General features: G+C 44.9%; 1 protein-coding gene across 1 annotated transcript; it reads left to right on the forward strand.

Moving 5' to 3' along the window:
* Window positions 1-16,024: 16,024 nt before the first annotated feature.
* On the forward strand, window positions 16,025-59,392 carry LOC100383441 (Structural maintenance of chromosomes protein 6B). The gene is made up of 28 exons (NM_001176091.1): window positions 16,025-16,171; window positions 16,270-16,375; window positions 16,816-16,949; window positions 18,125-18,180; window positions 18,652-18,738; window positions 19,072-19,392; window positions 20,064-20,183; window positions 21,469-21,603; window positions 27,510-27,586; window positions 27,671-27,746; window positions 29,511-29,585; window positions 29,713-29,817; window positions 29,915-30,081; window positions 30,150-30,252; window positions 30,382-30,494; window positions 31,130-31,334; window positions 31,404-31,532; window positions 31,619-31,733; window positions 43,655-43,740; window positions 55,095-55,190; window positions 55,792-55,928; window positions 56,003-56,105; window positions 58,126-58,205; window positions 58,304-58,382; window positions 58,477-58,534; window positions 58,674-58,771; window positions 58,860-58,954; window positions 59,040-59,392. The coding sequence occupies exons 1-28, from the start codon at window positions 16,063-16,065 to the stop codon at window positions 59,095-59,097; spliced, it is 3,123 nt and encodes a 1,040-aa protein (NP_001169562.1). The 5' UTR covers window positions 16,025-16,062; the 3' UTR covers window positions 59,098-59,392.
* The last annotated feature ends 12,697 nt before the right edge of the window (window positions 59,393-72,089 follow it).

Raw genomic sequence — 72,089 nt, forward strand, 5'->3', positions numbered from 1 at the left:
ACATGGCAAGAACCATGCTTGATGAGTACAAGACACCGGACCGGTTTTGGGCCGAAGCGGTCAACACCGCCTGCTACGCCATCAACCGGTTATATCTTCACCGAATCCTCAAGAAGACATCATATGAACTCCTAACCGGTAAAAAGCCCAACATTTCATATTTTAGAGTTTTTGGTAGCAAATGCTTCATTCTTATTAAAAGAGGTAGAAAATCTAAATTTGCTCCTAAAACTGTAGAAGGCTTTTTACTTGGTTATGACTCAAACACAAGGGCATATAGGGTCTTTAACAAGTCCACTGGACTAGTTGAAGTCTCTTGTGACGTTGTGTTTGATGAAACTAACGGCTCTCAAGTAGAGCAAGTTGATCTTGATGAGATAGGTGAAGAACAGGCTCCATGCATCGTGCTAAGGAACATGTCCATCGGGGATGTGTGTCCTAAGGAATCCGAAGAGCCTCCAAGTACACAAGATCAACCATCCTCCTCAATGCAAGCATCTCCACCAACTCAAGGTGAGGATGAGGCTCAAGATGTTGAACAAGAAGATCAAGAAGATGAGCCACCTCAAAATGACGGCAACGATCGAGGGGGAGATGCAAATGATGAAGAAAAGGAGGATGATCAACCAAGACCGCCACACCCAAGAGTCCACCAAGCAATCCAACGAGATCACCCCGTCGACACCATCCTAGGCGACATTCATAAGGGGGTAACTACTCGATCTCGGGTTGCTCATTTTTGTGAACATTACTCTTTTGTTTCTTCTATTGAGCCACACAGGGTAGAGGAAGCTCTCCAAGATTCGGATTGGGTGGTGGCAATGCAAGAGGAGCTCAACAATTTCACGAGGAATGAGGTCTGGCATTTAGTTCCACGTCCTAACCAAAATGTTGTAGGAACCAAATGGGTCTTCCGCAACAAGCAAGATGAGCATGGTGTGGTGACAAGGAACAAAGCTCGACTCGTAGCCAAAGGGTATTCACAAGTCGAAGGTTTGGATTTCGGTGAAACCTATGCACCCGTAGCTAGGCTTGAGTCAATTCGCATATTATTAGCCTATGCTACTTACCATGGCTTCAAGCTTTATCAAATGGACGTGAAAAGTGCCTTCCTCAATGGACCAATCAAGGAAGAGGTCTATGTTGAGCAACCTCCCGGCTTTGAAGACAGTGAGTATCCTAATCATGTCTATAGGCTCTCTAAGGCGCTTTATGGGCTCAAGCAAGCCCCAAGAGCATGGTATGAATGCCTAAGAGATTTCCTTATTGTTAATGGCTTCAAAGTTGGCAAGGCCGATCCTACACTCTTTACTAAAACTCTTGAAAATGACTTGTTTGTATGCCAAATTTATGTTGATGATATTATATTTGGGTCTACTAACGAGTCTACATGTGAAGAGTTTAGTAGGATCATGACACAGAAATTCGAGATGTCGATGATGGGGGAGTTGAAGTATTTTCTAGGATTCCAAGTCAAGCAACTCCAAGAGGGCACCTTCATTAGCCAAACGAAGTACACTCAAGACATTCTTGCTAAGTTTGGGATGAAGGATGCCAAACCCATCAAGACACCCATGGGAACTAATGGGCATCTCGACCTCGACACGGGAGGTAAGTCCGTGGATCAAAAGGTATACCGGTCGATGATTGGTTCATTGCTTTATTTATGTGCATCTCGACCGGACATTATGCTTTCCGTTTGCATGTGTGCAAGATTCCAATCCGACCCTAAGGAATCCCACCTTACGGCCGTAAAACGAATCTTGAGATATTTGGCTTATACCCCTAAGTTTGGGCTTTGGTACCCTCGGGGATCCACATTTGATTTACTTGGTTATTCGGATGCCGATTGGGCGGGGTGCAAAATCAATAGGAAGAGCACATCGGGGACTTGCCAGTTCTTGGGAAGATCCTTGGTGTCTTGGGCTTCAAAGAAGCAAAATTCGGTCGCTCTTTCCACCGCCGAAGCCGAGTACATTGCCGCAGGACATTGTTGCGCGCAATTGCTTTGGATGAGGCAAACCCTGCGGGACTACGGTTACAAATTAACCAAAGTCCCTTTGCTATGTGATAATGAGAGTGCAATTAAAATGGCCGACAATCCCGTCGAGCATAGCCGCACTAAGCACATAGCCATTCGGTATCATTTTCTTAGGGATCACCAACAAAAGGGGGATATCGAGATTTCTTACATTAATACTAAAGATCAATTAGCCGATATCTTTACCAAGCCACTTGATGAACAATCTTTTACCAGACTTAGGCATGAGCTCAATATTCTTGATTCTAGAAATTTCTTTTGCTAGCTTGCACACATAGCTCATTTAAATACCTTTGATCATATCTCTTTTATATGCTATGACTAATGTGTTTTCAAGTCTATTTCAAACCAAGTCATAGGTATATTGAAAGGGAATTGGAGTCTTCGGCGAAGACAAAGGCTTCCACTCCGTAACTCATGCTTCGCCATCACTCCGAGCAACTCTCTATTCCTTGGGGAGAAATGAGCATCAAAGAAAAGGACTTCATCCTTGGAGGAGAGAGTAAAAGCTCAAAAGCAAAAGGACCGGATTTCGTCTTTGGTATAATCTTAACTCATTTACTTATGACCAAAGGGGAAGAAATTACTTCGAGGGCTCTAATGATTCCGTTTTTGGCGATTCATGCCAAAAAGGGGGAGAAATGAGCCCAAAGCAAAAGGACCGCACCACCACCACCAAATTCAAAAACTTAGTGCTTTCCAAAAGTCTTTATCATTTGGTATCCTTGTGTTCAAAAGGGGGAGAAAGTAGTATTTCAAAAATGGTATATCAAAACCCTCTTGAACACTAAGAGGTGGATCTCTTTTAGGGGGAGTTTTGTTTAGTCAAAGGAAAAGCATTTGAAATAGGGGGAGACAATTTCAAATCTTGAAAATGCTTTGCAAACTCTTATTCATTTACCTTTGACTATTTGCAAAAGATCTTTGAAATGGATTTACAAAAAGAATTTGCAAAAACAAAACATGTGGTGCAAACGTGGTCCAAAATGTTATATAAGAAAGAAACATTCCTTGCATATCTTGTAAGTAGTTATATTGGCTTAATTCCAAGTAACCTTTTCACTTACCTTTTACAAACTAGTTCAATTATGCACTTCTCTATTTGCTTTGGTTTGTGTTGGCATCAATCACCAAAAAGGGGGAGATTGAAAGGGAATTAGGCTTTCACCTAGTTCCTAAATAATTTTGGTGGTTGAATTGCCCAACACAAATATTGGACTGACTAGTTTGCTCTAGTGTATAAGTTATACAGGTGCAAAAGGTTCACATCTAGCCAATAAAAAGACCAAGTGTTGGATTCAACAAAGGAGCAACAAGGCATCCGAGGGCACCTCTGGCTGGAGGCACCGGACAGTGTCCGGTGCGCCCGTAGACTTCGTTTTCTACCCTTCGCCAGAGGACTTCGACTTCAACCCTTCGCCCTCGGGAATTCGCGGAGGCCGGCGCGCTATAATTCACCGGACTGTCCGGTGTGCACCGGACATGTCCGGTGCGCCAACGAACCGCGGCCTCCGGAACTCGTCATCCTCGGGTTTTCACGACAGCCGCTCCGCTATAATTCACCGGACTGTCCGGTGTGCACCGGACTGTCCGGTGTGCCAGCGGAGCAACGGCTCTCTGCGGCGCCAACGGCTCCCTGCGCAGCATTAAATGCGCGCGCAGCGCGCACAGACGTCAGGACTGCCCATACCGGTGCACCGGACATCAAACAGTGCATGTCCGGTGTGCACCGGACACCTCGGCAGGCCCACAAGTCAGAAGCTTCAACGGTCGGAATCCAACGTCAATGGTGACGTGGCAGAGGCACCGGACTGTCCGGTGTGCACCGGACTGTCCGGTGCGCCATCGAACAGAGGCTGCCAGCAACGGTCACTTTTGGTGGTTGGGGCTATAAATACCCCAACCACCCCACCATTCATGGTATCCAAGTTTTCCACTTCTCAACCACTTACAAGAGCTAGGCATTCAATTCTAGACACATTCAAAGAGATCAAATCCTCTCCAATTCCACACAAAACCCTAGTGACTAGTGAGAGTGATTTGCCGTGTTCATTTGAGCTCTTGCGCTTGGATTGCTTCTTTTCTTTCTCACTTGTTCTTGTGATCAAAACTCCATTGTAATCAAGGCAAGAGGCACCAATTGTGTGGTGGCCCTTGCGGGGAAGTTTTGTTCCCGGCTTTGATTTGAGAAGAGAAGCTCACTCGGTCCGAGGGACCGTTTGAGAGAGGGAAGGGTTGAAAGAGACCCGGCCTTTGTGGCCTCCTCAACGGGGAGTAGGTTTGAGAGAACCGAACCTCGGTAAAACAAATCCGTGTGTCACACTTCATTATTTGCTTGCGATTTGTTTTGCGCCCTCTCCCGCGGACTCGTTTATATTTCTAACGCTAACCCGGCTTGTAGTTGCGTTTATATTTGTAAATTTCAGTTTCGCCCTATTCACCCCCCCTCTAGGCGACTATCATAAGCATTTATGCTTTTAGTTATGGAAAAGGAGAGAGTGGAGAAGACACAGCTTATCAACAGGTGTGGCTCCCCTGTGCAGTCCGCCTTCCCCCTTGACTCGACCCAGTGCCTTCCTTCATATGAAAATATGGTGAACAATATGAGAGAATCAATAATAAATATACCTTGCTATCTATACAAAAATACTGGTGATACACTGCTCGTCCAGAATCTAGATTGAATATTGATTTGTTTATTAATGAAATCACATGTATTATTGCATAGCAAAGAATTAGAAAAATCTTATATGAATGAACAAATACAACAGAAAACACTCACCATTCTTGATCTAGAATTCATTATTCCCCCTCTTGTCCTCATCGTCCCCGTTAGCGTGGCGACGTGGGGCTTGCCGCCCTGCTGGCTACACGGAACAATGCTGTGGCGCTCTTCCCGTCCCGCGTCGGCTTTTCCGTGCCTTGCAACCATGGCCCCGTCGCCATCGGCGTGGACGTCACACTTGCTGAGATCACGTGTCACGTATTCGTCGAGTGGATCTCTCATGCTGCTGCTGATATGGGCATGGTAGGTATGAAGCAACAGGCAACATGTGATCAAAAATGGGGTGGTGCCCATGCTTGGATCGAACACCACGACGACAACGGCAGCGGTCGGCGAGGGTGTTGAGTTAGGGAGATCCTAGCGACGGACAGAGGCGGCACTGCAGCGCCATTTCTTGCGGAAAAGTGACACACCCTTGAGCCCCTCTAGAAAGCGTCCAGTAGCATGTGGTAAAGGGTGGAGGTTGTTCCTGTTGCCGATACGTGGAGTGTGATTAGTAGCTGTTGCCTTTTTATTTGGTGACGTAAAGCTTCGAGGAGAAGCCAAGCAGACACAGATGTAAGTATTGGTGGCTATGAAGGAGCGATGACATATTTCTAACCTTCAGATCAGGATCATGCGCCTGAGGTTTGTGGAGATGACATGGAAGGCTAGGAAGCCACGTTTGCACCGACTTTCATATATAGTAAATATCGTCAATCAAAACAACGAACCATATTTGCGATGATCAAAATATATTTTGGTCAAGTGAGGTACCTGATGGGATGACAAGGCACCGACGACAATCAATGACAGTGCAGCAGCCAGCAAGCCAAGGACGGCACAGGAAAATAAATGAAGAAGACACCAATCCAATGTTGGCAGATGCTGATAGGGCACTACAACTGCGTCAGTCAGGCCTTTTACCAGGTTCACAGGCCACTTCAAAAATTTGCCAAACTCCAAAACTGGGCTCCTCTCACCATCGGCCCAATTTAGAGATTTTCTCCTGCATTTACGTGTATTGTTGGAGATAGAAGAACAAAAACCTCCCTACGCTGTTTGGGTGCTCTCGAAAACAATAGTTTAGAGCATCTTCAAAGGAATCTTCACTTTTTGCTCTCTATTTACATTTTCATAAAAATTATAATTTATATGTAGCACCTCACTCCAACAGACTATCTATCTAGTTTAGCTATTCAGAGTGTCTAGCTAAGCTTAGCTAGTGAGGAAGCCAATTTAAAGAGTCATATAGTTTATCTCTACTACTTATTAAGGCTGTAAGGATAGCCTGTCATTCCATGTTCTGCCACCATCATTCTCATGTTCTGTCACTATATCCTGATCTGTCATTCTCATTCCTTATCCTGTCTTTTCCATTCCTCCTCCCCGCAAAGCTCATTCTCATTCCCCCGTAAAGCTCACATCTAGCTAAAATTTAAAAATAAACATGGCTCATTCCTATTCCTAGTTCTGCCTTTCTCATTCCCCCTTCCCGCACAACCCATTCTCATGTTCTGCCACTATATCCTGATTTGTCATTCTCATTCTTTGTCCTGTCTTTTCCCTTCCCCCTCCCCGCAAAGCCCATTATCATTCCCCCTGTAAAGCCCACATCTAGCTAAAATTAAAAAATAAACATGGCTCATTCCTATTCCTAGTTCTGCCTTTCACATTCCCCCCTCCCCGCACCGCTCATTCCCATGTTCTGCCACTATATCCTGATCTGTCATTCCTATTCCTTGTCCTGTCTTTTTCATTCCCCCTCCCTACAAAGCTCATTCTCATTCCCCCGTAAATCCCACATCTAGCTAAAATTAAAAAATATACATGGCCCCAAGGGGATTCAAACCCGCGGCCCCTTAGGCAAATACGAGCAGTAGCTACCTCTACACCACATGTGTGTTTATGTCTATATTATGACAGGAAAAACATCTACTACATCTCTCCTCAAGTCAAACTGCTACCCTTGCACAATGCGTAGTAGTAGATAAGTATCACCGAGATGCTTGAATTATATTTTTGGATGGAGGGAGTAGTATTTAAAAAAGAGCCTTACATGTAATTTCTTTTGTTTGATTAATGTTTTCAACTTAAATTTCTTTTTTTGCACGCGTGACATTTATTCTCTATAATATTTTTTCCATGGATCTGACTTGTGAGTCATTTTCATAAACCAACGCCAAGAATGAATCCATGTTTCTTACTTGGAAACCCCAAACAAACACCACTAGCAGGAGGCGCTCACGTTGGCGTCGCTCATCGATGATGAGAAGAAGCTTGGCGACTGCCAATTCGACCTCTGGAAGCAGTACTACGTGGTCGCATGCCCGCTGTGTACGACAAGCTCCGATGTAGCCACCGCTTGGACGCGGTCCAGAGCAGCTGCACCGCGCTGTCCATCGTCAAGGAGGGGGACCTCGTGGTCGTCGCCAACGTTGGCAACTCTCGAGTTGTTCTAAGCACTACATCCGACAATGACGCCATCACGCCGTCCAACTCATCGTCCACCTAAAGCCTAACCTGCCACGTAAGTCACTACTGACTGACCATGAATTCTTGTGCGCTGGGACGACGGCTGTTGCTGACGTTATGAGTGTTCTCGAACATGATATATGTAGGAGGAGTAGTGTATCCGATGGTGCAACGACTAGGTGTACTACCTCGCTGATGAGCCCGCATTTCGTCTGGCAGCCTAGCCAAGAGTCATTGGTACTCACCATGTCGCGCGTTCGAACAACTACTATATCAAGGACTATGGCATCATCTCGGCGCCGGAGGTGACACAAAGGAGGATCGGCATCAATGACCAGCTCATCATCCTCGCCACCGTCGGGTAGCTTTTGTGTCGTCCTGCATTTAATTCGCAAACACACACACACACACTTGCCTTTTTGTTTAAGCAAGCACGTATGGTGGTGCGTGCTTGATGACTGACGATGTACGACAGAACTTCTTCCGGTAGGTGTGGGCCGTGACGTTCAATGATGAGACCGTGACATACATCGAAGTCTGTATTTTTTTAGATAATGGAAACATAGTCCGACCTTGACCTCTAGAGAGGCTACGACCAACGTTTACAACTGAAGGCAGCATACTGCCTTGACACAGCACACGACTGCATACAAGACCACCTATGACAAGACCAAAGGTACTACAATGTTAATCGCCAAGAAGCTCCCCATCCGAAATTGCGAAAAAACTTTAGTAGCACCATCTCCATCTTGCGACATGAAGATTTTATTAACACTTGGTCCTCCATCTTAAGCTACAACTGTGCCCAGAAGCGACACCAATATGTTGCCCTGAAGGTTACCTGCAAAAAAGATTTAGGAGAATATTTATTGAAAATCACATCATTCCTACTTAACCAAATGGCCTAGCAAATTGCAGATGTTGTAGTTAGTAATAAACGACGTGATTTGACTGATAGCACCCTCGCCTAGTCCCCAAACAAATCGTTCGCATCCCGAGGTGGTCTCAACCTGTGCTTATCTGAACCAAACGCCAGATGAAAGACTACATAAGTACACCTAAAAAACAGGTGATTTATTGTCTCCAATCTGCTACAAAAGCAACAGGTCTGATTACCAGGCCAATTCCTCCTGGCCAAGTTATCCTTTGTTAAAGTTACACCTCTTTTGAGGTACCACATAAAAACCTTTATTTTCAGAGGTATCTTAAGCTTCCAAAGGTCCTTGTTATCCCTAACCACCCCATTGTTAAGAATTTCCTAATATAGGGATTGAACAGAGAACATCCCATTAGCAGTCAAGTCCCATCTGAATGAATCCCTGTTAGTAGTCAAATTAGTATACGCCACGAATGTCGCTAGTTGAAACCATTGAGCCCTCAACTGGTGCACCAATACCCTACAGAATGATATGTTTAAGGGTACCGTGGAGAAGACAAAAGCAACAATTGAATTCTTCCTCCTTGCAAGATTATACAAATGAGGAAAGCGGAATTTTAGCGCTCCCAACCCAAGCCAATTGTCCTCCCAGAAACGCGTTTGGGACCCATCTTTTGCCTGAAAGGTACCTTTACTCATGAATAGATCCTTAATCATCATAAGGCCACTCCAAAAGTGAGAATCTGAAGCTCGACGTTGTGCTTGGGAAAGAGTTCGATTGGCCAAATATTTCTGTCTCAGCAACGATTGCCACATTCCTTCTTCATTGAGAAGTTTATCCAACCATTTACTTAAGAGACATTTATTTTGAATCTCTAAATTCAAAATGCCTAACCCGCCTAACTCTTTAGGTTGGCAAATTACATCCCATCTTGCCAACCTATATTTTTTCTTATGGCCATCACCTTGCCAAAAAACGTGATATGAAATAATCTATCTTCTCTAGCACCCCTTTTGGTACTTCAAAGAAAGACATCATAAAAATCGGAAGACTGGTTAGAACAGAATTAATTAACACTAACCGCCCTCCCATGGACATAAGCTTTCCTTTCCAACTACTTAGCTTTCTCTCGAATTTGGTTTCCACTGTTTTCCAATCACCATTAGCCAGCCTGCGATGGTGCATAGGGATTCCAATATATCTGAAAGGCATGCCTCCACTTTTATAGCTAAACAATCTTGTGTACCTCCCTTCCTCCTCTTTGGCCTTCCCATAGTAGAAGACCTCACCCTTGTGGAAATTTATTTTCAGACCCAACAGCTGCTCAAAGGCACATAATATGAGTTTCATATCCGTTGCCTTGTCCAAGTTGTGCTCCATAAACAAGATTGTATCATCTGCGTATTGTAGAATGGAAAGCCCTCCATCTACCAAGTGCAGTACCAAACCTCTACTTGCTCGTTCACCTTTGCTCTATTAATCAAAGTGGCAAGCATATCTGCTACCAAATTAAAGATTATAGGTGACAACGGGTCATCCTGTCTCACCCCTCTTTGAGTCTGGAAAAACGGACCCATTTGATCATTAACTTTAACCGCCACATGACCCCCTTCCATAAAAGTCTTAATCCAACTACACCATGTATCTGAGAATCCTTTCATACAAAGGACTTGCTGGACGAAGCTCCACTTCACCTTATCGTACGCTTTCTCAAAGTCAATTTTGAAAATGACCCCATCTCTTTTCTTGGTGTGAAGCTCATGCAAGGTTTCATGTAGGACCACCACACCCTCCATTATATTTCTTCCTGGAAGAAAAGCCGTCTACGATGGGTTGATTACATTTTGCGCAACGACTGTGATCCTCTTAGTCGCCACTCTTGTGAAAATTTTGAAGCTAACATTTAGGAGACATATCGGTCGATATTGTTGAACAGTAATCACCCCATTACTCTTAGGAAGCAAGACTATAGTCGCAAAGTTAAGACTGTACAAGGGAAGGTTCCCAACATGGAACAGATGGAACAAAGCCATAAGATCATTTTTATAACATCCCAACAGACTTGATAAAATTCCACTGGGAATCCATCAGGCCCAGGTGCCTTGTTATGTTCCATACTGAACACCGCCGCCTTGACTTCTTCCTCTGAAAAAGTCTTTATGAGCTCTTCATTCTCGGCCTGGGTGACTTGTATTATATCATCTCTAAAATCCTCATCCAGAGTAAAAGACGACCTTTCTGGTGGGCCAAATAGATCTTTATAATACCTAGTTATATGACCTTTTAACTCCCTATCCTCATATAACATACGATCACCATTATGCATTTGGAAGATACGGTTCTTTCTATGCTTCCCATTGGCGACCATATGAAAATATTTGGTGTTACTGTCGCCCTCAAGGAGCTCCTTGACCTTCGCCCTTTGGTACCACTTTATTTCATCTTCACGGAGAAGCTGAGCTAGCCTACTCTGAAGAAAATTGTGAAGATCTAACTCTGATGTACTCAACGGAACCGATTCAGCTCTCTTACCAATTTCATCAAGCTTATAAATAAGCTCCTTCTTTTCCTTTTTTAAAATACCAGAGGTATGTTGCGCCCATCCCCTTAAGTACTGACACACTTTCCTAATCTTAGCTTGCCATTTCTCCAACGGATTCGATCCCCCTGCCTCATTAGTCTATATATATCTTCAACCATATCCACAAATCCATCCCAAAAGAACCATCCTAATTCAAACTTGAAAGGAGGTATTGTTTGAACAGATCTTATTCTCGTACTGAGAAGCAAAGGGGTATGGTTAGAGATATTTCTAGAAAGGGCAAACACTGCGGCTCTAGGATATTTTCCTCCCACTCTGTGGCTACTAGGACCCGATCCAATTTCTGATAAGTCAGGTTATCCCTAGAGTTAGCCCAAGTGAACCTTCACCCAGACATGTCCATCTCTCTCAAATCAAGACCATCAATTATAGCGTTGAATAGAAACGACCATCGATGGTCAAATATATCATTATTTTTCTTAGATGGAGATTTTAGAATATTAAAGTCTCCCCCAGTGAGAATAGGTGATGTCTCCGTATTACTCAAACGAACTACCTCTGATATGAAGCTTTGTTTGAGGCAATCCTGAGCATGTCCGTATACAAAAACAAGAGCCCACTTGAAACCATCCTCCTTATTAAGTAATTTAAGCTTTATAAAGAAATCACCTTCCTCAATGGCACCTATATCAAACACATCAAGATCAACTCCTAGAAGCATCCCCCCAGATCTACCATGAGGTTCTTTGCAGTGCCAAAGGAAATTCTTCCCAGCACACAAATTCCTTAGTAAATGATCTGAAAAGGTTTTACGTCATGTTTTATAAATCGCAATGAAACAAAGATTATGCTCCTTGGTAAGATCCGTAACAAATCTGTGTTTCTTAACATCTTTAAACCCATTATTATTCCAAAAGATTCCTTTCATTGGGAAACAATTAATAAATATTCGAACCCGACCTCCTCTTTGAAAGCTGGGGACCGTGACTAGGTGGTTTTGTACGTGCTGAAATAATCATCTCATATTACCATCAATCACATCTTGTATACTATCCCCGCACAAGTGATTTAAAATGAAGCTATCTAACTCTTCCTCCTCTTCTACTTCCTTTTCCAACAGATCAGCTAAAGTGTTTTTGTAATTACTTTTTCGTTGATCTTTACCTCTATTAGTCTCTAATTGTTTTAGCTGACTAATAGACATTGAAACTGAACTGGGATTTCTACCCACCAGAATACCAATGGATTTAAGGGACTCAGAAATAATACTATCTGGGAAATCAACAAAAGTATCATTGTTACCTTTGGAAGGCAGATCGTCCAGATTGTTTCCCGCCTTAAGTTTTTCCGCCCGATCAAGCGAGCGTTCGCTCACTGAGTCGGCGCGACGCTTACTGCGACGGAGATCATGCACAATTCCTGTCACTTCCTGAATACCACCTAGAGCTTCAACGCTGACAATGCCAACATCAGACCTGTCTCCTGTGGCTGCGCCAAATCCACCCGAGCAAAGACAGTGAGTGGCAACTGGACCCCCATCTCTCCCAGATTTAGTCCCAACCTTGCTGTTTGTTGTGCGGATGATGCCATGTCAACAGCACCAGTAGAACCATTTGACTGATCCAGCAGCACCGATCCCCTACTCCCTTTTTCGCCCAAACTGCCTTCCTTATTTTGATCCTGAAACTCATCATCATCATTTGCCCCCGAGTCATCCATATCCATCGGCAAAGGCTGATCGCCATCGACTGCCAATTCAACCTTGAATTTCAGCTCATAAATATAATATCCAGTTACAACATCAACATATTGTGGGATTAGATTCAGGTCAAGCACTTCCACCTTCAGTCTTGCCCTGTCAAACTTCCGAGTAAATACCATATCCACCTCTTTTGAGATGCCTAGCATGGAGCCAACCACCCAAATTACCAGATATTCTCTCAATTCCTTAGGTAATCCTGTGAATTGCACCCATACCTTTGGCATCACATATTTTATTTCTTCTCCAGATCCCTCTTCCTTGACTTGCATTTTAGCACCAAATTTAGTGTGAACTGTTCCCATTCAATCATTCATTGCAGTTCACTCATTGAAGGAAAACCCGTCGAGAACACATTATTTCCAAAGCCCTTCACACTCCAATCCCACTCCGTAGCAACCAACCTTCTCATCGCACTAGTGATCTGCTCCTCTGTCATTGAGCCCTCCACAACAGTCACTTTACCAACACAACTACCTTGCTTTGATTTGACATGAGTAGGTTGAGGTATATAGTAAAACCCCAAACCATCTACCGCATACCCACAAGGAACTGCAAAAGTTTTGCAAGTACGAACCACTGTACATTTCGAAGTTAAGTGGGTCTTGATATCACACACTTCACAAAACAGCTCAATATTGCATTCACTCAGCTGGTGACCTTTTATTTTACACCTGAAACAAAACGACACCTTTTTTTGGCCACTTGAAGTGTTGAGGATCCCACCTGGTCATCTAAATGGGATGGCTTAGAAATCTCATTGATCGTCTCAAGTTTTGAACTACGGTGGAGCCCCAGATTCGAGCCCACTGCATTCCATCTGGTATTGGCAGATGCATTACTCCTCCCATCAGGGAGCTATAGTAGCGATACAATTTGATCCCACGTACTGTCCGGGACATAATTAGTTGCACTCCCACTACCATTTGCCACTGCAAAAGCTTGATGAAGCAAATCGACAGCCTTGGAGACATCAGGTACTACCGGAGAACTTACCAAAGCCCCTTGACGCTTACCAGCAGCGCAGGTTGACACAACTAGAGATGGCAACGGGTACAAACCCGCTGGGTTTTGCCGTCCCAAACCCGTACCCGTGAAAAATTTCTATGCCCATTGAAAAACCCGTACCCATGACGGGTTTGAGATTTTGCCCAAACCCGTACCCATCGGGTTAGCGGGTACCCATGGGTTACCCGCGGGTTTGATCTCTAATATACTTGTTCTTCTCATAATCAATAAGTATCGTAATGATTAATGATATCATGATCCAAAATCTATGTAATGAACAACGAGTTCATGATTTGGTATAAAAATTATTAGTAAAAAGAATGAAATATAAATAATAAGTTGTATAATTAAGTAACCTTGCACTAAGTTATCTATCCACCACATATATAACGCTAGTAAAAACTATAATAGCAAGCAAGCAACACTCTCACCGACTACTGATACATTAACCGATTGATAAAAAATACGAAGTAAATAAGGAATAACAAGTTTATTGTTCGTTTATAAAATAAAATGATAATATGCACTAGGTTTGGTCGGGTTTAAAAAACCCACGGGTTCACGGGTTTGGGTACTATAGGAACAAACCCGTACCCATAAACCCGTCGGGTATAGATTTATGCCCATTAACAAACCCATGGGTATGAAAATTGACCCAAATCCGTACCCTAATGGGGTAAAAACCCATCGGGTTTCGGGTTTCGGGTACCCATTGCCATCTCTAGACACAACCCCTCCAGGTACAGACCTTCTGTGGCTCCCTCCATCTCTGATTTGAACATGAGCAGCTCTATCCCCGATGATCCGGCCCCTAGTCGATGTTCCCCTTCCACCGCGCCAAAAGCTGTGACGTCCACGACCTCCTCCCCGACGCATCAAGGACTGGTCACCTCCTCCATAACTGGGGTGGAACATTGGCTGATTTCCGCCCCGGCCAAAGCCGGATCCCTGTCCCTGACCAGCGACAAAGCCACCTGCTCCACCGTGCTGTTGATGACCTGAAGCATACCCGCTTGCACCCCCGGATTGCTGATGGTCTCTACCACTGCCATGGCCTCCAAGATCACTGCCAAGCACCATTGTATGCCTTGCTGCGTCCACGTATGAGATGGTGGCTGACTTCCTGAGAGTTGAATGAACTACCCGAGCACTAGTCACCCAGGTGCCCGTACGTGCAAAAAGGGAAGCCAGCCCTGGCGTAGGTCTGTAAGGAATTCCAGGGCTGAGTTTCAGCTGCTGGGCTCTCCCAAATCTACGCCTACCATACACATACAAACTATGGCTCCTTGTATCCGGAAATGAAGATGTGAGCGATTCCTGCAGATTTGCCCGATCTCCAGCCTTTCCAAATAAACAAGGAAGCAAATTTGAAGCTGCCTCCGGCGGCCCCACTAACACAGCCGTACATTCCGCCTTCTTCAACCCTTGAACACGACGCCCATCGTCGTAACTTGGTTTCCGGCGCTCTTGCGCCATTGATAGGACATCTCCAAGTGTGAGCTTCGGCGAACACCGTGGCGATGGCAACTTGCCCTGCCATGGCTTCACCTTACTCCTAGAAGAAGAGGTCAAAGGAGGAGGATGAAGCGGACTATGAACAGGCGTCCGCATAGGTCCCGACCTGCAGACCCCCACTGCGCATTCACCAACGGACTGCAACGTCTCCATCCACTCGAACTTTGCCGGAGCTGAGTCCCATCCCGGTTTACAGCCACCACCTCCAGCCGCAGAAACATTACCCAGATCAGGCAGCGGAGATGCAGAACACGCTGGCGAAGAACACGTACTGGTAACCTCTCCATGATGGGCACCAGTAACATTTTCCGCATGCAACAAATTCTCCGTTCCACCGCCAAAGCACGAATGCCATCTGCTTCTGTAGGCGCAAGCGTTTTCCGGCGACAACCCTTCCGCGCGTATGTGACCAGACCTTGCTGTCGCATGATACTGACCCTAGACCGACCCCCGTCGAGAGGCAGGCCACAATGGCCGACCTTAACGGCGACCGCCCACCTGACTACCTTGAGAAAGACACTTACCTGACCGTCCAGATCGCGAGTAACCTTGTCGCGAGCGCGGCCGCTGACGGTGGAAGCCGAGACAGAGCGACGGACGACGACGACGCGACCTTTGATGGTTGCAATATAGTGTTGAAATGACTAAATTAAAATAAAAAAATTATGTATGACCAGGATCACAAATAAATTACAAGACCTTTTTTCATAACATAACAATATAACACATATTTTATATATAAGTTATCGTAGTATTATATGTTTCCGTTGTAAAGCATTATCACTCACCTCGTCGAGTTACATGGCTAGTCTAATGGAGAATTATTTTACTGTTGAGTATTTAAAATTTATCTTAACAAACCATTTAACTAGTATTTTGGAGATACTTCAGTGAATTTTAAAGTTGTTTTCGGAGATGCTCTAAACTTTAGAAAAAGAAACAAATCGCAAGCCCTTCCAACTTCCCGGCGTCACGCGGCTATTTTGAGGGCTTCTGGCGGGCTTCATCCCAGCAAAATCGCCACTCAACCTTTCGGGTTCAAGCTTCCACCCCAAAGGAAGCGGCGCGTGGTCGCTGGCGATGGCGGCGGGGACTATCTCCCGCATCCGGCTAGAGAACTTCATGTGCCACTCCAGTCTCCACATCGAGCTCGACAAGCACGTGAATTTCATCACCGGCCAGAACGGAAGTACGCCTCCCAAACCCTACCCCCGTCCCTCTCGCCATTTATCGCGGTGCCTCCTGACGCATGGTGCTCTTCTCTTCTCCTACGACGTGGCGTTGCAGGCGGGAAGAGCGCCATCCTTACGGCTCTCTGCGTCGCCTTTGGCTGCCGTGCTAAGAACACCCAGCGCGCCGCCTCCCTCAAGGATTTCATCAAGACCGGCTGCAGGTTGCGTTGGCCTTCTCTCTTTGCCGCCATTCTTTCTTTTAGCCCTGATTTTTTTAGTTACTGATTTTCTAAATAAATAGTTAAATCCGTTTTAGGGCTAACAACCTTTGTGGACTTCCGTTACTGCGTTGAGCTGTTTGACTCTCGTCCGTAGATGTGACTAATAGATACATATGAGTGATGATTATGGAGAACTGCAAATATTGTGCCACACACCTACACCTAGTTTATTTTCAATATGCTCTCAAGTTCAAGGCCTTTGCAATGTATTGCATCTGAAAAATGTAAAGATATTTTCTCGACTGTTTTCATGCATATAGTGGATTCTTAATATGCCACACATATTCTTCACCATACAACCTTCCACTTAAGGTTCCGTGGCCCCTGTTTGCAACCAGCTGTAACCTGGTCTATTATTTTCATCTTCTCTACTACTACAGCTATGCAGCAATTACTGTGGATATTAATAACCATGGGGAAGATGCGTTTAAGCCTGAAGTATACGGGGACACTATTATATTGGAACGCAGGATTACTGAATCAGCTAGTTCTACAGTTTTGAAGGATCAACATGGTAAAACTTCCTGTTCTAGCGTTCCTGATTGTCGGTTGTGTTCGTCTATTGTAAGGGACATTTCTTGGGTGAATTTACTGCCACCAAGTTGTCAATTATTGCTTGTGTTTTCATTCTAATAGATTGTGCCATTTGCTTTAACATTATTGAGTTTTAGAGGTTATTAATTTAAAAACTCGGCCAGTAGGGGAAAGACCGCCCCCCATGGTATTATATTAAGAAGGAGCTCAATCAGCGCCCCGACCGAGAAAGGTCACGAAAGCTGCCCCTCCATGCAACATGATGGTCGTCCCATATAGACCAGATCTTTACTCGTGCTTTGAGCCTTTCCAGCCTCTACACACGGATCCACCCCCTATAGGCCAGTTCATCTCGTGTGCACACAACCAGAGGAATCAACAAATGACCTTTTAACCTCAGCCTGAAATTCGCTCCCACTGGGATTCAAACTCAAGACCTAAGGAGTGCTACTCAGACCACCTAACCAACTTAACTACAGGCCCTTTCGCGAGATCATTAATTTAAACCGTTGTCTTTATCTAGTCACTTGTAAGGTTGGTTTACAATAGACACTTCTCATGACTATTGAGTTCACTCCCCTTTTTTCCGTGCACTTTGCAAGGTAGGCCTTGCTGTTTTCAAAATTTTAGCACCCTTGCCCTTGGTTTATAATCAATACTGAGGCAGTGCTGCAAACATTTTGGTAATTAGCCCTCAATCTGCAAACCCCCCTTAAAATATTATTTTGTCGATTTTTTCTTTTATTAGTTGTCCCAACCGTACTTGTGACAAGCATCATGATCCACTTCCAAGTAGGAAAAAAACATGCTCTTAAATTGTTGGCTTCTACTGTGTTTTCAAATCACTGACATTCTGTCTTCCACCGCATAATTATACTCAGAGCACCCTGTTTTACATGTTACCCTTCATTTCCATCATAAATAGCTAAAATTCTATTGAACAAAGCACTGCACGTCTTGAATATGACAATGGCTGTTTGACCTGAATAAAGGGCTGGCATTTTAAGTTGCATTAAGTATGAACTACATGTCGATAATTGTGGTAAATTTGCTCAATAGCACCGAGAGAATAGCTTTATTTTTTATGAGCTCTTGTAGATTTTCCTTGGATCCTTATGTTATGTTAACCGTTAATGTCTGCTTGTACTGGAACAGGGAGGAAGGTGGCACATCGCAAGGATGACCTAAATGAAATAATTGAACATTTTAACGTAAGTTGCTTGTTGCTTCGAACAAAACACTGTTTGGCTTGCTTGGTTCTTTGGTAGCCTCTTTATTATTTTTTTTGTTGAGTACTGGTTCAAAACAGGAAAAATATGGTCGATACGGTTGTTAATGTTAAGTTGATAATTACCACACTCTCTTGAGTGCTTAAGGCACATGGTGAGGTTATGCTATACAACACACACAAGACACAACCAACATGGTATGGGAGCAAATTCAGTCAGCAGTGTAGGAGCTCTGCAAGCCTTGATGTTGATACTATAAATCGTTTCTAGTTTATTTACAGCATGACATATATTTTTGGATGCTTCTGATTTAAAAGTTGGTGCTTCATCATGCGTTCATTCTATAGATATCTAATTGTTTTAATCTTTATCCTTTCTGCTGGATTACTTATTTGTAATGTGATTGCCAGATATATGTTGTCTGCATTCTGATGCATCTGTGTGACTTTTCAGATTGAAGTTGAAAACCCTTGTGTAATTATGAGTCAAGACAAAAGCAGAGAGTTTTTACATTCAGGAAATGACAAGGATAAGTTCAAGGTATTGAAAAACTATGCAATGGAACACAAATGCCTTATTCATGTGCTTTTCAGTCATCTATTATTGTCAAATGCAAATTCATGTGGCTGTCAGTGGTCTGGAGCCCTGGACATGGTATATTTTCATGAAAAAGATAATACTGAACATACTGATAGTTCAGATTTCAGAATATACTATACCATTTTAGATAAACTCGGGCAATTAGGCTTCAGTCATTAAGCTGAGTTTAAAAATGTGCTGCACCTGTGCATTCTTTATGCTCTCCTAATACATAACTGATATAGCTGGCCTCATTCTATGTTTTACTGTTCATACTTTTCTGTTTTGTTTCAGTTCTTTTTTAAGGCTACTCTTCTTCAGCAAGTGAATGACTTGCTTGCTACAATAAGAGACAACCTGAACATTGCGGCCTCTATAGTTGAAGAACTGGAAGCGTCAATTAGGCCAGCGCTTAGAGAACTTGATGAGATCCAGGAGAAGATAAAGAATATGGAACACATTGAAGAAATAGCACATGAGATCGAAAATCTGAATAAAAAGTTGGCTTGGGTATGGGTTTATGATGTTGACAAGAAGATTGGGGGACAACAAGAGTATCTTGAGAAACTCAAAGAGCGTATCCCTGCGTGCCAAGAACGAATTGATCGAAATATAGTAAGTGATACTTTAATGGGAACAGTTTTCTCATTTTTCTTAGAGCAGTCCTGTCCTACGTACACCATTTTTTTTGTTATCTAACTGCCTAACTATATTTAGTCTCTAGTTGGCTACCAATGACGCTGGAAGAACTTCATGTTTGTTAGTCAGTATTTTACCAAATATAAATTCATAATAATCTGTTATTTTTTGCTTGTATTGTACTCATGGTTTTGTTAGATCAAACGATGAATTCAAGGATACTTCTTTAATATATTTGAACGGCCATGTATGATATTTGTATTAATGAATGGAGTGGACTTTGATTAAAGCTATGTAGAAATTTGGGTCAGCTAATTGGACCTTCTGTATTGTAAATATGCAGTGCAGGGTATAATACCAAAATTCGTAATGGCTAACAACGTTCATCTTCTGAATTTGTTTAAAACATTTGATTTTGGTTATTTCATGTCAGTTTGGCGTCATCATTTGTTCATTTACAAACTAACCTGTTGAAATGGAATTGCCATGGTTCAAATTTCACTCCTCCCAGCACTTTATGTTACAGTTTTCCCTACTCCCTGGGGATGTTGCATTTATGCTGCAAAATTTGTGTGCTCAATTAATAATTCACCAGTTCCGAAATGTTGAAATGGTTGTTAACTGATTGATTTTCCCTTCTCTTGTAGGCCATTATAGAGGAACTGAGGAAAGAATTTATTGTGAAGAAAGAAAATTTTAAATCCTTTTTGGAGAAGACACAAGAAGCAAGGAGGATGAAGGAAAAAATGGATCATGACATTCGTGAGGTGTATTGTTGGCTTAAGTAGCTTTTAGTATTGCTGTATATATTGTTTCTGATGTTTTACAACAATTACTTAAACACATTATGACCTGTAAATGACAACCTTGGTGGTATTGCATGTTGTTTTCATGATAGATGTATATTGTATGCGTGTTCATGGCCTTGTGAATATGAAATTGCACTACACTGCAAGTAACTATACTTTGCATGTTTCAGTTTACTAGTTATACCTCTCATTTTGGTGTAAATTATTATCTAAACTTTACCTTTAGCTCATGGATAGTTGCCAAGTTTCACCACTAGTCATATGATATTGTTCACATTTATCACTTGCAGACAATTTTGTTAGGTTTAGTCCCAAATTGGAAATTGATGGCGGGGGCACAATGCACAAAGGCAAGGTAGTCTTAACGTATTAGGCTAGTCTTTTGGGTTGAGTTAGGTCTGAGGCCTTGATATGTTGTGGGCTACGTTGGACTTGGGCCTAAGGAGGTGCCAGCTTGTGGGTATAGCGAGCTAGGTCGAATATGCTGCATACTCTAACAAGTGGTATTAGAGCCATGGTAAAAAACTCTAAAAAGATCTAAGGGGTCACATGGTGATGGGGGATCCTATTAACGTCTCAAAGGTTGCACGGGCTGTGTGTGGCATGGAGCGTTGACTGGGGGCCCAGATAACGTCTTCTAGAGATCACACAGGGTGTGTGCAATATGAAGAGTTGGGCTCGATATATGATGGGGGAGACTGTTTGTGTGTAACAGAGGAGATTATTTGGTTTAGTCCCACATCAAAAATTGGTGTTGGGGAGCACAACATATTAGGTGGGGCCTTGGTATGTTGTGGGTTATGGTGGACCTAGGCGAGCTGGTTTGGATCTGCTCTGCTGTGCAATCCAACAAACTTTTCACTTGCCTCCTTATTTTTTCATTTGAATGTGCTAATATGAGCATCCACATCTTCTATGATAAAATATACCATTTAAGCAATTTATTTGATAAAATAAGTTACCCATCAAAGTAAATAAGAATTATGTGTTGCCAGGTGAGGGTTTGAAGCAGCCTCTCCCCATTTGCTGGGAAAATGTTTGCCTCGGTTTATCCCTTCCCTAGCCCCACTTATGTGGGAGTCTCTAGCACTAGTATGCCCAATTATGTGAAAATTGTCTTATTTATTATTTACGTGATAAATTTCAAAAAAGTTTGAAATTGCATCTATTGCAATTAGATACTAGATATGATTCTACCGTTACTTTGTTAGCTGTCTTCTTAGTTATTCATGTCCTTTTGTAGGCTGTGAAACTGAAGATGGATCTAGAGAAAGAGCATGCTCGTGGAAGGCAAACATTGAATAAAATGAATGCCCGTGTGGTACAACTAGAGGAGCAAGTTCATGAATTTGAGCTGCAGCATATGCAACAAACTCAGGTGTTTTTTTCTTCTAACTGCATCTCTCTTTTTTTGAGTAAAATACGCTGGCGGTCCTTATTTGTTGGGTGCCATCTAGGTCTATGAACTCGCAAGTCACACAAGTGCAACCCTAAACATGCTAATTTATGTCATCCGGATCCATGATCTTGCATAGTGTATAAGCACATCCCTAATCTTACTAAATAGTGTCATCCAGGTTCAAATTGTTAGAAATATGAGCAACTATGTGTTAATTTTAATCTAAATTGGATATGTTTCTTGTTCACATACGTAACTATCACAACTATAAGGTTGCCTTCAATGGTTGCCCCTTCCCTTCCCCTCCCCTCGGATAGGGGAAACAAAACCACCCTATCTCATGCATCGGCTGCCGCTATCAGGCCCTCTAACAGAGGGTACCTTCTCTCCCTCTTGTTTCAGTGGCACATTATATCCACTTCCTGCGCTCGCGTTAACGTTCGCCACGCCCGCTTGCCACCGAGTCGGTCGTTGTAGGACTTTCGTCGAGCGAACCCAAGGTCGCCTGCCTCCTTATCGACCCCTGCATGGGACTCCGCCCGTCGCCATGGCTGTGGTGGAGGATGATGATGTGTTCATTGACGCTCAACGACCTGCTAATGCACCACCGTGCTCGTCGAAGGCGCCTCCAAATCCAAGCCTGCTACCATTTGTGACGCGCTGCTCTCGTTGATGGCGGTGGCGAGACCCATCACGATTCCTCGTCCGTGTCATCCTCTTGACGATGGTAATGCTGATCGCCATCGCTACGATGTGGCGGCTGCGTGGGTGGCATCGTGCCGCTACACCCAATCAATAGCCTGTCCCACGCCTCCTGTAGCGCCGGTGGAGGGGACGACGCCTCCGAGTTTTGTTGCGAACGAATGGGGATTTAGTTGGGGATATTGTGAACAAATGGGGATATTGCGAACAATGAGATAATTTGAGGAATCGATTAACCTTTTTTACTCCTAACAATATTATATATTTAAAAAACTCGACCTTCAGGTGGTAAGGCAGCCCTCGTGCATTATATCGAGAAGAAGACCTTCTCATGCAGGTCTAGAAAACCCCCGAACCTCTGCCCCACCCATACACAGCGGCACCGTAGCCCATGTGAGAAACGATCGCGACCAGGACCGGGCCTTAGACCTGTGTTTGGCGTGGGAAAGACGAGGGGATTTTTTAACCACAACCTGAAATTCGCTCCCACGGGGAGTCGAACCCAGGATCTGAGGAGTGCTATTCAGACCACCTAGCCAACTCGGCTAGAGGCCCTTTCGCAATATTATATATTAACAATATGTAAATAATTACAATTAAAAATAAATGTGTAACCGTGAATATGATGGAACTAATTATTTCTGCTGTATTAAAAGGAAAAAAAAGAAAGATGGCAATTATGGTAGTTGGGATAAAATAGTATTATATTTTTTGGTGGGGTATAGAGGGATGATATAGAGGAAACTGCTGCGGGGAGTAGTAATATAGGGGGAGGAATCCTGTTGACGTGGCAAGATAGTGGGATATAGGGGGATAAATTTAGTGGGAACGATTGCGGATAGCCTCAATATCAAGAGATAAAAGACATCTCTAACATAGAGATGTATACCTGAGTGAGACTAGTGCCAAATGAAATCATTGGTTATTAATAACACAACAATTAGCTTAGGTTGAATTTGGCCTGATATGGCATTGACAGGCTACTCACTACTTAGTGAGGCAAGGGTAGTGGTGAATGTGGAATCACTTGGAATTGAGGCAGAGAACACAATGGATAGCAAGGAACCGATGGAGGGTCGTGGTCGATTGTGGCGGCGGTGGAAAAACCCGGTGCCATCATCGGAGAGGAAACCCACACCCCACACGTGAAGGTGTATTCTCTTTGATGATTACAATCCAGACTAAGGCCCCCTTTATATTTTAGGTGCATCTCCTAATCCACAAACTTGCCTAACAATCCTTCCTAATTTCCTTCCTGTTACCACCCTCCTTTGCATGCACCTGTGTCGCTCTACCCTTGCCTTGGGCTTGGATGTCACTTAGGTCGATGCCCATGAAAGAGTGTACAACATGGGCATTACTGGAAGTATGACTATTATTACTAGCCCGATTGTAATCCTTTTCTGTTGGTAGGGATTTCACTAGCGCACCTTCCATTTCTAATAGGCCATAAGGCCATTCTGAGCGAATCCATAAAAAATGATCCACTTCATCGGTTATAGTTGTGATTGTTATGCAAGTGGACATTGCTGTTCATATGTCTAACACTTTGGACCTAGATGACCATCATTTAGTAAGATGAGGGTGCGCTTCTAAAGTCTGCAAGTTCATGGACTTAGATCTAGATGACATAGATTATCAAGTTTAGGGATGCACTTGTGCAATATGTAAGTTTATGAACCTAGATGACACCCTAGGACAAGTTTGAGGACCACAATTGTATTTTACTCTTTCCTTTTCAAAAAGTAATCTCAATTGCAACGGCTAGTAGCCAACATGATTTGTTCTAGTTGGCCATGGAATTAATCAGCTCTTTTAGGTTGTGCACAATTGTTTATTAATAGATCAATCCACACATGACCTGGATTGTCTTGGTTCAGATCTTGGCCTTATATCTTGAACATAAGTGAAAAAAGTTGAAGTGCACATTCACCCGTATCTTACACAATTTGTTTCTTTATTGAAAATTCGAACTAAGGATGGTGCATCACACATTCCCATATACAATTAGAAGATCAAGGGTGCCTGCACCCAGATCTCATGTCTCTTTTCTGTCCATCAATTTCTTGTGGAAAAATATATACTTTTCCATAATTGTACATACTGCATGATTCCTTTGGACAACTCACTGTACTCAGTTACAGACAACTCATGGCTAGGCACCTATGCATTGCCTAATAACTACTACATAGCAACAGTTAGATGAGATGATGCCCCCAGATGCGTTAACTGATTAGACACTAGTGCTGAGGTTTAAGCTGCCAAGATGGGGCACATAGAAGTCGGTGTGAAATATCTTGGATGTGTATGGGCAACTGTGGTAGGCATTGCTACTATAACCACATGATTGCCATTGGTGATGTGGCAGGTGGCCACACCTAAGTTTATCTCATTGTTCGTAGTTGGTGATGAAATTTGCATGGACTTGGGGTTGGGCAACATTGTCAACATGTGGCCATTGATGCAGACATCCTGCTGCATGGTGTAATGGCGCTGAATGTGATAAACACATGCATATATTCACTGGCGGAACGTAGTTAAGGCCCAAACTCCCACTCTTGATTCAAAAAGACTCCTTAGCTCTAGGTAATGCTGCATGAGATGATATGGGCAGCAAATCCTCATGGCATGAACACCAAGCTGACACACGAAAGACATCCCGATAGTGCTTTGTTTTAGTCAGAATCTCTTCAACGAATAGTAAATATTGAGCATCGCCGCCACGATCCCAAGGTCCCAAGCATGGACCAGATACCTCGTAATTCGGCGTTGATAGGGATTGTCGGATTGACAAGACGACACCTGAGGATCCCATGAAATGTGCTCAACGCTTGAAATAGAGTCTTACCTTGGCATCAATGAGCTACCCTCCACCATTGAGAACCCGGGTGACAACTTCAAAATCAGGCATGACAAACAAGGTCTTTGAATCCGCACGACTTAGCCTCATCTCTTCCAAAGGGACATGAAACCTTGAGTGAACATCATGTAGAATAACCTCAGACACTTGTTCAGGAATGTCAACAATGATCAGATCCACCAAAGCAAGTCGCTCTTGGTGCATTAGGCCGCCGGAGTGCTCAACGATGGTCCTCGGTGGCTTGTTGAAACCAGCGACCTCAATCTCTGTGCCAGGAGAGGGTGCGGTCAAGGCCGGAGAAGGAGCAGAGGAACCTCCAAACTCAGAACGGGGCACCATAGGAAACCCTGAAACATGCTCACTAGGGATGAAAACGGTTTCGGAATTTTTCGGAATTCCGGAAACCAATTTCGAAATTTTTCGATCGGATTCACCGGTAACGGTATTTTTCGAAAACGGAATCGGTTTTCGGAATTTTTTATCGGAATCGGTATCGGAATCGGCGTTGTGTTTTACCGACCGTTTCCTTCGTTTATCGGTATTTGTCGGAAATTACCGGATTTGTGTCTCGGAAATTTCCGGAATTGTGTTTCGGAATTTTCCAGCATGTGATTTTTTCACATCGCCTGTACGTCTCTGATAAGAATTACTTATTTTTATATTTTTTGAACGTTTTAAGATTTATTTTGGGATAGATAGTGTTGGAAGGCAGTTGAGATTAATCATTTAGTCTCTCAAACAAATCCACCCTTTTCTATGCACATGTTATGTATTAGTAATATATAATGATAAAGAGCCGACAGTCTGTCTTTTCCACACACTAGATTTTAGGGCTTTCTTGTGAGGCTGTGAAAAACTCTTTATGTGAGGAAAAAATATTTCATGAGTAAGCATGTCATGTCGGCTAAATCTAGTGGATATTGTGAATTGTGAACTTTGAGTCTGTGAACTTGTGATCTTTATGAACTTATTATACTGTGAATTTGTGATCTTTGTAAACTTTTTATATTATGAATTTGTGATCCTTGTGAACTTGTTATATTGTGAACTTGTTATATCATGAATTGTGAACTTGTGGTTTTTGTGATCTTTTGTCAACTTTGTTGTATTATGAAGTTTGATATGTTTACCGATCGTATTTTAAATTTCGACCGTTACCGGTGTATTTTCCGCACCGAACTTTCGTTTCCGATGTTTCCGAAATACCGATATCGTTTCTGTTTCCGGAGTTACCGTTTTCGATTTCGTTTCCGATAAAAAATATGAAAACGGTAATGGTTTTAGTGTTTACCGACCGTTTCCGACCGTTTTCATCCCTAATGCTCACCTCTCCCACGGTGCCTCTTACGGCTTTGCCTGCGCCTCCCTAGTTTCCGGTCCGTCTGGCTGCCCATTGTGTCCTCCCTCGTGGAATTGGAATCATCTCTGGATGCAGAGACAATAGAGCAATCTTGTGCCACTCCATCCTTTGCGCGGGGCGAGCGTGTTGCCTCTGGCAGGCTGCTGCGCGATGGATAGTCGCCACTCGCCAGACAATTGAAGCATCATCCCTTGAGATTGTCACGGATAAAGGCCCTCGTGCGCCGTGGAGGTTTCATCCACCGACGCTGAGTCCGTCTACTCTTCTGAATTGTCCAGTCGCCTTCCGCAATCGCGTGCACGGTGCACCTGCGCCTGGGGTACCATCATAGGTGGAGCGGATGACTTGGATAACAGTGCCTTCTTGCACGACGCCGACGCAGCGTGAGGGTCGTCGATCACACGTCGAGATGGGGAGTTGAATTGCTCCAGCGCTGGGCCTTCGACCGTCCACTCGCAGCGGCTGGGGATGAGGAATGGGGTGAGTGTGACGCTAGGCGAGCATAGGGGGTGGTATGTAGGTGGCTGCCGGCACCACAGTGGTCGCTGGTGTGGGGCTTTGGGGAGGGGATATGTCGTGCTGGGTGGGAGGGGAGGTGTTTCGGGGAGACGAGTCGCCCCTCCAAGCGGGAGGGGAAACGATACGTCCATCCGTTAGCAGAGTACTGCTGCTCTTTGCACCCTGCTGCATGACCACCCGGAACTCCAGCTCAGGCCCTCTCCCCTCTGGTTGGTGGGTCTGAACCACAGCTGTATATCCTATTCTGGCATATACCTCTTATTGGGATATATTTGGGCTTTTTATTAATATTTTGGCATTCTCCAGCAGTCAGCACTAATGTGTTATGTCCCTTTTGGTTTCTTTTGTATATTTATTTGGCTTTGGGATCTCTAATTTTCTTTTGGATCTTCCTACTATTCGATTTAATATTCTCATTTGAATCCTATCTATATGAAATTGAAGGCTGAAGTATCTCAAGTTGAGGATAGCATACGGGAATTACAGCAGGAGATAAACTCTGCCCATTTAAATGCTACAAGGTAGTTTTTCATCCTAGTTACTTTTGCTTTAGGTGACAACCAGGTTTGCTTATTGGATGTTTGATTCTGCCTTGCGTCATCCAGGTTAAGTGAGAAAGAAAAAAAATCATCTGAAGAACTACGGGCCATTATTAAAAATATCGGTGACATTGGAAAAGAGGTATTCAATTTCCCCCCCTCCAAACTGGGTGTGCTTAGAGTGCCTTATTCATTGCAGTTTTGTTATGATTATCAAATGTGCCACAAGGAAACCAGCTTTCTGCACAACAAACTGTGTCATCTCTTGAGCACCATCTCAGGAACATACTAGCCAACCTAACAGTCACATTGATGTGTCTGTGTGTTGGCAACTGACAGCCTGTTGTTCTTTGGTGTGTGTTTTAGGGGTCCTTACCCATGTAATCCTTCTTTAATCTAATGATACAGAATTCTCCTGCCTGTTCGAGGAAAAAAAAGTTTTGAAGTAAGGCCCTGTTTGGTTCCTTTAGTCACTAGACTAAATTTTAATGACTAATGTTTAGTCGCTAAAGTACCCCGTTTGTTTCCAGTGACTAAACCGGACTAAAGAGCATTAATTGTTGTGAATAATGACTGTTTTACCCCTATCAATTAATGGATGTTTGCTATAAGAAGAAAGTGGAGAGGACAAATAAGGTAAAAATACTACTTTAGTCCCTTTTAGTCACCCCCTTGGTGACTAAAGAACTAAAGTTTAGTCACTCACTTTAGTCACCATGTTTGCTTCTTTAGGTACTAAAAGTGACTAACTGACTAAACTTTAGTCACCCCAAACCAAACGGGGCCTAAGTGATCCACAATTGGAGTTTTATGATGCTATAAGTGATTAAAAAATAACTATTGAGGTTTAGAAAGTTGCTCATGCCATTTTAAGGGGCTGTATGAGTAGCCTAGACTCTTGATACAATGATACACAACTCCTGTCTGTTTGAAAAAATGGTTCGGAAAGCAACCATAATACTTGATGGCAATATAAAATAGAACTGAGACCTAAGTCAAATCTCATTTATGCTGAAAACGATATGGCGTATAGATGTTAAATATGCCAAATCATCAATCAGAGAATCATTTGAATAGTCACAACTCTCTGCACTCTGCACAATTTAATTTTATCCCCTTGAACATGCAAGGGAGTTGTATATCATTATACTTGATCTGCTTTTAGTCGACGCCTGATCTTTGGATAGAGACCAAGGAGATCACTAATTCACATTGTAGTACACTGTGTTGCTTTGGTGCCCAGCAAGCTTGGCCATCGCCACGTGTCTCAAAATGGTTGCTCTGGTCCTGTCAACTACCACACGCTAGAATGGCAATGTCCTGAGTGATCCACGCTACTCAAAGACTCGGGATTTATAGCCTGGACTCCAGGGCAGATGAAGGAGTGGTCGTGTTGTAGCGCATTCAATCTCTGAGCAAAACCAAAGTGTGGTCTGTCTCGCTTGAGGCACAATGAGTGCCCACATCTTCTAGGAGACATTTGATTTCAGGAACCTTTTTTTTTTACCCTTATGCACTTACCAAAACTAGATGGAAGGAGTGTTAAGAAGAAAAAAGGAGCAAAAACCTTGACAAACACACTCACATGCACACAATAGGGTGTTTGGTTACACACGCGCCCTTGAAAACATCGAACAACCTTGACCTAACCAAGGGGAAAAGAGGACCTCTACTGACTGCTGAGGCCCAAGGGCAAGGAAAAATGAGATGCCCCTAGCCCTGGCCAAAACCCAGTAGTATACTCCTCCCTGGTTAGCGACATGGCTTCAGCATAGGGGAATAATTTGAGTAGTCACATTATCTGCACAACATGTAATTTTGTCCGCGCTGCCATGTTTATGGTGTTAGCCTTTGTTTTGGATCCTTGTGGTGTTGTACTGTATATTCTGTTGTATGTACTTTGCAGATAGAAGAAGATGGACGTAGGATCAATCAACTGAGAAGTCAAATTGATGATATACGACGGCGCCAACAAAACAAAGTACTATCCAATGCTTCATTAAGCATGAAATATTTCTACTATATTAATGCTGTGTTTTCAGACATTTTAAGTAGCAACTACTTGGTTGTATAAATTAATTGTAGCAACTAGTGATGCTCCTTTACAGCTAACGGCCTTCGGAGGAGATAGAGTTCCGAGCCTCTATAAATCAGTAGAGAGACACATGAGTAAATTCAAATGCCCTCCTATTGGTCCAATAGGATATCATCTGGTATGGCATAACTATCCTTGATTGTTGTCGTATTTCTTTTGATTACTTTACTTGTTCACTTCAGGTTCCACTCATTGCGTTATTTGCTTTGATGCAGCAACTGGCAAGCGATTCCTGGTCTGTTGCAATTGAATATGCATTAGGGAGGTTATTAGATGCTTTCATTGTCTCATGTCATAAGGATTCACTCGTTTTACGAGAATGTGCAAAAGAAGTGAACTACCGCAACCTTCAAATTATTATATATGACTTCACTAAACCACGGTAAGACAATAAGGTCTTCTATTTTGTTCATATTTGGTTGTCTGAATTCTTATTCCATCTTTGAATAGGGTTGACATTCCAGATCATTTGCTTCCGTCAACGCCACACCCAACAGTACTTTCAGTTATTCATTCGGAAATTCCTACTATATTAAATGTGTTAGTGGATCAGGTAATGCGCAATGTTCACTTCGCTAATTTCTTTATTTATAGATGCCAATAACTGTTCCTTTCTTTTGGTTCAGATGCTTCTGTTTTAATATTAGTTCTTGACCATGTTGCTAAAAAATCACTATTTCAGGGCCATGCAGAGAGACAGGTCCTAGTTCGGGATGATGAAACGGGAAAGTCTGTTGCATTTGATCAGAGGATACGGAATCTGAAGGAAGTATATACTTCTGATGGTTGCAAAATGTATGCCTCGTTGGAACTTCTGTTTTTTGGATCACGATTTGGTCATACTATTTTACTCTAGCATTTATCCACAGTTTCTGTTGAAAAATGTATGTGTGAATACTGAGAACTTTATATCTTTTAAAATGTAGCTTAGAGTTCTAGCCATTTGCCCATTCCTCTCTGCGAACACAGAAACCTTCTAGGACAGAACTTCATCATACACTACTTGGCCATGCAATTTTCAGATTGCTCCCTTCGATCTGTGTAATTTAAAATCTAAACGTTCACTTGGTAGTTTTCTGCCTGTTGAGGTTTGAAGAAAGATCAGTTCCAACTGGCTGATCCCCCTCCCCCCTCCCCTTACGAGTATGGCTAGAATTTTGTCTGGAAAATCCTATAACCTGAGTTCTTTTGACAACTTACAAAAATTTCACTGTATCGATGAACAACTTTATTGAGATCAGTGGTCTATCAGATGTTCAAGTGATTAACTGTCGTTATAAGCTGCAATAAGTTTGGCTGTGGAAGTATTGATATTGTGGACATTGGAAGTCCAGGATACAAATTGGCAAACTTTTAAAGTCATTTGCTGTTCTAAAGTGTCTTTTCGGAAAGAAAGGATGGGTTCTTGATTCTGTGTCAATTGATTGCAGGTTTTGTAGAGGTTCTGTTCAGACCATTCTTCCTGCAAATAGGAACTGGAGAGCTGGTCGTTTGTGCACTTCTCTAGAAGAAAAAATAACTGAAATGGAGCAGGAAGCTACTGAAATTAAGCAAATAAACTCAGAGAGGTTGGATCGCAAAAGGAAATTATTTGCTGATCGAGACAGCATCGATTTAGAATTGAGACAGTTAAAGGTAAAGTTCAAATTGCTGTGCAGTTTTCTTTAAGATTTCTGATTTATAGCAACCCCTCATATTCCACAGAGAAAAAGAGAAGATGAGGAGTTGCATGTGGAGCGTAAAAAGGCACAGTTGGTTGATACCAAGAAAATTTCTATTGACAATAGTCATGCAGCTGCTGTGGATACCTCTGAGCTAGTAGTTGAAATGATGGTTTGTTCTCGATTATCACTTAACTGTTTTGCATCCAATCATCATGTAAGCTGGCATTTCATCAATCTACTGTCTTAATTCTGCAGCAAGTGAAGGAAGACATTGAGAACCAAGAATTAGTTGTGCAGAAAATTAATTTGAAACTTACAGATGCTTTGCAAGAAGAGAATAATAGAAGAGCGTCTTACAAGGACTTCATTGGTAACATCTATTTCCATTAACGTTGACTTTAAAAAAAACTTGGTTTGTTATACTTACTGTCATATTAGAGCCATGTGGTCATATTGTCATAACACCTTGAAGCTTCCTAGATGAGGTAGTTTGCTGGGTGATGACTGGGGCTAAACACCTTGGGAGCTTAGGTTTAGCTGAAGCTATTAATGGGGCAGGGTCGAGTTTGTTCCTTATATGTAATAGGCTTCAGGTATGCGGGTGTCCTTGGGGATCTTGCCTAGCAAGTATCCTTGTTTGCAAGTCTCTTTTTCTCTCCCTAATATAGTAATATATAAAGATACACAGTTCTCCTGCGTGTTCGATAAAAACACCTTGAAGCTAGTTGGTGGTGGGTTTGTTCTGTTTGTTGCCAGTAAGATCAAATTTGAATATATAAACTTTTTTTCTTCTCGAAAGCGTAGGAGAACTGCGCGATAATATATTAAAGAAGAGGAACAGATACAAGAAACAAACAACAAACTAGGGGCCCCTACGACGGCAATAGTAGGCATACAGAAATCCATCCATGTCTAAAAAACTAACAAGAACTACCACGGTGCTAGCTAACTAGCAGGGAGGCTCGGAATGGGGGCGGTAAGCAAAGACAACTTCTTTGCACCAGCCATCTCCCAAAGGACAACCTCCAACCCAACTCTTCTAATAGCATCATTAATTCTAGGGCTCTTGTTGTAAAAAACACAGCCATTGCGCTGCTTCCATAAAGTCCAAACACCCAGGATGACTAGAGAATTGAGGCCATCCCTTGCAATTCCAGAGACCTTAGTACATAACACTCTCCACCATTCAAGGAAGGCACTATCCTCGGATTGGGGGGCAAGAACCTGAAGGTTCACTTGAAGTAGTTTGAACCAAAATTCTCGTGCGAAAACACATCCAATCAATATATGATCCAAGGTTTCTTGATCCTGATCACATAATGGACATCTCTCCGAATGGTCCAAGCCTCTTTTTTGTAGCCTATCTGCAGTCCAAACCTTCCTATGTTCGACCAGCCACATAAAAAACTTGGTTTTTGGAGGAGCCCAAGTTTTCCATATTCTATGAAAAGGCTCAAACTCAGAAGATCCAATAAAGAGAGCCTTATATGCCTTTTTAGAGGAGAACTTTCTATTTGCAGCTAGGCGAAAAAAATGCTTGTCTTCAACTTGAGGTCTTAGAACAATTATGTCAATTAAATCCCACAAGATGAGAAACTCATTGATAATTCCAACAGAAAGGGCTCCTTGAATGTATGAAATATATAAACTTGGAAACAGAGAACTTTGATTGTATGGAATACATTTCCTATATCTTAGGAAAATTTCTATGTATCGGGTTTTTACCTGCAGATTTTATTTTGGCTGTAGGAAGTAGAACATCCCCCACATTACAATATTTTTTTGTGTATTTATTTATTTTTGTCTGGTTTGTTAAGAAGGGGACAACATTTCCACCCATATTCTTACCCCATAGCCAGTACTTCAAGTCCTATATAAATGGTTGACGTCTTTTCAGGGACATTGTATTAAGATTTTAGGTTGTAATGTGGCTAATTAAACCAACCCTTTCCATCAGGGCCAACCAACAGATGTAATCCACACCATGTATTTTTACAATGGGAACTGTGAGATACAGGTCTTTGTTAAGAGGTGAAATGATGCACACACAACTTTTGGGCCTTTTTGGTTTGTTTACTGCAGTTTATTCCTGCTTTGTATTTTTTCTCGAACACACATGAGAGCTGTGTATCATTATATTAAGAAGAGAAGAAAAAACATACAACAAAGGAGGTTTATAGAAACCCCGACAACTCCACACGACCCCCTCTAAGCTTTTAGACTAAGGACAATGGCTGCCCAAAGAGGGGAAACTAGCCCCTTGATTGACCAGAAAAAAAAAACAGGATTCACTCATTGGTTGGCTGGAGCGCTAGGATGCTAGAAAGTTTCCGGGCTCCGGCCAAACTCCAACGTTGGATCTCATCCTTGACCCAACTGAAGACCTCACTAATGCTAGGCTGAATTTCATCGAAGACACATTGCTTACGGTGGTTCCAAATGGTCCAGGCTCCCAAAACGATAATAGAATTGAAGGCTTTTTGCACTGGTACAGTAATTGCTCTGTTTGCTCCTTCCCACCATTCGTCAAAGCAAGAACTGCCATGTTGAGGAGAAAGGTTCTGGAGACCAACTGTCTTAAGGATCTTGTACCGAACCTGCCGGGAGAAGACACAAGAAACTAGCAGATGGTTCATTGTTCTTCCTCTTGATCACATAGCAAGCATCTATGTGGGTGGGGGCAAACCTCTTTTAGCAAGCCGGTTTGCAGTTCAAGTCTCCAACACCTGCCAAGTGCCACAAGCCACATTAGGAATTTGCACTTCCCTGGTGCCCAACTTTTCCATATCCTCTCCCATGGCCTAAATTGTGTTGATCCTAAAAAAATCTCCCATAAGCTGATTTGGCAGAATATATTCCTGAATTAGAGTGCTGCCAAAAATGTTTGTCCTCCACTTCTGGTTGTAGAGTCCAATCAGCAAGGATGTCCCACAACTTTAGGGATTCTGCCAAAATTGTTACTGTAAGTGCTCCTTTTATGTCTTGCACCTACTTCCTGTTAGAGCATCATAGACACTCCTTTTTTTGGTCCTTGCAGAGATCAACTTAGCTAAACGAGGTGTTAGTTGCTGAATACTTTGGCCATGTATCCATTTATCTGTCCAGAACAATGTAGTCTTTCCATTGCCTATCTGTGAAACAATTGCCATTGAAAAGAAAGCTTGAACAGAGGGATGCACTTGTATTTGAAACGATGCCCATGGCCGGTCATGTTCTGTCTTTTGAAGCCATAGCCAACACATTCTAAGAACCCAGCTCATCTGTTATGGTCGCTAGATCGGTGAGGGATGGGAGAGGGGTATCGATGGGGAACGTCGCCGGGGGCCTCTGCCCACGGCCGAGCAAGAGTAGGGTTTCTCCCTTTTAATTCTTGCCTACTTTATTTCTCACCCATTGATTACATAAATAGGCCGGCTGGCCGCCCCTGTCTAGCTAGAGATCCTTATCTCCTTAAAACTCTCAACAAACTACTAACTGATAACCTTCCTAGATAATCTCAACTAATCTCCTAAATAATCTCAACTAATCTTCTAATCTTATCTCTAACTATCCTTATCTAACCCCCCTTGGAGGACCCATGTCTGCTGCTGCCGCAGCCTCTCTGTGGGCCTCCTTAGGCCCTGACACTACATCCCTCCTGGACAAGCAGCTCGTCCTCGAGCTGCAGCATGACGGGTGCTCAAAGACTGAGTCTACTTGACCTGAAACCAGACACCTAGAAGACAAGCCTTTTACATCTCGGCTTATCTTATTATTCCGAATCTGAATTTTTTTTACCCTATAAGATAAGGCGGACACCCTCCGCGTATTGGACTTGCACGTGTGCAGCCATCTGGATCCCATGGATGCCATCTGGACGAAAGGGGAGCACATGGACGGGCACCTGGAATAGGTCGCAACAATAACCAGCGGAGGCGCCCTCGTGGCGGTTGGTAGCCGAATGTGGTGGCGCTAAATAGTGTGCCCTTGCCTACAGCGAGGGGAGTGCCTTTCCTACTGCCGCTGCCGTAGAGTTGAAGTTCGTCGCCCGCGGGACACGTACCATGCTCGCACTTGGAGATAGCGGCCCGGTGCAGCTGCTGATGGCCATTCGACAGGGCGAGGTCGCGCTCCCGTGTGCCGAGGTCAACCGTCACCAAGGCTGCCTTGAGCATTTGCCGGCGCGTCTCCCGCACTCTCCGTCGTGCAAGGAAGCCACGAGCAGCAGCTTGTATGCCCACAGCCGCCGACGTCTGGAGCCGTGCGGACAACGCAGCTGCTCATGTTGCACTGCTGCCTTGATTTGCATCAGCCCTTGCTCAACCTTCTGGAGCGTGGCTTGCATCTTTGCGAGATCAACTCTTATGTTGGTCCACAAGTCCCCCATCGATGGAGCTAGTGATTGCTGAGCCGTGGCTGCCCCTAGTGGCTGTTAAGGCCCATAAGGCCCATATATTATTGACTGCCTATATATATGCTACAGTACCCCGAGGGGATCATTATCTCACCTAATCCAGGTTAGTCACATGGTAACAGAGCAGGTTAGGGTTAGGGTTTACATCTAAACCCAACCCTGATCCAATTTTTTTTCGGCGCCGTCGCGCCGTCGCTGTGCTGCCCTCGCAGCCAGCTTCTTCCCCTTCTCCGGTTGCTGTCGCGGCCCTCCCTCTCCCGCCCGTCGTCGCGGCCGCGGGCCTCCTTTTCCCGGCCGCCGTCGCGGCCTGCTGTCCGCCGTCTGCCATCCGCCGCCCGCCGTCTGCCGTCCGCCGGATCCAGCCTGCGCATCCACCGTCCGCCGGATCCGCCGTCTCGGTCTGCGCCCCATCTGCTGCTTCATCGTGGATCGAGCTCCCCCTCTTCCTGTGCCCGCCAGGACCGGATCTTGGTCGCCCCGTGCGGATCTGTCACGTCCGCCGCCAGGGGCCGTCCGCCGCCCTCTTCCTGTGCCCGCCAGGAGTCCGTTGCTGCTGTCGCTGTGCCTGCCAGGAGCCCGCCATCTTCTTCCTGGTGGTCCGCCGGCTCGGCGGCTGGTCAGCTGCCTGCCGAGTCGAACTGCAGTCTGCAGGGCGCCTTCACCGGATCTGCGCTGTCAGCAATTCTGCGCTGTCTGTCTGATCCGCCTGATCCGGATCTGCGCCCTCGCCACTTCTGTGCCGAGCAGGACTGCAACTCTACACCGTTGCTGCTGTCGCTGCTTCTGCGCAGGTGGCTTCCAGTGATCTCGATTCTCTGCAGCAGGGCGACAACTGCTGTCCATCTCAGCTTCTGCTGCCCAGGATCTTCGCCAACTTGTCCAAGTCGGACTGCTGTCAGCTGCGGCTCTTCTGGTTTGTTTGGTTTCACTTATCTCCATTGAATTCAATATGGCGACAAATGTTATTGTGGTCAATATCACTCTAGATGGTCAAAACTATCCGGAGTGGGCTTTCTGTGTTGAGACTGCACTCCGGGGACATGGATTACTCTTCCATTTGACTGATGCGACACCTGTTCTTGCTGATGATCGTCGCAATGCTGCTGATATCAAAACGTGGCAACTTAATGATGGTAAAGTGATGGCTGCTATGGTGAACAACGTCAAACCGTCTATGATTATGAGTTTGTCTAAATTCAAAACTGCTAAATCCATCTGGTCTCATTTGAAGGAGCGTTTTGTTCAGGATAGTGGTGCTCTATTACACACCCTCATGCAGCAGACACATGTTATTGAGCAAAATGATATGAGCATTGATGAGTATTACTCAGCCTTTGATCGCCTGATGAGTGCTTTGACATCAATGGTGCCTGCTTGTACTGCTGATCCATGTCCGGCTCATAAGTTTATTGAGAAGTTCTTCACTTACAAATTTGTTATGGGTGTTCGGGCCGAGTTTGATTCTCTTCGTGCTCGTTTACTTCAGGGCTCTGACACTCTCACAATGGCTAAGGCATTGTCTGATTTACTTGCTGAAGAGACTCGTCTTCACTCACTTTCCTCTACTGGTGGTAATCCTCACAGTGTGTTGGCTGCTGCCCAGAAACCTAAGAATGTTTTTAAGCCTTGTGATCATTGTGGCAAGACCAATCATCGATCTGAGCTTTGCTTTGTCAAGTTTCCTGAGAAGTTGACTGATTTTCGTGCACGACGTGCTGCTCGTGGTCGTGGTCCAGGACCGTCTACTAGAGGTTCAGTTGCTGTTGCTGCCACTTCGTCCGCTTCTACTTCAGAGTCGGCTTGGGTACTTGATTCAGGAGCCTCCTTTCATGTCACGTCTGATCAGTCAAAGTTGGCTTCTACTACACCTGTCACAGATGGTGCTTCAGTGCAGACAGCTGATGGTACTGTATGCCACATTACTCATAAGGGTTCTCTTTCTGATCCTCACTTTACAGTACCTAATATTTTCTTTGTCCCTGACCTATCTATGGATCTCCTTTCGGTAGGTCAAATTACGGATCATAATTGCTTTGTCGGATTTGATGACTCATCTTGTTTTGTACAGGACCTTCGCACAGGGGAAGTGATTGGGACTGGCCGTCGCCGTAGAGCAGCTCCTCGCCTCTACATCTTGGACTCTTTGCGGCTTCCTTCCTTGGCTACATCTCCAGCGCATGTCCTTTCAGCTACCCTTGCTTCTGTTGCGTCTTTTGCCCAGTGGCATCATCGTCTAGGTCATTTGTGTGGCTCTAGATTGTCTACTCTAATAAAGTCAGGTTGCTTAGGTCATACTTCGGTTGAGTCTAATTTTCATTGTAAGGGTTGTCATCTTGGAAAACAAATACAACTTCCATATTTTACTAGTACTTCTCATTCTGTTGAACCGTTTGATTTGGTTCACTCTGATATTTGGGGTCCTGCACCTTTTGTGTCAAAAGGTGGATATAAATACTATGTCATTTTTATTGATGATCATTCTCGCTACACTTGGATTTATTTCATGAAACGCCGTTCTGAGCTGATTTCTATTTATAAAACCTTTGCTCGCATGATTCACACTCAATTTTCCACTCATATTAAAACCTTCCGTTCTGATTCTGGTGGTGAATATTTATCTGATAATTTTCGCCAGTTTTTGACTTCAGAGGGCACTCTTGCTCAGCTTTCTTGTCCTGGTGCTCATGCACAGAACGGTGTGGCTGAACGCAAACACCGTCACATTATAGAAACTGCTCGCACTTTGTTGATATCTTCTTTTGTTCCTTCACATTTTTGGGGTGAAGCAGTTTCTACTGCGGTTTACCTCATCAATAGACAACCGTCATCCAAACTCTCTGGCAAAACACCTGGTGAAGTCCTTTTTGGAACTCCTCCACGTTATGACCACCTTCGAGTTTTTGGATGTACGTGTTATGTACTATTATCACCTCGTGAACGTACTAAGTTGACTGCTCAATCTGTTGAGTGTGTTTTTCTTGGATACAGCCCTGAACATAAAGGCTATCGATGTTATGATTCATCTTCTCGTCGCATGCGTATTTCTCGAGATGTGAGCTTTAATGAAAACCGACCCTTCTTTTACAACTCTTCCACTCATTCTTCTTTTCATTCCACAGAGTCTACCGCCTTCATGAGCCTTCCTCCCATTTCTGAAACTTCATCAGCATTACCACCTACTGTTTCTACACCCGATGTTCTTATTCCCATCACACCACCTTCCACTTCCACATCATCTCAGTCTTACTCTTCCAAACCACCTGTTACTCAGACTTACATTCGTCGTCCTCGCTCTAATCCCACGGCCAGTCCTGCTGATGATCCTGTTGCCGATACTTGTACTAACAATGATGACTCTCATGTTGTTTTTAATCAGGGGTATCATCTTCGTGACCGTGGCACTATTGTAGCTCCAGAACGTTATGGGTTTTCCCGTGCCGGTGCAGTCATTGCTGAACCATCATCTTATAAAGAGGCTTCTGTTATACCTGAGTGGCAGCGTGCTATGACTGATGAATTAAATGCCCTTCATCGCACATGTACATGGGATGTTGTTCCGTTACCTGCTGGTGTTGTACCTATCACGTGCAAATGGGTCTTCAAAGTTAAAACCAAATCTGATGGGTCTATTGAGCGATATAAAGCTCGTCTTGTGGCCAGAGGTTTTCAACAGACTCAGGGTATTGACTATGATGAGACTTTTGCACCTGTGGCCCATCTGACTACTGTCCGAGCCTTACTTGCTGTTGCAGCCTCATCTTCTTGGAGTATCTCTCAGATGGATGTCAAAAATGCGTTTCTTCACGGTGACCTACATGAGGAAGTCTATATGCATCCACCTCCTGGGATAGAGGTTCCCTCAGGGCATGTCTGTCGTCTTCGTCGAGCCTTGTATGGTCTCAAACAAGCTCCTCGTGCTTGGTTTGAGAGATTTGTTTCTGTCATCAAGGCTTGTGGTTTCTATTCTAGTGATCATGATCCTGCATTGTTCATTCATGTGTCTTCACGAGGCCGCACGTTGCTATTACTATATGTTGATGACATGTTGATTACAGGCGATGATCCAGACCATATTGCTCATGTGAAGACGTACCTGAGTAAGGAATTTCAAATGTCTGACTTGGGGGCACTCAGTTATTTTTTGGGCATTGAGGTTTTGCAGACTCAAAATGGTATTTATCTTTCTCAGGCCAAGTACATACAAGACCTTCTTGATCGTTCTGGTCTTAGTGACACTCGCACTGTTGCCACGCCTATGGATCTTCACTTATCTCTTTGTCCGACTGATGGGACACCTTTGGAGGATCCATCTCGATATAGACATCTTGTTGGCAGCTTAGTTTACCTTACTGTCACCAGGCCAGATATTGCTCATGCAGTTCAGATCTTGAGTCAGTTTGTCTCTGCTCCTACATCAGTTCATTATGGGCACCTACTTCGTGTGCTTAGATATTTACGGGGGACAAAAACACAATGTTTATTTTATGACTCCAATTCCCCACTTCAGCTTCATGCTTACTCTGATGCTACATGGGCCAGTGATCCTACAGATCGTCGCTCCATCACTGGTTACTGTATTCTTCTTGGATCATCCCCTGTTGCTTGGAAATCCAAGAAGCAAGCTGCTGTATCTAGATCTAGTACTGAAGCAGAACTTCGAGCCCTGGCTACTACTACTGCTGAGATTATCTGGATCCGTTGGCTCTTGGCTGATCTAGGTGTTTCTTGTGACTCGCCTACTCTTCTTCGCTGTGACAACACTGGAGCTATACAAATCTGTCATGATCCAGTGAAGCGTGAACTCACAAAACACATTGGTGTTGATGTCTCATTCACTAGATCTCATTGTCATCAGAAGACCATTGATCTTCAATATGTGCCCTCAGAATTACAGCTTGCGGATTTCTTCACAAAAGCACAAACTAGGGCACAACATCAGTTTCATCTACTCAAACTCAATGCTTCAAATCCTCCACTTCCGCCTTGAGTTTGACAGGGGGTGTTAAGGCCCATAAGGCCCATATATTATTGACTGCCTATATATATGCTACAGTACCCCGAGGGGATCATTATCTCACCTAATCCAGGTTAGTCACAGTCACCCATGGGGACGGAGACGCTCTCAATGAAGATGATGTGATGAAATTTGGTGTTGTCCCTTGAGATGGGCATGCCGACGTCCAAGATGTGGTGACAAAATTGGCTGGCGATGCTGCCCTTGGAGATGGGGACGCTGGTTGCCAGGATGGCGTGACGAAGGCGGCATGCGGCGCAACCCATGGAGATGGGGACGTCGGTTGCCAGGACGGCATGGCGAAGGTGACATGCGGCGCAGTCCATGGAGATGGGGACACCGATTGCCAGGATGACGCCGCGATTGGCAGCAGATGCCATGAGATCAGATCGAAACCCAAGCTATCCGATACCAGATGTTATGGTCGCTAGATCGGTGAGGGATTGGAGAGGGGTATCGATGGGCAGGAGCGTCGGCCGGGGGCCTCTGCCCACGACCGAGCAAGAGTAGGGTTTCTCCCTTCTAATTCTTTTTTTTTCTCGAAACACGCAAGAGAGCTGCGTATAATTTATATTAAGAAAGAGATATGTCTGAGAACAGACCGGGGTACAAACGACTCCTTACGGAGGTCGAAAACACAAATACAGAAACACACTCATCCCTTATCTATGACACAACAGCAGACCCTCCTAGTCTTAAGGCCAAATGCCCCTAAGCCCTCTAGCCTCGGCCATACCCCACAGCGTAGCATCCTCCTGGATATGCTGCAGGATATCTCTAGTGCTCGGGGAAGCTCCCTCGAAGACACAGGTGTTTCGATGTTTCCACAACCACCAAGCTACAAGGATTACCAACATGTTAAAACCTTTTCTCTTCTCTTTAGAAACCTGGCCTTCGGCATTGCTCCATCAATCTTGGAAAATCATGTCCTCAGGCCCAGGCGCCAGGTATTGCAGCCCCACTTTACACCACACCTGCCACCAAATGTTTCTAGAGAACACACAAGAGAGCAAAATATGCTGGACTGTTTCTTCATGTTGATCGCAAAAAAAAAGAGGCATTTGTCATGATGATCCATACCTCGCCGGGCCAATCTGTCAGCCGTCCAACACCGGTTGAGAGAGGCTATCCAAATGAAGAATTTACATTTTGGAGGAGCCCAACTCTTCCAATTTTGGAGAGAGGCTATCCCTTCTAATTCTTGCCTACTTTATTTCTCATCCATTGATTACATAAATAGGCCGACTGACCGCCCCTGTCTAGCTAGAGATCCTTATCTCCTTAAAACTCTCAACAAACTACTAACTGATAACCTTCCTAGATAATTTCAACTAATCTCCTAAATAATCTCAACTAATCTTCTAATCTTATCTCTAACTATCCTTATCTAATCCCCTTGGAGGACCCATGTCTGCTGCTGCCGCAGCCCCTCTGTGGGCCTCCTTAGGCCCTGACATCATCAGTTGTAAATGAGAGATACCCAGCCCTCCAAATTATGTTGGCCGAGTGACCTTGGACCAGGCCACTTGACAATGCCATATGTTTGCATCTTTTCTTCCTTTCCAGAGAAAGCTTCTTCTGATTTTGTCAATGGCCTTAAGTGTCCAAGCAGGAAGGTCTATTGCCATAGGCCCATAGCTACATATAATAACATGGAGGTGAGTACAGATTGTACAAGCATTTTCCTTTCAGCTTTTGTCAACAGGTCTGCCTTCCAGCTATGGAGCTGATCAGCTATCCTATCAATGATTGGTTGAATGTGCTGTTTACTGAGTTTCCTTAGAGATAGAGACACCCCAAGTATTTGCAAGGAAAATTGGCTAATTGGTAGGGAGGAAAACCTGGATGACAGCAACATCTTCATGTGAGCATTGGGTAGGAAACACACTACTTTTCTCCATGTTTGTTCTCAGACCCGATGCATCCCCCAAAAGCTTAAGAATATCAAATTTGATCCCAAGATCAACAGCTGCTGGATGGAGAAAGATCACCACTGTCCTTCCTGATAGAGGCTGCAAAAGGCTAACATCTGCTGCCTTCTTTACCATGTAGAATAAGACATCCATGACTAAAATGAACAACATGGTGGACAGATGATCCCCTTGTCGAAGTCCCCTTTGATGCAGGATGGTGTGTCCTGGTCTGCCATTAATCAACACTTGTGTAGATGCAGAGGCCAGTAGTCTGCTGACTATATATCATGCCAAATTGGCCCAAAACCCAGATGCTGCACGACCACAAGTAAGAAAGGCCAAGACTGTCGAAGGCTTTGGTGATGTCCAATTTCAGAAGGATCCTTGCAAGTTTTTTTTTGATGGAACATCCTAGCTGTCTGCTGAACAAGCATGAAGTTGTCTAGAATAGATATGCCTCTAATAAAAGCACTCTGGTTAAGAGGCACTATCTGTTCCAGCTTCCAAGATAATCTGTTGGCCAGTAGCTTAGTGACGAGCTTAGCAAAGGGATGTACCAAACTTATAGGTCGAAAATCCTTCACATGAGTAGCTTCCTGCCTTCCTCCTTAGGAAGGAGAGAGATATATGCTGAGTTGTTTTTTTACTAAACACAATATTCTATTTAATATCTAGATTGCTGAGCAAGTTATTTTTTGTTCTTTCTTAAACTTGTTTGAAAACCAATGTACCTCTGTTCCACCAGTCTTTATTTTGACCTGCTAAGAAAACATAAATTTAGATTGCCAACTTGTTTGTGCTAAATTTCTACAATTTGTTTTGAATAACAATTTAACAACAAAACTTTGGAGTGAACATATCTGGGATTCAATTGTTCATTCAATCGAGTATCATGCTTTTACATAAGTATCTCTTCTGCTTCCCTGTGGTAATCTCTTTCTATATATACTAAGTGCTAAAAATTATTTCAGAGTCTGTACATGCTGAAATGGGGTCTATTAGCGATGCTGAGCGTGAATTGCAGCTTGTTGAAGAAAAAATACATGATGCTGAGCAGGTGTGATTCTCTTATTCTAACAAGTTCTAGTTTGTGTGCTTTAGTGTTGGTTTGTGGGATTTCCTTCAGTTAACAATATGGCTGCCACAAATCTGATAAATTTGGTAAAAAATATGCAGCATTGCAAGTTGCAGCTTATGGTCTTTGTAGATGTAACAAAAGTTAGGCTTCAAACCCTTGATGGGTCAAGCTCCCTGCAGAATTGAGACTTAACACACTGGACACTCTGATTTTGTGCTGCTGAAAGCTGTCATATTTTCTGTTCTTGATGACCTATTATATATAGCTGAAAGCTGTTACAAAAGTCATGACCTTGGTGGCCTGGAACCAGATTGTAGTGGTGCTAAAACTGAGTGCACGATGACCAACAACCCGGTGCATGGCTAACTCCTCTGACTCCTAACAGAAACAAAACCTGAGTTCAATTAAGTAGCAACTAACAACAACGAAAGCATCCTTGGATTGCTAGATCTTTAGCTAGTGTTTGTTTTCGATCTGCTGTTGGTCGTGTTTCTCTCTGTTTTTTAGTCATGGATGGGTTCATGTACGCCTATTGGTGGCTGCCGTAAGGAGGTTCTACGTACTGGTCCTCTAGGACCTTAATTTCTTTCTTAATATAATGACACAGTTCTCCTGCGTTTCTGAGGGAAAAACAACGAAAGCAAACCGGCAGACTCACTGGCTGAATTAATACAAGGTTTATTCTGATACTCCCTCACCAGAAGTCAGAGCTGTAGTTCTCTTTTCACAGATTACCTTACTAGGCCATGGTCGAAGAAGAACGTCAAACCAAAAGAACATCAACTTACGGTGTGTTGATGTATTATCTTGTCTTGTGGGATTTGCTGCAAGAAGTTGAGCTACAGGTAGGCGTTGAGAACAGACAAGTGTTCAGACTTGCTGCGGATGGAAAGTACTCGGCCAAGCTGGTGTATGAGTCCTTTTTTATTGGTTCGATTCAGTTTGAGCTAGCTGACATAATATGGAAATGATGGGCTCCTGCTAAATGCAAGTTTTTCTTGTGGTTGGCTGCCCATTGAAAATGTTGGACTGCAGATAGGTTAAGCAGGAGAGGGCTTGACCATCCAGAGAATTGCCCTTTATGTGATCAGCATCATGAATCTATTGATCATCTTTTGACAAATTGTGTGTTTGCTAGAGAATTTTGGTACCACTTACTAAGTCAAGTGAATCTTCAGTTTCTTGCTCCACAGCCCGAAGACATGAGCTTTGTGGTTTGGTGGAGTTTGGCGGCTGGTCAGATTAGTGGGGTTGCTAGGCGAGGTCTAAACACTCTAATTATTCTTGGAGCTTGGACTCTTTGGAAACTGTTGTGAACTGCGATGCACTCGCAAGATAGTCCCAATACTCCTCCCTCCTGTAGGAGGCCCTAGGAGTAAATCAAATCTATTCTTCTTGCTTATCTCTACTAAAATCCTGCCCCTCCTTATATAGAGAGGTAACCCTAACTTAATAGCTAAGCAACATAACAAACCCTATCTGGCCGGCACTGTTCATGTGCTACAGTAACCGTGCGTGAACAGTGGCCGCGGCTAACCTAACCCTGATGACCTAGCTAATGGGCTTAAGGCCTATAACAACCCATAACAGAAACACAGAAATATAGCTGTGTTTGATAAAAAATCTCCCAACATTGAAGAGGCAATTCGTAAGGATGATCAAGAAAAGGAGATGTGGAGTCGTGATGGGCTAGCGATCTTTCGCTCCTCACAGCCCCCATTCCTGTTCTCTCGGTCTTGGTCGGTCGTGTTTCCTTAGGACTTTATGGATCAATTCATGTATTTTTGTTTTTGACCTCTATAAGTTGGCTTTGTGTCTGTGTTGTTTTTGGTCTCTGTAACTTATGAATCGAGTGTTTTAGGCTTTATAGCTTAATCCTAACAAACTTGCAGCTAAGTTTTGGCACGGAGGCCGAACTAGAACTCGATCGACCCCTTGCATAAACGCCCTAATGCCAAAGCTAACCTTGTCGATGAACGCATGACCAAGCGCACCTAAAGTCCTTGGTCAGCTTGCACCCTGCGGGGGCTACAGATCGGTTGACGAAGGCTCCCACAAATGCCAAAAGCTGGCACCTGCCGATGCGTGCCGATTGCGACGACACCTGCAACACATCTCGAGCGGATACCGAAGTCAGAGCGGCAGACTCCCGAAGACCGGAGACTTCGCCATCGATGCCCTTCCCGTTGAGATGCCTCGTTGGACTACATGGAGGGCACCCAACATAGCCGTCAGCAAAGACGAAGACACCATGATACCCGAAGGCCCCGGAGAGGTGAAAAGACAACAAATCCATAGGTTGTGGTTCGTCCTGCTGGGCCCACTAGTCAGTCTGATGGGTGTGTAAGTGACCTAGTGTAACTGGCCCTGGGCGTCACTGTATTGTAAATACCTTGTTGCACATCATATTCCAGGAAAGTAGAAGGTGATCGGGGGCATAAATGTACTTAGGCCCACCACCCTCGTCCTGTAGTTGGGCGAGACACGCTTGACAAGACATTTGAGCTCTCAGCCATTCGTTTTGTTGTGCCACTTGTCACCTTGGGCTACAGATGGATTGACGAAGGCTCCCACAAATGCCAAAAGCTGACACCTACCGAGGCGTCCCAATTGCGACGACATCTACAACACATCTCGAGCAGATACCGAAATCAGAGCGGCAGACTCCCGTAGACTGGAGACTTCGCCATCAACGTCCTTACTGTTTAGATGCCTCGCTGGACTACAATGAGGGCGCCCAGCGTAGCCGTGAGCAAAGATGAAGATGCCATGATATCTGAAGGCCTTGGAAAGGTGAAAAGACAATAGAGCCATAGGTTGTGGTTCGTCCCATCAGGTCCGCTAGTCAGTCTGATAGGTGAGTAAGTGCCCTAGTGTAACTAGCCCTAGGGTGTCACTGTAATGTAATTACCTCATTGCACAACATATTCCGGAAAAGTAGAAGGTGATCAGGGGCATAAATGTACTTAGGCCCACCAACTCCCGATCACCCTATAAATACCCCCGTCCCGTAGTTGGACGAGACACGCTTGATAAGACATTTGAGCTCTTAGCCATCTGTTTTGTTGTGCCACCTGTCACCCCCTGTTCACGAGTGCTTGGGCTACAGATTGGTCGACAAAGGCTCCCACAAATGCCAAAAGCTGGGACCTGCGGAGGCGTGCCAATTGCGACGACACCTGCAACACATCTTGAGCGGAGACCAAAATAGAGCCGCAGACTCCTAAAGGCCGGAGACTTCGCCATCGATGCCCTTCTCGTTGAGATGCCTCGTTGGACTACATGGAGGGCACCCAACGTAGCCGTCAGCAAAGACGAATACGCCATGATACTCGAAGGCCCCGGAGAGGTGAAAAGACAACAGACCCATAGGTTGTGGTTCGCCCCACTGGGCCCACTAGTCAGTCTGATACTCTGATGGGTGTGTAAGTGCCCTAGTGTAACTGGCCCTGGGGTGTCACTGTATTGTAATGTCCTCGTTGCACAACATATTCCAGAAAAGTAGAAGGTGATCGGGGGCATAAATGTACTTAGGCCCACCAACTCCCGGTCATCCTATAAATACCCCCGTCCTGTAGCTGGACGAGACACGCTTGACAAGATATTTGAGCTCTCAGCCATCCGTTTTGTTCTGCCACCTGTCACCATGTTCACGAGTGCTTGGGCCCACTGCTTTCAGACCCAACACTAAGCTTACACAAAACTCTCCTAAGAAAATGGAAACAAACTAACTGACAGCATAGATCTCCTGGTGATGACCACAACTTGGACTTAGTGCGTGAGATGGGCATGTTTAGGGTCGTGACTCAGTCACACATACGTTTACTGTGTTGGTACTTGGTATACTTCAGCGACCCTCAACTGACAGCTCATCCTCGAGTTGAAAGGAGGGATAGGTCTCAGGGAATGCTGTCATAGGCTCCCCGGCGTATGTGTGACTGGGGCTATGTGTGAGGGAAGGCCCCCCGACGTGGGAAACAGAGGCGCGACTGATGGAATAAGTCATGTGGTCAGCAGCAGTTGCAGTTTTGACTGCAGCAGCAGTTGCAGCAGGACAACATGCAGCAGCAGTCTTTTGACTGCGTAGGACAGCAGTAGCAGCAGTCTTTTGACTGCGCAGCAGCAACAACCTTTTGACTGCTGCAGGTAAGCAGCAGTTGCAGCAGGACAACATGCAGCAGCAGTCTTTTGACTGCGCAGGACAGCAGTAGCAGCACAACAGAGGACAACAGTAGCAGCACAACAGTTTTTGACTGCACTTTAGTATCTAAAGGACAACACCTGTGTGCTGCAGCGTGTAGTGTAGTGTGTAGTGCAGCCCCTATAAATATGTGTCCCCAACCCCTCTAAGGGTATGGCATTGTGTAGTGTTTGAGGAAATAAACAGAAAATTGCCCCAACTCATAGTGTTATCCTCTTGATGAGAGTTAGAGTCCCTCTACTTACAATTGGTATCGGAGCCAAACTATCCTGCAGCCTAAACATCTCGTGCTCATCTCCTTCCCGCGCCTCTACACACACTCAGTCGGCAACAAGAGCTCCAACTGTTCCTTCCTCCCCTGCTCAGACGAGTAGCCTTTCGTCTGAGACAACCTCTTCCACACGCAGCGACCCCTCACTAGCCCACCATGTCCCTACGCTCGGCCACTTCGAGTGCGCGGCGCCAGCAGGAGGCCGAGGTCGCCGCGGCACAAGAACGCTAGCGAGCAGCTGTAGCGACAGCGGCGAGGGCAGCACGGTTGGCGGCGGCGGAACTGGCAGCGGCGAGAGCGGAAGTAGAAGCAGCGGAGTCGGCGGATGCTACACGTGCGGCGGCAACAGAGCTTGAGGTTCTGCGTGGCAGTAGAGCTGGCAGCTCTGCTTCTGTCGACGACAACACCGATAAAAGCTCAGGCTGGCGAGGGAAGCAGCGCGAGAGCAGGCGGCACAGTGGATAGCCGCGCATCCCCATGGGGGCGCGCGTGGCGGCAGCCCAGATAGGCGCCGACGCGCTGACGACGCTCCAGGCGAGGGCGCACGCGACGGCAGCCCAGACGGGCGTAGACGCGCCGGCGGTGCTCCTGGCGGCGGCGACCGAGTCGACGGAGATCGCGGCCTCTACAGGCGGCGCGGTTCTCCCTCCCCGGATCGGTACCATGGTCGCCGCATGGCCTATGCCATTGTCAGGGACATCGGTCCCGGCGGTGGGTGGCCTACCCTCACCAAGACCAACTACGTCGAGTGGGCCGCGGTGATGAGGGTACGGCTCCAGGTTTGCCACATGTGGGAAGCAGTTCGGTACGACGACGTCGACTACCACGAGGATCGGCGGGCGCTGGATGCCCTCATTGCTGCAGTCCCGCCCGAGATGCAGTTTTCGCTTTCCCAGAAGCGGACTGCCAAGGAGGCCTGGGACGCCATCGCTGCGACCCGCATCGGCAGCGATCGTGCCCGCAAGACCACACTGCAGGCACTTCACAAGGAGTGGGAGAACTTGGCCTTCAAGCCAGGTGAGGATGTTGATGACTTTGCTCTCCGCCTCAACACTCTGTTGCAGAAGATGGTGCAGTTCGGCGACGACACCTACGATGAGGAGAGAGCTGTTGAGAAGCTCTTCCGTTGCATCCCCGAGAAGTACAGGCAGATTGCTCGCTCGATCGAGTCTCTGCTAGACCTCTCCACGATGACGATCGAAGAGGCGATTGGTCGCCTCAAGGTGGTCGACGGCGACGAACCACAGGCTCTCTCTGGGCCTATCACTATCGGCGGGAAGCTACATCTAGGGATGTTCCTAAAACATCTGAATTGTATCACAAATCTAATATTTTAGCATAGATATACATAGAATTTAAAATTAATTTTCGGCAAGGTTATTAAGAATATTATGAAGTATTTAAATAAATTTTTGTATAATTTTTTTGTACATTATTTTCTCCCTACAACAAAAAGGTGAAAAAACATCCGAATCCGTATTCGGATAGACATCCGAATTTTATATGAATTATTTAAAAAGATATAGAATGAATTTAATGTTTATTTTTTGTGAAGATTAATAGTCTCAATGCTAAAAACAAGAATATAAATTTACATAGCAAATTCTATATGTTAGTTGTTCACAATCGAAGAAAGAAGACCAAAAAAATGACATCCGAATAAATATCCGGATCCATCCCTAGCTACATCTCACTTGGGAGCAGTGGGAGGCCTGCCAGGGTGACAAGAAGAAGGGGGAGTCCTCCTCGACACGAGGCCGCAAACGCGGCAAGCCGCACAAGGCGCGTGGAGGCGCCCAGGCCGGGGCGCGAGGACATGCTGAGGGTGGTGCCCGTGGAGGTGCCCAAGGCGGCGCCGTCGGCAACAAGAAGCCGACACGAGACGACGGCTGTCACAACTGCGGCAAGCTTGGCCACTGGGCAGGGACTGTCGGCAGCCACGACGTGGCCAGGCCAACGTCGCACAGGCGGAGGCAGAGGAGGAGGCCCTGCTCCTGGCACATGCAAGCATTGAGCCATCTCCAGCGGCACCGGCCGCAGTGGCACTCCTCCACCTTGATGAGTCAAAAGCACGCGCTTTCCTCGGCGACGGCTCCAGCAAAGACATGATCGAAGGATGGTGCCTCGACACCGGCGCCACTCATCACATGACCGGCCGACGGGAGTTCTTCACCGAGCTTGACTCTAGCGTCCGAGGCTCCATCAAGTTTGGGGACGCCTCCGGCGTAGAGATCAAGGGCGACGGCTCAGTCGTCTTCACCGCTGCGTCTGGTGAGCACAGGCTGCTCACCGGAGTCTACTACATCCCCGCGTTGAGGAACTCTATCATCAGCTTGGGACAGCTGGATGAGAACGGTTCGCGAGTGGAGGTCGAGCACGGAGTCATGAGGATTTGTGATCCCTCTCGTCGCCTTCTTGCCAAGGTACGCCGGAGTCCAAATCGGCTATACATCCTCAATGTGAAGGTGGCACAACCTTGCTGCCTTGCTGCTCGTCGAGAGGACGGGGCATGGCAGTGGCACGAGCGCTTTGGGCACCTTAACTTCGAGGCCCTCAAGCGGCTCAGTGCCAAGGAGATGGTACGAGGCCTGCCGTGCCTTAATCATGTGGAGCAATTCTGCGATGTCTGCGTGTTGACAAAGCAGAGACGGCTCTCCTTTCCCCAGCAGTCGAGCTTCCGAGCCAAGGAGAGGCTCGAGCTCGTGCATGGGGACTTGTGTGGCCCGGTGACACCAGCCACACCAGGAGGACGACGCTACTTCTTGCTGCTCGTCGACGATCTCTCGCTACATGTGGGTGATGATCCTTGGCAGCAAGGGAGAGGCTGCGAACGCCATCAGGCGTGTGCAGGTCGCTGCGGAGGTGGAGTGTGGCCGCAAGCTGCGTGTGCTGCGCACCGACAACGGCGGCGAATTCACGGCGGCTTAGTTCGCGTCGTACTGCGCGAATGAGGGCGTTCAACGCCACTACTCTGCGCCGTACAGCCCGCAGCAGAACGGCGTCGTCGAGCGGCGCAACCAGACGGTTGTGGGGATGGCTCGGGCTCTCCTCAAGCAGAGAGGAATGCCGACTGTCTTCTGGGGAGAGGCGGTGGTGACAGCGGTCTACATCCTCAACCGCTCGCCCACCAAGACACTCAACGGGATGACACCGTACGAGGCTTGGCATGGGCGCAAGCCGGCGGTCTCTCACCCACGGGTCTTCGGCTGCCTCGCGTTCACCAAGGAGCTTGGCCACATCGGCAAGCTCGACGACAGGAGCACCCTGGGGGTGTTCATTGGCTACGCGGAGGGCTCGAAGGCCTACCGCATCCTTGACCCAGGAACACAGCGTGTGCGCACGGCGCGTGACGTAGTGTTCGACGAAGGGCGAGGATGGGCGTGGGACAAGGCGGTGGACGACGGCACGACTCCGACGTACGACGATTTCACCGTCGAGTACGTCCACTTTGAGGGAGCTGGGGGAGTAGGCAACTCTTCTCCGAGCAGGTCTACCCCAGCCCCCAAGTCTCCACCGACTCCAGCGCCACGCTCTCCAGCTCCGGCTACAACGAGCTCTTCACCACCACGCACTCCAGCCACGACTCTGGCTACACCGAGCTCTTCGCCACCACGTACTCCAGCACCGACGGTACCCTCTCCGGGAACGTCCTCTCCGACACCAGCTCATGTCGAGCACGACCCAGTGGAGCTCGTGACCCCGCTCTCCCGCGACGAGGAGCGCGTCGACGCGTGCTACGACGACGAGCCGTTGCGGTATCGAAGGGTGGAGGGCCTTCTCATCGACCCGTCGGTGCCGGGCCCTGCGTCTCGCATTCTGGCAGGAGAGTTGCATCTTGCATGCGACGATGGTGAGCCTCGGTCTTTCGCGGAGGCCGAGAAACATGCGGCTTGGCGTGTCGCGATGCAGTCGGAGATGGACGCGGTTGAGACGAACCGCATTTGGGAGCTCGCTGATCTCCCTCATGGTCATCGCGCGATCACCCTTAAGTGGGTGTTCAAACTGAAGAGGGATGAAGCCGGCGCCATCGTCAAGCATAAGGCTCGCTTGGTGGCACGCGGTTTCTTGCAGCAGGAGGGGATCGACTTCGACGATGCCTTCGCCCCTGTAGCACGGATGGAATCCGTGCGACTCCTCGCGCTGGCAGCCCTGGAGGGCTGGCATGTTCATCACATGGATGTCAAGTCGGCGTTTCTTAACGGCGACTTAAAGGAGGAGGTCTATGTACACCAGCCGCCAGGTTTTGCGATCCCTGGCAAGGAGGGCAAGGTGTTGCGCCTGCGCAAGGCCCTCTACGGCTTGCGACAGGCACCAAGGGCGTGGAATGCCAAGCTGGATTCCACGCTCAAGAGGATGGGCTTCATGCCAAGCCCGCACGAGGCGGCCATCTATCGGCGGGGCAATGGAGAAAATGCCCTGCTGGTGGGTGTCTACGTTGACGACTTGGTGATCACCGGCGCCAAGGATGCAGAGGTGGCAGCGTTCAAGGAAGAGATGAAGGCCACCTTCCAAATGAGTGACCTGGGGCATCTCTCCTTCTACCTGGGGATTGAGGTGCACCAGGGAGACTCCGGGATCACACTTCGCCAGATCGCCTACGCCAAGCGCATTGTTGAGCTGGCTGGGCTCACCGACTGCAACCCAGCTCTCACTCCGATGGAGAGGCTGAAGCTGAGTCGCGACAGCACGACGGAGGAGGTGGACGCTACACAGTACCAACGTCTTGTGGGGAGCCTTCGCTACCTCGTCCACACACGGCCTGACTTGGCATACTCCGTCGGCTACGTGTCAGTTTCTGCAGCGACCGACGACGGAGCATGAGCAGGCTGTGAAGAGGATCATCCGCTATGTTGCGGGGACTCTCGACCACGGTCTCTACTACCCGAGGTGCCCTGGGGAGGCACACCTTGTCGGGTACAGCGATAGCGACCACGTCGGCGACATCGACACCAGCAAGAGCACAAGCGGGATCCTCTTCTTCCTCGGCAAGTGCCCCATCAGCTGGCAGTCGGTCAAGCAGCAGGTGGTGGCCATGTCCAGTTGCGAGGCCGAGTACATAGCGGCCTCCACCGCTTCAACTCAGGCGCTCTGGCTTGCTCGCCTACTCAGTGATCTCCTCGGGAGAGACGTTGGAGCAGTTGAACTTCGGGTGGACAGCCAGTCCGCCTTGGCATTGGCCAAGAACCCCGTGTTCCATGAACGGAGCAAGCACATCCGGGTGAGATACCACTTCATCCGTGACTGTTTGGCAGAAGGGAGCATCCATGCGCGCTACATCAACACCAAGGATCAGCTTACCGACTTGCTCACCAAGCCCCTTGGGAGGATCAAGCTCCTTGAGCTTTGTTCCAGGTCTGGGATGGCTCAACTTTCTCATAAGACGACGCACAAGACTTAGGGGGAGAATGATGGAATAAGTCATGTGGTCAGCAGCAGTTGCAATTTTGACTGCTGCAGGACAGCAGCAGTTGCAGCAGGACAGCATGCAGCAGCAGTCTTTTGACTGCGCAGCAGCAGCAACCTTTGACTGCTGCAGGACAGCAGCAGTTGCAACAGGACAGCATGCAGCAGCAGTCTTTTGACTGCGCAGGACAGCAGTAGCAGCACAGCAGTTTTTGACTGCATTTTAGTATCTAAAGGACAGCACCTGTGTGCTGCAGCGTGTAGTGTAGTGTGTAGTGCAGTGTAGTGCAGCCCCTAGGGCTATAAATATGTGTCCCCAACCCTCTAAGGGTATGTCATTGTGTAGTGTTTGAGGAAATAAACAGAAAATTGCCCCAACTCATAGTGTCATCCTCTTGATGAGAGTTAGAGTCCATCTACTTACAGCGACCCTGGGAGCGGAGGCACAACACATTACAGTTTGTGGGGGCATAGTGTCGAGGAGGATGCAACACCCTTGGTCGGGCTCCATGAGCTGATGGCGCAAGGAGATGCAGGAGAGGAGGCGGAGATGGAGTGCATTTATGGCTGGCATGGTCCGACACGAAAATAGAAGCCTAAAGCACGACACGAAGGAAAATGGGCCGGGCAGGCATGACCCGAATGGCCGGGCCGTGGCTCAAACTTAGGCATGATATGCGGCACGACACGACACGACTAGATGGGCCGGCACGACACGAACTAGAAAACTAGTGTTTAAATGGTTATTTAGTGCTCCAATATTTTTTATCTCTTCACAAAAGTTAGGGCCAGGTCAGGCCGGCACTGCACGACCCAACTTTCAGCTCTACCTGCAGCGGAGGGTGGGGAGGGAGGTAGGCAGACGACCGCGACTAGGGGCAGGATGTTGGTGGCGGCGGTTGTAGGTGGGAGAGAAGAGGAGAGAGGAAACTAAAAGACCTAGCTCTGGTACAAAGTTGGAGAATGAAACACTAACCCTAATCAAGGTTGGGAGTGTATATATATAGTTGAATGTTGTGGGCCAAGGCCCATTACAATGAAGGTATACATAGAGACGTAAACAGCAACAGCTTGTACTGCACCCATTGCTGATCTTTGAAATGACATTTCTTCCCTTGCAATACATCACTTCCTTGAACCTTAGATAAAGGTGTGCTGTGTTGGTTTCTCAGGTTTTGTAGCTTGATGATATTGCAGAAAGGCTATGTGATGGTTTCGAATTGTTGCATTTGAATATTTGGTTCTCTAGAAATAAGAGTTTCTTTTCCGCTCCTTATATTGATCAACTCTTGTTGCTACCTGAAAAGTGCCCTGCTTTTGTTTGCAACTCTTGTCAGGCTAGTGCTACTAAATGCAAGTGTGTTACTGTTCTAACACCTATCTTATAGGCTTACATGGCATACTGTCCTTGATACTTCTGTGCTCATGGTACTACATTGTATTTTCGAACCTTTTCAGGAGAAGGCTCACTATGAACGTGTTATGGAAACAAAGGTTTTAGGTCCTATTACAGCGACTGAATCAGAGTTGACACGTCTTCAACAACTTCATCAGGTTATTGATGTGTAACTGGTTTCTTTGTTCAAACCCCCTATTTTCCTTCAAGTGCAGATTTGATGCCTTGTTAGCTAAATACCGTTGCAACGTTCCAAAAAATCATGTATGTACAAATAAAGTTAAGTGTAGCTTCAACAATTCAGCTTGAAATTCATCCTAGATTTCAAGAAACAAAATAGACAAGTTGTCTACCTGGTAGGCCGGTACTGTTCATCATGTACTGACAGTGGCACCTGTGTTTTTTTAAATCTCAGCATAAAAGATGAATTTCAAACTAAATTGTTGTGGCTACACTAACTTTTGGGTGTACTTTATACATGATTTTGTGATGATTTTTTAAAACATTACAGACTTGAAATGTACTGTGTCAACTATAGCTTTCATTTGTAGAAAAAAAGGAAAGGTTTATGTTACATGCATGTGCTCAATTTAGATGCACAGTAGAGACGTTGGAAGACACTTTTGGAAAAGTTGTTACGAATTTTCAGCCGCTAGCTACCAAGCCCCGTTGTGATTTGAGTGCCACTTTGCTTCAAATTGCAGTTTGATCGAGAGGTTTATTTGGCTCTCACATGTCCAGTAATGACCTTTTTTGCAGGAGTATTTTGAAAAGGCTTCAACAATTTGTGCCGAGAGTGAAGTGGAAGCTCTTGGGGGTGTTGAAGGATCAACCCTAGAACAATTAAGTGCTCGTATTAAGAAATTAAAACAGAAATTTCAGCAAGAAAGCAGAAGGTCTGACCAATCATTTGCATGACCACAATAAATAAACGAGTTCTGATACTTTCTCTTAAAAAATGTTTGTGCAGATATACTGAAACCATTGATGATCTGAGAGCACTGCATGACAAGAAGGGACAGAAGATCCTGAGAAAACAACAAATGTATTCAGGTTTTAGGGACAAATTAAATGTAAGTTCTGTGCAATTTGTCTGATATCTTCATTTTTTCTAGATGAATATGGTTTTAAAAGGTTTGTTTGATACTTTGATTTGTTTTCCTCATCAACATGTAAGAGCTGTGATTTTGTAACTACTGTCCACTTTTACTTGTGGATGCATTCAATTTACAAGTCAAATTTGCATGACTTGTGCAGTATTTGAGTATTGATTTGTAGGCATTGAAGTAATACATGTTAAGGTATAAATAATAGTCAAGGGCATTAGTGTAATCTTCTTGTCTAAGATTTTCTCTGGTGTCCCTCATGTACTCTATATATAGTCTTTATTGGGCCTCAATTCCATCATTCAATTGAGTCTCTTTATTCATAACATTCTCAGAGATCTAGGTTTTTTGCCATGCTGTGCCAGGGAAGATCCGTCTTTGCTCCTGTCGGAAACCTCAACTATCTTCATTTTTTCCTCGTGGTGCTCTCTTCCTCTCTGCCCAGCGTAGCAGCCGATCCAATTACCCAGCAGCATGTCTCTGACCATCATCTGCTTCCGGCTGCTGAAGTCCGTCACTGCATCAGCCCAGCTCTAGGTTGTGCACATCACATGGCTGTTTGTGCGCTCGTCCATGGTCGCCATCGTCGGCACCCCTGGTCGTCCGTGGTGCTTCGTTTTAGGCGCTGCTGTCATGGCCATAGGGTGCCGTGTATTCCCTACTCATCTCTTCGACATTCATGGCTCGTCCTTGCCACTCGTCCACCACTGTCCGTGACCGCAGCCGCTTGGGCTCTTCATCTTCACAGCCTGTCGTCCTGGTCTGAGTCGACTTGCTTGTCCAGGGCCAGTAGCCACTCGTCTGTAGTCTCATCTTAGTTTGTCAGCCCATCCCTGTGGGCTGTGGATTAGCCTTCGCTGTTGCTTGTCTGATGTTTGTGGATCAGAGAAGGTGCAGCCACCTGTCTGTCTGTGAGATTGCTCTGTTGTGGGACTCGTCTTTGTTGCTGCTGCTCTCTGATTTCCTGCACTGGTTTGCTATCGTTCCTGCTGCTTGCTGCTCCTATATTCTTTTTCTCAATTACTAAGGGCAGGTCGTGGGTTCCAAGCATCCTCTCTATTTGCGGACGAAAGGCTTGCTTCGGTTTATCTCTTCCCAAGAGCCCACTCATGTGGGAGCTTCCGGCACTGAGTCTGCCATTTGTTTCTCAATCGCATGAGTGTCCATCCAAGTCCAATTGCACATCTCCAGTTAGTCAAGCTGTGTGTCCACAAATTTTGTCAGATCAGCCTTTTTTTGTGTCTCATGGTTAGCTGTGTTCCGTCAGTTTAGCTAGTCATCGTCATCAATGATGCGACCATGCTTCTTGGTCTCTTTTGTAGCCATTTTGCTACACTTTATGATCAGTGGTCGTTTATTCGTCGTCATCAGTGTTCTGTCATACTGTTTTCCATTTTGCAACAGTGATCTCTCTGTTATTTCGACTTGATTCGACAGATCTCTCTGTTCTCATTGAGTTCAAAGTCTTCAAAGCAAGGTTCATAGTTGAAGATTTGAAGTACTGTTTTGTGAAGACTTGAGGTATTTGCTGAAGTTACAGGTGGTCAAGTGGTGAAGGCAGTGCCCTCTTGTGGCGGAGGTCCTTTTCTACCTCGACATTGTTCAAGAGTTGCACGCTTCGACAACATCTTCTATTTTAGATTTTGGATGCAACTAGTCTATTTTATTTTCCTTTTCTTTTCAAGTCTAGTGCTTAGTGTTAACTCTCTAAAAGCAACATCATTGCATTCATCTTTCATTTGAAAGGGGGTGTTAAGGTATAATAGTCAAGGATATTAGTGTAATCTTCTTGTCTAGGGTCTCTCCTGTGTCTCTCATGTACTCTCTATATAGTCCCTATTGGGCCTCAATACCATCATCCAATTGATTCTCTCTTTATTCATAACAATACAATAATGACTGGCAGTTCTCATGGCAATTTGAGAAAAATGATAATGGTGTTAAATGTACTAGTTCATGTGTAACACACTAAAAAATGGATCTGTAGGCATGTCAAAAGGCACTGGACTTGAGATGGAAGAAGTTTCAGAGAAATGCGGGTCTTTTGAAGCGTCAGCTTACGTGGCTGTAAGTTCCTTGCTATGCTCCAGATTTTCTTCCAAGTCTTCCTATCAATTATGGAATATGATTATCCCTGAGCCTTGCTGCGTTTCCACATATGAAAGGTTCAACGAGCACCTGGGAAAGAAAGGTATCAGTGGGCACATCAATGTAGATTATAAGAATGAAGTTCTGTCTGTTGAGGTGAGTTACTTTCACAGGATTTCATTTTCTTGATGTTTGCATACATATCTGCTTTGAGCCAGTCTGAGTAAAATGTTTATGGTGTTCACTGTAGCTGACAATGCCTCAAGATGCGTCTCGTGATACCATTAGAGACACTAGAGGACTTTCAGGTAGTTTCAGCTTCCAATAGTCCTAGTTAATTAATCAAGTTTTGTTTATTCTTGGGGGAATTGTTAAAGAAATACATGTTTTTTTTGTTTATTGTTATCTGATTCTATAACTTTTATTGGTGCTGTCATTTTCTCTCAGGTGGAGAACGATCTTTCTCAACCCTTTGCTTCACCTTGTCTCTTCATGGAATGGCCGAAGCACCATTTAGGGCCATGGATGAGTTTGATGTATTCATGGTGAGCTAACCTTTTGTGACCTTGTCATTATCTTTGTCCATTTAATAACAGAACAGACTTGGTAACTAGCGCCATATGCATTTGGCAGGATGCGGTGAGCCGCAAAATAAGCTTAGACACCCTAGTAGATTTTGCTGTCGCACAAGGGTCTCAATGGATATTTATAACCCCTCATGATATCAGGTTTGATAATATAACCTCAGTATAACCACGGTTGTTTTGACGTCCTTTATGTTTTGTAATTCCAAGTTCCTTTTCTTTTCCTCAGCATGGTGAAGGCTGGGGATAGGATCAAGAAGCAGCAAATGGCTGCTCCTCGCGGTTGACAGTGTTGAGACCCCTGACCCTTGTAAATGAAGCCTGAGAGCCTTGGGCATGGGAGTGAATCTGCTTGGAACTACTACTTTTATATTTTGTTTGTAGTTTGTACATAGCACATTTTGAGGCAATGGGCGTGTCCCTGGTCAAGAGTTTGTTCCTGGGCAGCATCAGCAGTTCTGTAGTTGCATTGCTGTTTGGACAGGGTCCCACTGTGCTATGTTAAAGAGTGGTTGATGCATGTCTTTTGAAATAATTGGGCCTTGAACATACTGCGGATGTAAATGAAAGAATTGCGGCTGCAGATGTCGATGAAGGTAGCCCCGACTTGGACTCTGCTGATTGCAGGAACCTGAGTTGATGAAGGTTCTGAAGTTATGCTATTTTTTTCATGAAAAAATATGTGGGTCCCACTCAAAACTTTGACCTAACTAAATATATCCAAACAATTGATTGGGTCTGTCTTAATTGCTAGTTTCTTTTGTACGAGATGCGGCAGATTCTATACATGCATGGCTGATATCATGTTCTACAGTTTGACTTGTTTCCCAAATATTATTTTGTTTAGTTTCCCTATCGATGAATTTTCTTGTTTTTGATATTAGCGTATTATCAATGAGGTTCTTGTTTTGATAATATTGTATCCTTTCATTTTGACAGAAATGTCAAATTAAAAGTGATGAACCTTTCTTTCTTCCAATCGTTTTTATCTGTACCATAATAATATATAAACATTAAGGCTTTGTTCGTTTACACCAATCCAGCTCTGGATTAGTATGAATTGGAATTAAATTCATATCACAATCTATGTCCCAAAATAATCCAAGATTACTTAATTTTTTTATTCGATTAAACCCATCATGGAATATAATCAAAGGGTTTGGGAATTTTTTAAACTATGGAAGACATGAATTTTATCCATAGCTCATTATGTATGGAACAAATCCATGAAGATACTGCACAAATTTACATTATAATCCATATATCAAAAGAATAACTAGCTTTGAGAGACACATGGATTAGTTGATGGATTTAATCCCACCATGGGATTAGGTGTGAGGTATGGATTCACCCAATCCATAATTGGATTAAATCCATAGTAGGATTTCATCCCTTGTAATCGAACAAGGCCTAAGACTGATTTGATGACAAGAGGATCACAAGAGGATTGGAGGAGATTGAGGAGAAAATTAAAAGAGCTCGTTTGAGAGCCTCAAAACTGGGTTTCCGGCCTGAACACGGGCTGTGAGCAAACACGGTGTGGCAACGAGAAAAAGCACACCTCTTAAGGCCAGGCTCGCAGCACCTATTGCCTCCGAACGAAGGTGTCGCCTCGTCGCTGATGTGAAAAGCCACAAGATAGCTCTTCAAGGAATAGGATTAGATAAAGATTAGTTAGTTAATTATGTAATCAAACGACATATCCTTTGGTATGATGCAGTGAACAGTTGTCTCCTATAATTAGGCATCTATTCATTGCACCCCTTTTTCTTGTATAAATATGTAAAGAGATTAATACAAAGACACTTCTTTCATTCTCTACTTTCACTTTACATTTCAGTTCTTTACACGTTATCATGCACGCTCTCCTCTAAGCACAAGAGAAAGAAGAAGAATAGAGACACTTAAGTCTCTAACCCATCTATGCCACTAAATCGTCTACGTTCTTCGTTGTCGAAAGCAAAAGAACTAGTTGTTCTTTACAATAAGAACATTGAAGGAGATAAGTAGTATTATATGAGTAAGTCCCTTCTGATTGTCTTCTACTCTATTTTCTGTTCATTGTCTTTTTCTATCTGCATCTATTAGGGGTGAAAACGGACGGATACGGACGAATATTAGCTCATCCTGTATCCTACCCTAATGTATTTAAAACGGATTCGGGATCGGATACGGATAGTTAGAAACGGGACGGATACGGATACAGGGACCGGATATTTATCCGGGCGGATAAGTGACGGATACGGATATTATTTGATCGGATATCGGATACTTGTCGGATAATGCATTAATTGGTTATCAAAAAATATTCTTGTTCGACCACGAAATTGCAAGTAAATTAATACTAATAAGCATTTAATAGAAGATAATCTCAAGTTCCCACGTAAAAATGGTAAAGTGAAGTATTGATTATGTTGAAACTTGGATACTTAGAGTGATTTCACGTGTAACTCACGCAATAAGTGGAAATAAAATAGAAGAAACGTTGACATCCTGTGGATTTTATGGTCCCATTATTTTTTATGACTATATGTGGCCATATGTTGTACCTTCGTATAATTTCATAGATTTCTGAGGCTATTTATACATTATTAATTTCTTTCTACATAAAATCATCAAAGTATAATTAAAATTCATAAATACACTAGTTTTGATCCAAAATTGCAAAAAGCTTACCAAAACAAATAAACATTCTATTCAAATAAAACCTCAAGTCGCCACATGAAAATGATAAGTGAAATATTAATTATGTTGAAACTTTGATACATAAAATGATTTCACATGTAACTCACGCAATAAGTGGGAGTAGAATGGAAGAAACACCAACATCTTGTGGATTTTATAGTCCAAATGTTTTTTAGAACTATATGTGGATATATGTTGTGTCCCCGTAAAAATTCATGAATTTTTTAGGCTATTTGGTGTATTATTAATTTCTTGTTGTAGAAAATCATCAAAATACAATTAAATTCATAAAAATATTGTAGCGTCGACCGAAAATTGCAAATAAGTTACCAATATTAATAAATAGTTTATAAAAAGATAATCCTAAGTTCCCACATGGATATAATCTTAAGTCCCCACATGAAAATGATAAAGTCTATTATTTTGATATAAATTTAGACATTATTTTAATGATTTTGGCCTAAAGATATGTTTAAACAAAAATGTGATGTACTACAAAGTTATAGATCTCTTCGAGCTCTACAATTTTCATATAAACTTTATCTTCATCCGATTTCATATGTAAAAGTTATGATTTTATATCTATATTATTTTGCAGAAAAAGAAAAAACGGGTACCCGAATTCCGGGTACCCGTATCCGACCCGAATATACGGGTATTTACCGGGTAGTACTCGCTCCGTATCCGACCCGAATCCGAAGCCATACTATCCGGGTATTACCCGTATCCGTCCCGAATCTAAAAAATACCCGTATCCGTATCCGAAAAATGGTCCCGAATCAGTATCCGTATCCGGTACCCGTTTCGGGTACCCTACCCGTTTTCACCCCTAGCATCTATATGCACCAAGAACATTTTCACTGTTCTCCCCAAATCACAGCAAGTGATCAAGATGAAGTATGGTCTTGACAAGAAGAATAAAGACACTGCTATCCATCGTGAGTACCCATGACAATAATTTATTTGCCCTCTTGTACTTTCTAAGTTTCTATTCAACCTCCGTCGTATTGGTAGAGTTTGTCATCTCTCAATCCATCGTTTCGGCCACTGGACATCGAGCCACACTCTCTGGAGGCCATGCCTAAGACATTGGATACAAGTGCGCGGTCCTAGCATCCGATTTGTCTTAGACCGCCTTGGGCAGAGTACTTCTTAGCGGTGGCCTGACTGCGTGGCGCTCGCACGCCACTTCTTCTTGGCCCCAACGATACGACTGCAACTGCAACGCCCACACGCGCCTGCCCGACGGCGCATGTCCCAACCGCGGTGTCCGCGCACAGATCACGACGGTGGGCCGACGAGCTGCTACTTGCGCAGTGGTGGCGTCTCAGCAGTCAGCACAGCAGCGCATGGCGCCTCCATACGACGGTGAGTCACCCGAGCCGCGTTCCAACAGAGCGGCTTCAACAGCGGTGCCGCGGGACCTGTCGAGTTAGCCGTTTGGCCACTAGGCCCTTTCGCCCTCTGCGCCTCCATATGCCTAGTTCGGTTTGAGCCATATTGGCTAATTATTGGTCCAAATGGCCACATATTTTCAATCATAAATTCACAAGAAAACCCTTAAGTTTTCATGTAATTTAGCATTGAATTATCATAGATAATTTCTGTGAGTGTGTACTTTGTTGTTTAAGTCACCCGACTTTTATCAATAATTGTGCCACTGATGTTTTACCAGTGTAAAATATCCATTCTAAGTGTTGTTCAAAGAGTTTGTATGCAACAAAGCCAATAAACATACACTTATTTTATCCAACGATCCATATATTGCACTTCATGCAATTTTTGTTTATGCCCATATGCTTTTTAAAAGCCAAAAACGCTTAATCCATTTAAATGCAAAACCATTTAAGTGTTCATCTCACTTTGTATAACACAATGTTCACAAATTTTGGATGTTGGCAATACACAAGGTAACATTTAGTTGTTGCTACGTGATACCTATCCTCAATGTGCGTACCCAATATCTAAATTTGGAACAACGGTCTGCACTTTTCTTAAAGGTGACTACCATAATTCATAATTCCTATTGGCCATACACAAGGTAGTAGTATCATAGTTACTACTGCGGGGTATTAATCCTCAACTTGCGTACTCAATACAAAAATGAATTAAATTAACAAGGTCTACACTTTATGAGTGATCCCTTAATGTGTTAATACGAAGTTGCAAATCACAAGTGGCACTTACTATGCCCCATAATGAGATCTACACTATTTTTGGTGATTACCTCCAAAGTATTTGCACATATTGAGATTTACACTAATGATGTAACAATTTTCATTGTTCCATCACTTTTGCATATTATATGACTATACCATAGTCGTTTTAATTTACCTATAGTGTAAATTAAATAAATATATGGTTTGACCCAAACAAGGATAGTGGTCAAGGAAAAGTTCGATTTCTTCACTCTCGATGGTCCCAAATATCCCACATGGTCAATTGATGTAAATTCCATCCTATTGATCTATAGATTCGTAGTGGTATTAATGCCCCCCTATAGGTCAAGTAAAATATAAACTTTAACTCAATAAAGTACATATGAAGGACATAAATCTATGTATATCATGGATAAAAACCCATACACTTTATGGTTTCCTCTTAAAGAGTGATATGAATAGCAAATGACAGACATCTGTCCAATGCCAATTTTTATTGGCTACAAGTTAATCTCTAGGACTTTTAATCCATGAGAGAATTGTTGTTCACAAAATATCCTCCAAGTAGCACTTTTGTATATGGCTATAATTTTGACCAATATAAGGTCAATACTATTTGTGATTCAAGACTCATCTTGACTTCACAAATATTGTCCATACATAATTCAAGACTCATCTTGAATAAAGGATTATTTGAGCAACAATTTTTCTTAAATAAGTAGCAAGAAAGTTTTCCATTATTTTGGTGACAACCCTTATAATAGCAAGAATGCTATTAATGGGGCAGGGTCGAGTTTTGTTCCTTATATGTAATGGGCTTCAGGTATGAGGGTGTCTGTAGCACCATAAATTTGGGGGTATAAAATTTCTTTCTAAATATCTACCAAATTCAAGTGTTACTCTTGTATCTCTCTCTAGTTTCTCTCTCTCTTTTCTTTTTAGCTAGAACTAGGTTAATTAGGAGAGGGGTTAATTATTTATTTTGTCAAAACAATGTAGGTCATGAATTGTTGCATCATACTGAGCCCAAAATATTCTTTGAATTGATGCACATGTTTGATTTAGTTTGAATTTGAATTGAAAACCCTAGGGAAAATAAAATAGAAAAGACATTAGAAATTCTAGGAAAATGGAAAATCTCTTTTCGGTCCAAACCAGCCCAGTAGGCCCACCCCCCACGCCCGCAACCCCTGATAGGTGGACCCCGCCTGTCGGCGCCAGCCCGCGCCCACGTTCTCTCTCTCTCTCTCTCTTGCTGCCAGTGGGGCCGATTTGTCGGCGCCAAACTCCTCTGCGTGCACATGCTTTCTCTCGCTGTCCTGTGGGCCCCGCTCGTCAGCATAGAAGCCCGTTCACTCATCCGTTCTCGCTGACCCGTGGGTCCCGTCGGTCAGAATCGTCCCCCCCAAACTGTCCGCGCTTCTCGCCGTGGACGCGCCCACGTCCGGGCATTTCCCGGCCACGACCCACGCGCCCGAGCCTTTTCTGGAGCCCACCCACACTCACTCGCTTCTCCCTACTCAGTTGCGCACTCAGCCGAGCACCATCGCCCTCTCTCTCGCTCTGCGAGCGCGACCAGGGAGCTCCACCGCTGCTCACCGAAGTCCGCCGCACGTTCCACGATCGCCGTCGAGCCCTCGCCGCGCCCATTGCCTCGGTGAGTTCCGCCTCGCTGTTAGCAACTCAGGACACCCCTCGGTTTGCCCCTAGCCCCTCTTGTTCGCCCGATCCGCGCTCACCGGAGTTCTTCCCGTGCAGCCGGAGCTCCGCCACCGTCGACCCGAGGCGTCCCTGCGTCTCAGCCGTTGCTCCGAGGCTCCAGTGTTTCCTCTCGAGGTGAGCAACTTCCCAGCGCCCCTATTTCTCTGTTTATTGCCCTGGTCTTCGTGTGGTTGCTCGCCGGAGTAGATTCGTGTCGCCGTGGGACCATCCCGTCGCGTTCTGCGCCCTCTGGTGCCTCCGCGCTGGCGTTGTGCCCACGGTCGTGTTCGCCATGTTGCTCTGAATGCGCCCGAGTCTTTCCCCAAGTCCCTAGAGCCCTGCCGTGGCTGTTCCCCTCGTCTCCAGCGAGATCCCGCCGCGAGGTCGAGCGGCACCGCCGCACCGAGGACCCACCATCCCTACCGCGCTGGCCAATGGATCTCGGACGTCCACCTGAGATCTGACTGCCAGGATTTAATTAGAACCAATCTAACCTCGATCGTCCGATGCAAACCTAGCCATCCAGATCCGCTCCCCTTACCCGCGCTCTGCCCCTGGGCCCCGCCGGTCAGTGCCTGCGCCCCCTGGCGTTGGACCCGGCTGGTGAGCCCGCCTCCCTCCTCAGTCGCTGACACTATCGGTCCACCTATCAGCCCTCGCCCGTTTGCACGCGCGCTCGTCCGTGGATCTAATCTCAGTCGTTCATCTGTGATCGAGCGGTCGAGATTATTCGATACCCCTTCGCATGGCCGTTTTGCTTAAGAAACCCCCGGGTTTTTTTGTAATCAACCCGCCGTCCCTCTGTATCGTGTGCATGCCCCAGTAAATTATCAGATTGGACCCTAGGCTTTCGTTTAATCACAGAATTAGACCCAATTTTGTATTTCAAACTTCAAAACTTGTTTATTTCATATCTTTTTCATATGAACTCCAAATTTAGTGGTCCAAATTGCAAAATGTTCATAGGAATATTCTCTCTTCAAATAAATTATGTTCATCCACAGTCTGTGTAATACCCAAATGATGAACAATAAAGAAAATGTGGATATCATTATTTGATTTGCCATCTCATTATTATAACATGGGATTAACCATAATTAAGAGAACGAAATATCTAATAAAAATAAGCCATGCTTTATATTGGAGTTTTGTTTGTGCATTGAATAATAATAACAATAACACCAATAAAAATATAATAATGAGTTGATGATTTGGATTAAAACATAAATTTGAATTTGGAATTTAAAACAGAAAAGGAGAAAGAAATATTATAAAATACAAAACAAATTCATAAATAAATTAATTCCTATACTGGTATGTTCAAATTAAGTATTTAATTTGAGAACAACAAATCCACAACACTGTTTGAATTCAAATTGGAAAGTTACAAATAAGAAGGAAAATGAAACAGAAAATGAGAAAAAGGAAAAAGAAAAATAATGAAACGCTGCTAGGCAGGATACCTCGCATTTGGCCCAGGAATCCGTTACCCCGTGCGCTCGGCCCAACTCAGGGGGCGGGATGCTGTCACGTTGGGCCCACCGGGCAGCCACGCGGCCGCGTGCACTCCCATCTCCTCACTGAATCGCAGGCCCCTCTCCTTAGCCTGAGCCTTTCGTGCGCACACCGTTGAGCGTTTGCACCGACATCTGGGGTCCATCGGACAACATTCCACACAGTGCACGCTTTCCTCCACCGGGTCATTGACACGCAGGACCGCCTTGTCAGATTGTCACCTTCCCCGATGAAATCACGCCGCGCAACAGAAACCGGGTAATCCGGAGCGGTCAAGTCTCCAGGGATCGATTCCTCCGGCCTGCATATAAACAGACCCCTGTCCTCTTGCCCTGCTAACTTCACCGCCGCCTTACCTTCATGCAACTCGTGAACGCCGTCGGTTTAGGGCCACCGAGTAGCGCACGGGAAGACACCGCGTCAATTTCTTGAAACGCCACCATCTTGATTCCAGTGGAGGTGCAATTGGTGTTCGCGGGAGCGCGTGGGTCATCTATGGGCAAGCCTCTAGGCGTGTCGGTCACCGTGGTCAAGTCAATTTGTCACCGGAATACTCCACTCGGCGGAATCTACGATCGGTCGTGGCTGGCTGATTTGGGCACCCAATTAACCGGTATGTCCTCACCGAGTGTGTTCCTCGTCTCCTCCGCAATAATTTTCGGGAATCGAGGGTCGTAGTGGAGGGCCGGTTCGCGAAATCACCTCGTCGCGGCAGGTCGCCAGTGAGAGTTGGGGGGCAGCGCGGTCGCATGCTGTCGAGGGGAGGAAGAATGGCTCACGTCGTTAGATGGGTTTTGGACGGTCGGGATTAGATCAAGGAATACCGATTCACTGGGTTTGATCGGGATCGTTGATTTGACGATCGAGGGTTTAGACCCGAGCAGGGCATGATCGTTTTCCGTCCGTCGATATCAGATCTAACGGCTGAGACAATTTGGAGAGTATACGCGCGCGCGGACCTAATCCGTTCCGATGGGCAGAGATCGGACGACCTGGGTTCATCGATACCCCTTCGTTCGAGTAATTTGCTAAAGAGAGCCTGAACTCCCGCGGAATCAACCCGCAATACATCTCAGGATAGACTGTGTCTGGATAAATCTTGCGGGATAGCCCCTGGCCTTTTATGTAATCATGTGCGCAGTCCAGGGATCAATAAACAGTGAAAAAGAAATTAGAAAATAGATTTTTAGTTTAAAAATAATTCCAGAAACTTGTATAATTCATATTTAATTCATTTTAGCTCCAAATTGACCCATTCCAGTTGCAATAATTTTGTATTAATATTGTCTATCAACTAGTAACACTGTTTAGCCATGTAACTTGGAATAAAATTGTTCACTTGAATTAATCTATTCTAAGTGCTAAATTACTTTAGAAATTCATAACTAAATAACCATAATTCAAAATTTAGTAATTCTTGTTCCTACGATCTCATTACGCAGCGTAGAATATCATGCATTCTGTTCTATTGTTTGGTGTGATGTTAATTTTTTGCTATACCATGTTTATTTGTATTATTGCGAGTAGACGAGCCAACCATAGAGGATCCAGGGGTTCAGCAGGTGGAGACTGCTGAGCAGGAGCTCGTTGAAGGCAAGTTGTGCCCTTGATCACTTCTTTTTACTCAGTCATGTTCTTATTAATCATAATGATATGCATAGGTTAATTTTGATGGGACCCTTTAGGTTACCCTAGTTTGACTATCTTTATACCTTGATTCCACTGAACTTTTTGGGTAGTACTTGCTATTGCTTTATGTGGTTTTGGGTATGGAGATATACATTATTCATGATCACACTTTTATTATTAGCTTGTTATTTACTGTTCATGATAAGATCATTATGTTAATTAGAACATGGAGCGATCACCCGAGAAAACAGTGCTACCATAAGGGTGGTATGGGATGCCCTTGACTGACTAACTAGGAAAGCTAGTGGAGGACTACCTTACACGATAGGGGTAAGGGCAGTAGGGGAGTGGTCAGTGTGGGGAGGCCCTTGGGTTGATTTTGCTGCGATGGTGGTCAGGCGAGGGGTCCCTGCATTGGAGCTTCCTAGAAACTGTAGTTGGTTTTCTGAAGCTAGTGGAACTTTATAAAGGCCTCATAGTGTTACCCTACCTCGCTTCCTTGGTAGAGGTGTATGGGATTCATGACCCCTTGGCAGATGGGTAACATGACTTGTGGGTAAAGATGAGTAACCTCTACAGAGTGTAAAACTGGTATACTAGCCGTGCTCACGGTCATGAGCAGCTCGGACCCTCACATGATTAACTTATGGAATTAAATTCAAGTTGTCATTTGCATCGCATTGGGATTATTTATTATTACTTTTATTTATTATTACTATGGTTTGGTATTTACTTACACTTAGTAATAGCTAATAAAATTTTGACCAACTTATAAAAGCGATGCTCAGCTTCAACCTTTATTTTGTTGATCAACCTTACACTTCACATGAACTCCCACCTTTGGTGAGTTCATGCATATTATTCCCCAAAACTTGTTGAGCTATGATCTTTTGTGAGCTCACTCTTGCGATATATAAACCTCACCACAGGTGAAGAGGAGGTGGTCGAAGAGGAGCCACACAACGAGGAGTTCGACTTGATCTAGGTGGCGTCTCCTAGTCAGCTTTGTGGCGCCAGGGAAATAATATTTAGTTTGTTTTATAGTTATCATTTATTTTGTAATACTTCCGCTATGTAATAAGTACATTTATGATATTTATGACATTTATCTCTATACACTCTATTATTATGTGTGTTGTTCTTCCTTGGCGCACATATGAGATGCACCCGGCTTTATCCTTTAAATCCAGGTGTGATAGTCTGTGTACTTTAATTTCATGGCTAAGCTATATGTTAGTGTATGTAATAATTAATTTATGAAATAAGAAAATAAAAAGGGAAAACCCTAACGATACATAGGTGTTTAATTTTGTGAGATCAATATTATGTCATGTATGAAGTTACCCATGTTGTAATTTTGTGTCTCAATAAAATTAGTAGAACTAAGCTATGTAATTCATAATGTCTAGGGAATCACTAATCTCTAATTGAATTAATCCCTAACATTTAAGCATATCCTTTGTGTTCATAATGTCTTGTCAAACTTGTGTTCACTTGATTGTACATGTTTGGTGTGCTGGTCATTTGCATTTTTCCAAATGTATTGAATGTATGATCGCTTTATTTAGACAACGAGCAGCCCGTGGTTCTCGAGTGTGTTGCTAAAGATCCCCCTGAGCAACAACCTGGTGAAGGCAAGTGTCCTCTGACCTATTATGTCCTCCATACTTTATAATTCACCGTCCCACATTACATTATTGAAACCTAAGGATTGACTAGTATGTATTTATTTATCCTTGTTTACCTTTTGGGTTATCATGGTTAGCTTTATGCTATTCCTTTATTTTAATCAATGAACATGATGTGAAAATTTATGATACGATGATGTTATCCCAATGGTGTTCTTGTGATACTTTAGGGGACTCAGGCTGTTTCATGAGTACCTCTCCATAAGGACCTGTTTGGGGAGTGACAACCCGGGATAACAATGCAACCATGAGGGTGGAATGGGACACCCTTAGCTGATTAATTAGAGGAACCAGAGGAGTAGTTGGCTTCGCCGTAGGGCCGTCAATGGGGTTCGGGCACAGTACTTGCTCTGCCGAGGCTGGTTGCAGAGGTTCTTGATTTGGTTTTGTTAGTCACCCTTTCTTTGGGGAGAGGTACTGTGTTTATCAAACCGGAGAAACCTAACGGGCGACTATGACCTCTGGGAAATCTTTGTAAAGGCTACGTAGTGATACCCTGCTAGGCCACCTAGGTAGTGGCCAATGGAGATTGGCTCTCTCTGGGCAGAATGGGAATCATGACTTGTGGGTAAAGTGTGCGACCTCTGCAAAGTGTTAGAAATTGGTATATCAGCCATGCTCACTGTTAAGAGCGGCCTTGGGATCGTCTTTGGTTAGAAGAACTTTGGTTATTTTTAAAATGATGATTAATGATGATCGTATAATTATGATCTCTAGTATTTCCTCTTGGAGGGAGTACATTTGGGTAATAACTGGGTTTATTACTAAAACTTGGCTCTACTACTAATAATAAATACTTGACCAACTAAAAGCAATTGCTCAGCCTTAACTCCACATACAGCTAGTCCACTTTAACCAAACGGGACATTTGCTGAGTACATTGATGTGTACTCATCCTTGCTTTACAAACCACCCCACCCCAGGTTGTCCCCACTATACTCAGTGCTTAGGAGGAGATGCTGGCAACATGGAGGACTTTGAGGAGTTTCAGGACTACGACGAGTTCTAGTTATCTTAGTGGCAAACCCCCAGTCAACTGCCTGTGAAGGCCTTATCTTCTACGTTTCGTATATCTGCACTTTGATGTTAAAATGACTAGGTTATAGACTATGTGGATGTCTTGGACATCTTGATGTAATAAAGTACTTTTCCGTTATTTACTTTGAGCAATGTGTGATGATGTCCAATTATGTAATCGTTGTGTACGTGAGTTTCTGATCCTGACAAGTACATGGTTCGCATTCGGTTTGCCTTCCAAAACCGGGTGTGACATAAGTAGTATCAAAGCCTTGCTGACTGTAGGACTGCAAACCTAGACTAGAATGGTCGCCCTAAGGACTATAGACCTCTACATTTACCTTGACCTTTAGTGTCATTTCAAAAGTTGGTCATCTTGACCAATTCTATGTAATTACTCATCTCACAAAATTTTGTCTCACTTTTCTTTCTGTTTACTTGCTGGTCTTATAGTTCTACTCTCACTCTTGTGCTTACGATGTATTTTGTAGATGACTCATATTAGATGCACTGCACGTAAGTCACTGATCCCCTTTTTGCCCTCTCGCCTGGCGGAGCGCCCATTGCGCCGCACGGTGACAGGTTAGTCCAGCCACCTGGAGAGATTGCATCGTTGCCTGCACGAGGAGCAAGAGCGTTGACGCCAGGAGCAGGAGCAGCATGACTCTTCCCGCTCGCCTCAACAGGAGGTGGAGTCTGGTAGATAGTCTTCCCCTGCACCTCAGCCAGAGATGCCCCCTGCACCACCACAGGGCATCCCGGCTGCTGGAGGAGACCATGATGGAGATGACGACGACACCGATGGCAGTTCGAGCCATAGCATGGAGCTGTTGAAGGAGCAGGAGCCGGAGGGATGGATCGCTAGACCCATCACTCGCGACGCCG

The sequence above is a fragment of the Zea mays genome, chromosome 7, assembly GCF_902167145.1.
Source record: "Zea mays cultivar B73 chromosome 7, Zm-B73-REFERENCE-NAM-5.0, whole genome shotgun sequence".
Classification (NCBI taxonomy): Eukaryota; Viridiplantae; Streptophyta; class Magnoliopsida; order Poales; family Poaceae; genus Zea; species Zea mays.

What these genes read in the sequence shown, in the direction of transcription:
- LOC100383441 (NM_001176091.1), top strand. Translation starts at nt 16,063, where the DNA reads ATGGCGGCGGGGACTATCTCCCGCATCCGGCTAGAGAACTTCATGTGC. An exon ending in AAATAATTGAACATTTTAAC is followed by an intron (nt 18,181 to 18,651) that starts GTAAGTTGCTTG and finishes GTGACTTTTCAG; the next exon opens with ATTGAAGTTGAAAACCCTTG. An exon ending in GTCTTCAACAACTTCATCAG is followed by an intron (nt 55,191 to 55,791) that starts GTTATTGATGTG and finishes CCTTTTTTGCAG; the next exon opens with GAGTATTTTGAAAAGGCTTC.